General features: G+C 39.2%; 1 protein-coding gene across 1 annotated transcript; it reads left to right on the top strand.

The window, feature by feature from the left end:
• The first annotated feature begins 15,935 nt into the window (after positions 1-15,935).
• Positions 15,936-46,238, top strand: LOC148022184 (uncharacterized). Its single transcript, XM_087696811.1, has 6 exons — positions 15,936-16,009; positions 16,064-16,094; positions 16,145-16,209; positions 45,591-45,678; positions 45,772-45,873; positions 45,999-46,238. The coding sequence occupies exons 1-6, from the start codon at positions 15,936-15,938 to the stop codon at positions 46,236-46,238; spliced, it is 600 nt and encodes a 199-aa protein (XP_087552937.1).
• The last annotated feature ends 12,821 nt before the right edge of the window (positions 46,239-59,059 follow it).

A 59,059-nucleotide genomic window follows, 5' to 3' on the forward strand; every position in this document is an offset into this window, starting at 1 on the left:
ATTCCTTACAAATTTCTGCCACTCCTTCTTTAACCTTTTCTTCCTTTTATGATTTTTCCTATCCTTCCCTTCATCCACTTTCCCTTATTCCACTACCCTCTCCTAGCACTTCCATATCTCAACCACCTCAGTTGGTTAGTGACTGTGACGGGTTTGATAATCAGATTTCTCGAAGAAGGGGATGGAGTTCGGATGATTGCCTTACAGGACCGCAGATTAATTGGCCAGTAATTCCAGGAGAATGGACAGCTTCCAGTCAAGCTTATCAAAACTATGTTCATTTTGCCCAACAGTATTCACAGTCTGCAGATCCCTCAGTGAGATTAACTGCTCACTTTGCTTGGTACCTGGCGTATATGCATAGGCACTCTCATACTGATTCAAAGCCTATTCCAAAGTTGTGCATGAATGTCAATGTTAGCATTGATTCTCAACAGCTGGAGATACTGTATTTTCATGCCCTTTGTTTGCCTAGCAGATACCTGGTCCTGTTGGAAAGGATGTGTTGTCTCCAATTTTTTCAAAATCCTCCCAAAAACTTTGTAGATGAATCCTTATCTATGGATCGATTCCGACAACATCAATCTTTTAAGAGGGATCATCTTCATTGATACCTTTCCAATGTATGGTGGAAGCTTTCTAATGAACAACTCTCTTTTTTGAAGAAGTCATTCAGATGGTTGTGTTGTGTATTAGTGTTTGTGTTGTGAGTTCATTTATGTCAAATGAACGTGGTGGTTTCCTATTGGATTTCGTGTACGAGCTATGTTTTGGAGATTTGTAGAGATGGGGTCGTGGTTGGAGAGTTGAAGCTGATAATGAAGAAGAAGAAGCAAACTCTTATATCCTTTACAAATTTGTGGTGATTTTTAGTTTGATAAGAGGTGTTAATGTATAAAGAGTTTTCCTTTCTTTATATTTTTTATATCAGAAACAGGTTATAAGTTGGGGTCGTGGTGGATGGATTATTTTTGAGAAGATATTGAAGATCAAAGTTGAGCTTTTCCTTGAACTTGTATTCCCTTTTTCCTGGGTTGCGAGGACGCTTCCTTATTAAGTGTGGGGATATGTTGAGTGTTGAAATGACTTGTTTTTTGGCTGATTTTTGTTGTTTTTGAGAGCTGAATGGTTGATTTTATGAGATGATTGGTTGGTTTGGAAGTGGTTTGAGAGTGTTTTGGATGGTAATGATTGTGTTTTGGAAGATCATGATGTTTATTGGTGGTTCTATGATGTTCTGATAGGTTCTGTATACCTTCTGTTTTGCTCTGTTTTGGTCTATTTTGTTCTGATTGTCTTCTGTAAGGAGGGATGGAGTATTGATTGATGAAGATTGAGATATTGTGAAAGCTTATTGAATGGTTTGTGAGAGTTTGGAATGATTTGAGAATGAGTTATGTGGTTTTGATAACCTTCTGTAACCTTCTGTAGGTCTTCTGTAGAGTTTCTGCTTCTGTTCTGTCTCTGTTCTGTTCTGTACTGTAGCTGTTCTGGTACTGTTCTGTAGACTGTTCTGTATGCTTCTGTAAGTGTTCTGTGGAATGTATGTGTGACTTTGGGAAAGTTTTCTAGCCTTGGAAAGAGGTGAATACAAGTGCAAAAGAGCTGAAAGAAGTGGAAGAAGTAGCTGCTGAAGACTCAAGTGAAGACTAGAGTGAAGTGACAGTAGTGAGCTGTGAAGAGACACTGTAGTGGCTCTGGTGACTCTTCATATCAGGCATACCTCTTGGGAGGGATATCCACGACCTAAGAGTGATTATTGAGAGTGATTTTGAGAGATTGTAGTGAGGATATGATGTATTATTGATGGAGAGTGAGATAGAGAGAGTCAGAGATAGCCAATTCTACTCAAACAGAGTGATTGTATATGAGAGATTGAGAGAGAAGACTATGAAGATATTGAAGATGAATACTATGTGATGTTTTTCCATTCAAAGATGGTGTATTCCTTTGCTTTCTTTGTTCTATTGATGGATTTTGTGAAGATATTGAAGAATATGGTTGATTCTATTAAAATCCGTGGGAGATTTACATGATGCTGCATGAAGATTTGTTGTGCCTAGTGTTCTTTTCTTCATTGTGATCATATGAAACATGATAAACAAGCTTGTTGATGTTACAAGATAGATTTTCTTGCAAGAGAATTCCCTTTTCCTTGGTGTTCCTCTTGGGGCTCCAAAAAGCTTTGAAATAAAAGGAAAAAAGTCTGAAGGGAAGAATCTATGTTGGATCTTAATGCTTCCATTCAACAAACATAAAGTCTTTCTTTTCAGCAAATTATTATTTTTAAAAGCACTAATGAAAATTATGGTTCATGGCAGGAACGAAAGATGTCGCAACAAGACCGTGCCCACTGACTCCCCTTTAGGGAAGAGGAGAGGACCCAATACGGTATCTCCTTGGCAAGCCGTGCCTATAACCAACTAAAATTTTGAACCATCCATAACATCGAGGAAGTAGTGGCCAAGGAGGAAGCAACCAAGATGGTCGCAGAGCAGTGCAACCTCGCTAAGTACCTCGAGAAGTTCGCACAAGAGCCTAACCACACAAAGTATGTGAAATTCCTCAGAACTTACAACCCAGATCAAGAATGTGGAACGGTAACAATGGGAAGGGGGGAGAAGGCAAAACAGGTACATGTACCCTTGAACCTAGCCTTGGTGGAGAAGGCACTAAGGTTAGAGCCTAAGGTGGAGAAGAAGCAGAAAAGAGACGTCTATGCCATGCTTAAGATGAAGAGGGAAGAGGTGTTGACCAATGACGACATCAGCATCTAGGATATCCCTGATGCTGAAGCCCGCATGCAGGCAAATTGGTGCACTCACTGTTCTCCAGCCAGCGCTACAATTCCCTCATGCACCGAATCAGCATGCATGTGCTGGAGAACGTGGCAACTCGCACCCTGGATGAGGTTGACTGGAATGGCTATGTGCACAAGACCATAGACCAGGTAGCAAAAGCACTAGCCTTGGGGAGCAAGCCAGCAAGCGGGGAGTCCCCAGCCTCCAAAAGCACTGAGAGGAAGAAAGCCTCATCCAAAGCCTCTTTTATTGGCTATGGAAGTGTTTTGACTACCCTCATCCCGAAGGCAGTAAAAGAGGCATAGGATGCAGAGGAAGGAGAAGAAGAAAAACCCAACAGAACACCCCCTCACTCACCAGGACCAAGAGTTGTCTAGCGACAAGACCGAAAGTGATGAAGAAGAGGGAGAACAAAAGGAACAGTCAAGCAAAAAGCAAGCAAAGAAACCTAAGAAGAGGACAACACAAAAGAAGAAGCAGGACGAAGGCCGCAAAAAGGAGAAGGAGAACTTAGAGAGAGCAAAAAGGGAATCCCTCGAAGAGGTAGAAGAGAGGGAGAAGAAGAAGAAACAGGAAGCAAAAAAGTTGAAGGAATAAGCCAAGAAAGCCAAGAAGGTGTCAAAACAAGAGGCCGAAGAGAGGAAGAAGAAAGAAAAAGAAGAAGCAGATAAGTTGGAGGAAGAATCTAGGAAAGCAGAAGAAGAGAGGGAGAGAAGGGCTGTTGAGGAAGAGGAGGAACTGAGAAGGAAGGAGGAGGAAGACATGGCTGAGGCCACACATCGGTCTATAGAGCAACAAAGCAGGGTAGATGACCTAGGAGCTCTGAGCCCGCCTAGGGAGGAGGGGCCAGGCTCAAGCACTCAGGTGTCGGAGATCATACAGCCAACCATCACTGAAAGCAAGGGTAAAGCCCCCATCCATCCTATCCAACCCCCACTAGTGCCGACGTCTCAAACTTTGTGGCCTCGATGCAATATTTCATCAATAAAGAATTATCCCAAGGGAAGAGCATGGAAACCATGGCCATGGGGCAAAAGAGGCAGGCCATAGACGTCGAATCTAGACAATATCCAAAATGCCAGAAAGTGGAGGCCTCAACCACTCCGATCCACATCACAAGGAGATGGAGACCATGACTGAGAAGTTGAACTTAGAAAGAAAAGAGCAGGAGAGAATGAGCAAAGAATTGAAAGACTAGGAGCAAAGACTCATAGCTCTGGTGCAAAAGCAGGGGGAAGGCATGGAGGAAATGAAGAAGAGAGCCGAAGAATAGGTGGGACAGAATGAACGGAGGATGAAGACCTTGGCACGTCGCCTGGATCTCATGGAAAAAGAGAAAATCCTCGTAGAGAGTAGAACAGAGGCCTTCAACACTCAACAGAAAGCCTTCTTAAATACACTAATGGATACCACCCACTCAGAGGAAGGGGAGTCCCTCGAGGTGGCAAAGAAGAAACTAAGCATAGCCCATAGGTCCCTACAAGCACGATTGCACATGCCACCCCAACCCGATGTTGTGGGGTTGAGCTTTGATGATCAATTGAAGTACTTATTGATGGCCAGCCTAACCCATAGGAGGTCGATGCACTAGACTTTGAAGAGGAAACACAACAAGGAGACTGACAGAGGGATGATGCTGAACTCCAATTTGATATAGGCAGATTTAAAGAAGAGGTGATCCCACAACCCCCCTCACCACATTCCCAAGAGCAGCCATCAATTGACACATCTGTGGAAAGACAAGCCGCCCTCTAGGAAAGGAGAAAGAAACTGGTGGAAGAAACTAGGAAACAAATGAGAGCCAAGCCAGTCGTGCAACCATCTACACCCCTACCACCATGCCCAGAGGACCTCCCAGCACATTTCCACTACACTAAATTAATAGCTTGGGAGCGATAGGAAAGGGACAAAAACCCTTCTCCTTTAGCTTCCTTCTGCCCAACAGCCTGAGGAGAGTCATGCCACTTAAAGTAGTGGAGGAAGTGATTGCGATTGGAAGCAGACTAGGCCAGCAATGGCTGGAAGAGAGAGAAAAGAACCCCACTCTCTGGGGGACCAAAGAGGTAGAATTTTGGCAGAATAAGGTCTTTGAAGTGTCACATTCTGTACAAGGCTATAACTACAAGCCCATGTGGAGGAGACAAGTGTGCGACATTAGCATGCTTGCCTGGATGGCCTTTTGCAACACCTTACTCTACGAGAGGAACAACCCTACATTTATGGCTTACCCTCCTAGGGTAGGAGTGGATTTTGATGCTACCCTCCATAGACGTTATGACTTCCCCGTTATCTATAATCCTAACTGTGCCTCTTTTGAACAAGCTCTCACCTTCACCTTTGAAAGTCTAGACATTTCCATGACCCGCTTCCTCGCCAACTTTTCCTCTTGCCCCAATCCAACCTTCATAACCACCTATAACTACCTTAGGCTTCTTAAACTCTTACTTAAGCAGGACCCTACCCCACAAGAATGTGGCCTCCCACCCCTTTTTTGATCCTAACGCCATCGATAGCTATGCCATGACGCGCTTGATGATGAGAGCTAGCCTTTTACCTTCTTTTTGTCTAGCTCTTCTTGAAGATATAAACAATAGCTAGTTCACCCGATGTAACCACCCCTTCCTCTCCACCACTTCACTCCATGTTTGCATGAATCTCAAGGGATACATGCAAAGCTGGCAATTTTTTAGTAAATCTATCCAGTCCCCTTCTCCACCTCACTCTAACAATGAAAGTTAGAAACTGGATGTCATCTTGGCTTAATTTTTAAAAAAAATAAAAAAAGAGAAAAAAAGAAAAAAAAGAAAAATAAAAGAAAGAAAGGAAGGCAAGAAAACACATCACAAAAAGAAAAAGACATGGAAAGAAAGACTCACATGAAGACACAACCAGGACCACACATGACACAATCACTGCACCTAGGGGTCCTCAAGTTAGGCGTGTCCGGTGGCTTCGGTTGGCCGGCTCCACTACCCCCTAGCCCCTTTTTGACCCCCCGCTTCACGCTTAGGGCACATCAAGGGCAGGACATACCTAGGGAGGTAACAATTGCCTATGGTTAAACCTGTCACCCTATGCTACAGACACCATGCTACACACACCTCACCTCCCTACCACACGAATGGGGTCCTCAAGTATGGGACATCACCCAGGCTTGCTTGTGGTTAGACCCAACTCCCTGTTCCACTAGCACGAGCAAAATGCACCACACAGTAAGGTAGACACTCCCCTTAGGTAGAGCATCTTACCTTCTCTTTTCAAGTACTACGAAATACAGCAAACCACCAACTTCGAAGGCCCCATCATCCACTTGACATCTGATTGGCTTCTCCATCAACCATCATTGCCAAAGCTTCCAAAGAATCTGATCCACATGTGGCCCTACCATCACTTGACCAACAACTTGCCAATCGCCTATCATTTCCCAACAAACAGCTAGAAGTGCCATGGGACTGGCACCCGTCTCAGAGGGGGGTAATGTTAACCTCAATTCGAGATGGCGAAAAAATGAAGGAAAAAGTGAAAAAAGAATGGAAAAAGAGCAAAGGCATAGAGGCGGCCCCTAAAGCTAAGCTGAGGCAAAAAGCGCAACTTTAAATGAAAGGCACCTCAAAACACTCTAAAAACTCTTGTAAAAGAGTGCCAAGCTCCCTCCTGTGCCATTTGTAAAAGAATAGATGGGTATGGGCTTAGGGCATGAAGCAAGAAGAGGGAATTAGAAAAAGGGACCTTACCACAATGGTCGGTCATGTAAAAAGGGATGCGTGCCCATGGGATTTTAGGATTTTTATATAAAGTTCAAAAAGTAAACGGAAGCTCATTCTTTGGTGTGTGGCTAATAAGAGTCCTCTCTTCTTCTCTTCACCTTACTTGTGTGTGTGCTCTTGAGAAAGGGAGTGTGAGAGTGTGAGGGAGTGAGTGAGTGTGTGGGAGTGAGGGATCAAGTGGGTGAAGCTCTTCACCATCTCCTCTTCTTCTTCTCTTTTCTCGCGTGTGCAGTGTCGTGCCGCTACGTGCACACCATGTGAAAAACTCTAAAGTGTGGCTTTCTTATTGATCTAGAGAGCCAATGCCGTTTTAGACATTAGTGTTAGTGTCCATGGTTCAAACATATTAGTTTTTTGGACAAGTGTAGCCAATTTATGATATTTTAGATATTATCTCTTGTAAAAATCCAAAAACTGTAGACAACTTCTAGATTAGGATGACATACAAAAGAAAGCATGTAGCTTTCAGCCATCTGTGAGGATTTTATGTAAAAAGAGAGATGGATGAAATCACCTGCGTCGCAATCGATGTTTTCAGGCAGTGAACAGCACTCCGAAGTGGGAGATAAAGGAGTGATCTGGCAGAATTCTGGCCACATGTGCTAGTATTTTACCCCCCTTTCAGAGCCAACGAAAGCATCAGATTGGCGGTCTGAGTAGCATAGAGGAAGGTATTATTTTGTATATGTTTTTGTGTACAAGAGATTTGTCTTCTCATAATGGAGAAATAAACTGACACGCTTCAATTCTATGAGTATTATTCTAGTCTTCTATTTCTTTCTGCGAGTATTCTTTCATATCTTCTCTTTCTTTCAACCCCTTCTCTTCCGTCTACTCCACTCCTTGAATCTCCCTTCACCCTGCTGTCTCTTACCCCTGCGGTAGATTTTCAATCGCAAATGCTCTGACAACGGCTATGGTGGATGGAGCTTGGAGATGGAGGAGGCTTGAGGATGCTTGAGCTAGCATCTAGGATCGTGGAGCTACCGGCATATGCGAGAGAGGAGGCAACTCATTTCGGCATCAAGGTAAGCTCACTACACCCCGAGAGGATCGACGGCGCATCGGCTAGGTGAGAGATAGCCATGAGAGCTCACTTGAACGCTTGAAACAATAAGCAGTCCGTGGGTCTTGCCGGTTGAGCGTGAGCTCCCGCTACATGCTACCTTCTTGGGCTTTAAGCTGCAAATCCTCCTCCATTAGTAGTATATAATATTTCTCAAATGTCAAAGCTTGGGGTCTCACTTGAGTGTTTAGAGCAATTACTAGTCCATCAAACTTTGATGGACAAATCCAAAGATACCTTTAAGCTAGCTCCTCACTAGTGTATTTATATCTAGCACACAGCCACCTAGTAGTGTAGATTCTTGATCTAAGTGATGAATGCTTCAATTGTCTTTCCTTCAACAAACTTCTCTACTACTAGGTGATTTTCCAACTTTTGACTCTTTGTTTGATTTCATGTTTTGTATAGACTTCTCAGTACGTTTCAAGCCTTTAATGCCTTGGTTGTGTGCTAAATCAAGATTAAAACACTATGAAAATAGCTTGTAGCCAAGGAACACAATGCATTTTCCTTCCTTCATTTCTAAGCTTGTAGAAGATCCACATTTGGAGGGATCACAATGCTCAAATTTGATGGATCACGAGTGGGTTGAAGTTCTGGGATAGTCCCCAACACCATCTCCACAAGCTCATAAGAATGAAGGATAATTGTGCTTTTAAACCTCCATAAAATTTAGTTTATACAATCTAACTTACCATTGCTAAAGGTTGGTGGATAAATTCTCAATGTTTGAATTGTTGATATAGTAGCACTGTTATTCAATGTGCCAAACAAACCATACTTGATGCACCACATGATATTCCTCCTCTTTTCTTTTGAAGCCCTTCCCTCTTGTACAGTCTTCACTCCTTAGAGCCCTTGGCCTATAATGCTATGTAAAAATTACATGGCATAAATCTGAGCAAGTAGTAGATAATACACAACAAATATGAGAAGAATAGAAGTTGCTTTAAATGAATTGATACAAAGATGGCTTTGTCCACCTATGCACTTCCACTCTAAAGCTTAGATGGTAATCTAGATAGATGATAGGTGAAGAGCGTAAGGTTGGTTGGAAGAACTCTGATTGAGTGAATGATAGATCAATTATAGCTTGGAAGGGATCCTCCTTTTATAACTTGGGAAGGTAGTCTTGTCAGCTTATTTGACCATATTACAAACTTTGCCTAGTTAGCTAGGGAGTATTCCCTTTATTGTTGAGCCAAGGTTGAAATTCTCAGACCCTCATTAGGGGGGCGGCTAGTCCCCCTAAAGCCGACTAGCTAGGGGCAACTTTTGTGGCTCCAAAACCCAAAAATAAGGGTCCCTAATAACTCCCACTCCTCCCAACAACTCGATGCCTTATGCCTTGAGTCGCTACTAATGTAACAACTTTATCTAACCCAAAGGATAGATCCACAAAGGTCACCTTTTTGCCATCCAATCATAGACCACATATGACATACAAGACAGGATCTGAGCTCACACATGGCTTCTTCTCATAATGGGGACCTTACAACACTAGGAACCCTTGAAGGAATAAGAGTTTCCTAGTTTAATCTTGCTTCTGAACATCAAAGACACTACATTTTTAACATTTGTGAACTTGACTATGAGATTGTTTACATAGCTAGCTTATGAGAATCTCTTTATGAATGTGTGTTTTCAAATTCATTCCTTTTGGTAGGATCTAAACTCATAAACCAAGTCATTCCTTTCTCACCCAACTCTAAATCTTGTGTTTTCTTCTTAGTATTATGCTTGAGGTTGTTGATCTCACCAACTTATTCAAACTGCTCTACAAAACTATAAGGATCATCATCAATCTTCTTGGTTCCAGATCCTAGCCTTTGCCCTCCTAATATATGGATTGCCAAGGATGCACTACTTTGTCAATGATTGAGGTACTTGCAACTTTGTAAGTATGAATTCTATTATAGAGTTACTAGAGTTTTTTGCACCAATCCCATGGATCATATTTTTTACTTCAAGTGATTGCTTCTCTACTTTGTTCTTGGCTTCTTGATACCTCATGGAATGTTTAAGAATTTCCTATATAATACTTCCTCTTCAAAATCCAAGTGAACTTAATATAGTCCTTAAGTTTTTGTGGATGTTCTTGAAAAACTAAATAGTGTCATCCTTTGCCATCGTATTATGATCTTCTTGGTAGACAAGATTGTCAATGAGTCCAATATGACAGGATGGGACTTTCTTGAAAGAAGAAATCCCCCTATGAGAGCATATTTGAAGCTCTTATCTTTGGGATCTAAACTTTGAAGGTATGCTTCTAGATTGCATGAATGTTCCTCTTTAGGCTTAGATGGATCAATAGGCCTTTATGGATTAGGTTACAAGTCAATTTTGTCCAAGTAGGTTTCCTTTTGGTCCCTTACAACTTACAATCATTTTTAAAAGGTTTCTTGATTAACTTGTCTAAGACTTTTGGTCTTCTTGAACCTCTAAGATGCTAAGTGGATCACTATGCTCTCGGTATGCTCATCACTTTATGTGCTAAGGGAGAGTTTTCATTAATTAGTATCCTCTCACTATGCTCATCCCTTATGCATGTTGTCAAGATGTTTCTAGATTTTATTTTTAAGGTACAACTCAAGGTACTCAAGAATTGTGACTATCTAAACTCCTCTATTATGCAAGTACTTTGAACACTTGGAGCTAGATCCTATTAGGTCCAGAAGCCCAAAATTAGCAAACTTGAGGTATTCTCCAATAACTTGAGGGTATGGAATGATGGTTCAAATGAGCTGGGCCTTGCCTAGACTATATTCTCACTCTTTTTGCTTGGCTAGAATGAGCTTTGGTCTGAAAACCCTCTAACTAATTGACATGTTGATACTCAATGTGGTAATGGTTCTTGAGGTATCCAATGATGCTTAAAGAGTCATATACTTCCATTGGTTGTCTCTTCCTTCTCCTAAGCTACTTGTGAAGAATTTTTTCTAGGTCGAAGATTTTTATTTTTCACTTGCAAGCTCAAAGTTGCAAACTTGAGGTGTAAAAGGGTAAATACATTGAGTTGCGTGAAATTGGTAAGAATAGAACTTTTAGACACAAGACAAGGGTCATATTGAATGCTCTAGGCAAAGAAAGGTCATGAAAGAGGGTTTTTAACACTCAAATGCTTCAAATGGGAATGTGGTTTTTGGATCTTCTTATCAATTTATTATAGATCTAGGTCTTCCCTCCCAATACCTAGAGTGTATGGAAATTATAGACTTTTATTGGTCAAGACAAGAAGTAGGGTACCCCTTACTAGGAAAAATTATGAATGCTTTGCGATACAAGAGGGCTGTTGAGATTAATCGAAGATCTAGATTTTATGTTTTAGATGTGGACATATGACTTTTGTACTCAATGATAAATAGCTCAAGCTTGCAAATATTGCCACAATTGGATTCCTTTCCAAAGTAAGTCAAACAAAGTGTCTTCTATTTCAAGTGTAGGACTTTTATATGCTTACAAGTGTGTTCCTCAAAATTAGGTCTTTATTGTGATCTTTAATTTGGGTTTCAATGAGGTGAAGGTACTGAAGGTTGTAGAACCTAGAAATATTAATATCAAGGCAGAATTAGATTTCAATATAGCTCTTAACAAGGTCATTTTATTCACCAAAGTAGAACAATTTTGGTTGGATATTTTTGAGATATGCAAGGAGTCAAGTCTTCAAGCTAATGTACTTGTCACTTGGATTTGAGAACTCAAAATCATTCAATATATTGAGCCCATCTTGAGGTATTGGAAGTGGAATGATGGATGAGGTATTGGAAGTGGAATGATGGATTGGATTCTTAGTCCCATAGTTAAGTCACTAACCTCTCAATAGGCATCTCATGAAATTATCCAAAATGCAATACCTTGTGGTTCCAAAAGTACCAGTAGCTAATAGTGGTTCTAGAAGTTCCAAACTTTAGGGGTTTCAAAAGTTCCAATACCCTACAGATTTCGAAGTTCTAGAATTTGGAAGGCAATTATTTTTTCAAGTAACAACAATTCTAGAACCTCTAACTAGTTTAATAGTCTTTGGTAAGTGCAAGCAAGTTGATAATTGTAAAGGTTTAGACTTGGAATTGGGACTCAACAGTCAATACCTTGAGTTACTAAAATCAAGCTATTCTTGTTACCTCAACATTGATCAAACAAATTATATGCTCTATTAGGTGTATGCCAAGCTAGGCTAGTTTATAATGCCAAGACAATGGTTGGGGCTCTTCTCATTGTGGTGTTTAAGAAAGATTTAGTTAGCTCGAGGTATTCAAGGTGGAAACACCTTGAGTTGGCAATGTGTAATGTACAAGTGAGTGATTCAAGCTCTATTTTTGAATTGGTTCCTCACATTAGGCAAGTTGTGATTAGGTTGAGGTGCAACTCGGAAGTTCTTTTTGAATTGGTTCCTCTTTTAGCTTGAGGTAATGGAATATCTAGAGTGCATGGAAGCATTGACTTTTAACTAACTTCTTCCTCTTTAACTTAAGTGTTAGGATCCTAGTGGTGCAACCATGTTACGCTATGAGAGAGTGGTTTCAGGTTGCACAACATCTTCTAGACTCTATCTAAGGGGTCAAGTCAATAGCTAATACCTTAATCACTAGAAATATGTAAGATAGCACTCGAATTCTTTGAAGCTAGGCTTGACAAAAGATGAATTACTACTGGTGTATGATGATGCAACATTATGTTCAACTAGTTGGTCTCTTAAGGCAAGGTTACGTTCCTTGACAAGGTATTCAAGCTAGCAATTAATACCTAGAGATGATGGAAGTTATACAAGATTTTCCTTTTCTCAATCAAGTTTGAGAAATGATGTCGCTGGTAGGCGTGATATTCAATGCATGTTCTCATCAGGTACTTCCCAATGCATCCAATTTCCAAGGTGTAGATGTGAGTTTGAGACACTGAGATGTAGACTCTATTTATGGGTAATGCCTCGAGTTGAAAAATTGAGGTGCAGGAGTCTTCCTTCTCAACAAAGTCAAGTCCAAGAAGATTTTCTTCCATCAAGTTCAAAATTCTCTTCTTGTTACAAGGAATTCAAAGACATCCAAGGGCTCTATTGTGGTGTCAAGAAAAAGTCAAGTTACTCAAGGTATTCAATACCTCCAATTGGATGGGGTTTGGAGTGAGTGATGGATTCATAATGTTTCTTCTATCCATGAAGGTCAAGTTACTCAAGGTATACAATACCTCCAATCGAGTGTAGATGGATTTATGCAATGAATGTTTCTTCTATCTATGAAGGTGGTTCTTGGTACTTTGTGTGATTGTCTAGGTCTAATGCTGTAAGTCACTCAGTTTTTGAAAGATGGAAGAGCAAGTTCACACATTTTTTGTAAGACTTCCAAGCCTATAAATATATTTGTTGTACTCAGTGTACATGATATTGTTGCAATCTCTTCACTTGAATTCTTCTACAATACAGTAAGATTCGCCAAAGTATTCAACTTGCTTTCTATTTAGCTCTCCCCAATGTCTCCAAACTTCTAGAGGTCTTGAAGAAAGCCTCCCTTTGATGCCATTGGCTTGGTTAATAACCTACATTTACCTCATTTAATCATCATGCAAATCTGCAAAATTCCCTCGTGGATAACCTACATTGAACTCCTTACTAGATTAAGCCTCAAACCATCTAGAAAGTTGGGTATGTTACAAATAACAGGGAAAAGTGACAAACAACATGTTTATTTGACAAATATATTGTTCTGATGGGCAAAATAGCCCAATTTAACGGGCATAACACCCATCACATTCAGTTCTATTGGGAGATCAGATAGGGCTTCCAGTTTATAATCAGAGTATGATTGCAGCATCAATTCCAGATGAAAGATTTGTAATCAGAGTGTATTGCAGAGTCAATTCCAGATGAAAGATTTGTAATCAGAGTGTATTGCAGAGTCAATTCCAGACGATATAAATCAGTACAAGGTCCCTACTCTCAAGTGATTAGACTGTACAATTCTGGCAGTGCTACGGTCATGTAAAGAATGTTTAAGAAGTAATTTGTCTACTATTGGAAGAATGATTCAGAAGTTTATCTAGTACTGGAATTGAAATGCTGAGAACTAGTAAGGGTGAAGCTTCCTGATTGAATGGGTCCTAGATCTGTATTTGATTCCTAGATTGTACTACCATTGATCTGATCCTCCTTGCACGCATGAGATTGATCAACCTCAAATTGCAGACAAGATGATTCTGCTGCTACCACTGCTGCTGCCGCCGCTGCATCATGGCCTGCAAGCTCTCCGCCAGGGCGGCTTGCATTGCTCCACATTGACAGATCCTCATTTGTGAGCTTTGATTGCCCAGAGCTGTCCACTGTGGGGCCAACAGTGATATTATCTGTTTGAGACCTGAGAACTGGGTTGTAGTCCGAATCTTCGACTCCAACCTTCTGATTTCCAAACAACCACTGCAGTCCCTCCAACTGATTCCCTGAAACACTATTGAAGTCTGGATTAGATGTCCCCACCATGGATTCTTGTGTTCCCTTGGCTGGATTATATGTACTACAGTACTGTGCCAAGCTGTTTGGGGATGTTGTGAGATCATAGTGGCCACCTGTAGTTGTCATACTCGGTTGCTGCAAGTCCTTGGTTGTTGTTGCATGTGAGGCTTCTGACTGACTAGGTGCTAATGGCTTCAAGCAGTTTCCAGTTGATGACACCACTGAAGAAACACTACTGTATCCATGAAGAGCTGATCCTGCAGAAGCTGCATTTTCAACATGATGACCCTGTTGTTTCTGGCTTTGCTCTAGGAGAGGCATACGGTCAGCTTCATATGATCTCATGTCTAAAGGCTGAGCATGAAAAGGATCTGGGCCCTTTGCAGTTCTTCCATATGACAATTCCAATGCGTCCTGTGCAGAGCTTCGGATTGGTGGTTGCATCAAGATCGGCAGTGCATTGTTTCCAGTGGGAGAGGTAAGTAGTTGTTGCTGCCTTGTTTGCAACAGACTAGGCATCATCTCATCCAAACTCATCACTCTTTGATTTGAACTGATAGTCGACGGATTTTGGCATGCCAAGGTTCCCATTGCAGTCGTGTTGAGGCTCCAACCAAGACTTGGTGATGAAGTATGTGGAGCATATGGCATGCCTTTGTACATGGAAAGCCCCGAAGCGTCACCCACGTGTTTGGGATTATACTTGCCAGAGGGGGTGAGTGGGGTTGTTTGAAATGTTGGAACTCCTGGCAAACTATTACTTTGCCCTGGCAAACTTTAAAAAGATGAGGTAATTATATGACTGAAGCTGAAAGGAAGCACTGATTAACTTGTAGAAAGGCTGGAAAAAAATACTAGTGCTACTCTAGGGTTACCATATAGTACTTACATAAGCGAGGGAAACCCTTGCTGCATAATAAGCTGACGAGCATGAATCAATTGTTCACGCTCCCTCTCTGCGCATTTCTAACAACATAGAAATACTTGTCAAAAGATGAGAAGCTACTAAAATAGAGCAAATCTAGTATTTGGGTTCAATCTAAAGGATTGGAAGTATGTAGAGAAGCCATGCCTTGCCTATGCCTATTCATATGCCCACCAAGAGCTTGAGACTTATCGAACTTCATTGGGCAGAATCTACATTCATATGGTTTTAAGGCTCCGATAGCATCATCACACAAGTTTGCTTTGCGTTTTCGTTTCTCTGCATGTCAAAGCACCAGATGGTCAGGCTTTTATATATGAATTTAAAGTATTTATTGGATTTTTCAATCATGGTTTGTAGATCATTAGATTCCTATCAACACTAATCCCAAATTAGGTCCTATAAGTATTCTCAAGTTAGGCCAAACCTGATTTTTCAGGCACAGTTGTGCTACTGTTTGATGATGTATCTAGTCCTCCTTCCATATTTCTCCAGAGTGCCGTTTCGCCAAGCTGTCCGATCCAACTAGACTTCTGTTGAATAGAATCCTCACAGTTTCGTGCAGTAATGTACTGATCTAAACCCTCTTCACGGTACAAATGCCTGATGTCTTTTCTATGGTCCCCTTCAACAATCGGCATGCTGCCTCTGAGGGTTCTGGGAGGAGAATTATCTCTTAACAGCTCCCTCCATCCAGCTTCTGCACATGCTTAAGGTGTTAACAATGCAGCTAATAGATTTTTAACTCATAGACTTAACTAATATGGGACTTACATATGCAATCCAATTAGGACAGACAGGACTGATGTATGCAATCCAAGGACTTGAAAGGACTGATCATATGTGCAATCCAAGGACTTGAAAGGACTCATATGTGCAATCCAAGGTCTTTGATTGTTTGTACTGCAGTAGAACATAAAATTCCTGGATGTGGACTATGGATACAGCAAAGCCTACAATTGTGGATGTGATTGCAAGCAATAGCAGCAGAATGGACTGCGCTCTGAAACTGTAAGATTTTCTAGACTGTACTCAGAAGCTAAGATTGTTGAACTGTTCTGAAAGGTACAAGACTGGAAGACGATGGGATGATCAGGTAACGACAGATCACTGCACTCAGACCCTAAGATTGTTTTAACTGTTCAGATAAAAGAAGCAAGACTAGACGATATAAGATGCAATCATGATCAGAATCAGATCAGATCATCCAGGTGATAGACCTTACCTGCTGCATGGGAGGAAAGGCGTTTTGGCAGGCTAGTGGGCGTCTGATTGATATTATTATCCTGCACCAGCATCGAGTGATGGTGATCCGCCATGGCGGGCATAATGCTATAATCTAATGACAGTAGTGATAATACAGTAAAAGGATTTTAACTCTTTCTTGCAGTCGAGACTCGCGTCGACCCTCGCCACATGCAAAAAAGGGCCTCGATTTCCTCGTGGAAATCCCACAAAAGGAGAGGCAAAGTACGGGGAAAGTACAGCCGCATTTTTTGCATGCATAAATGACGGCGCATGCGTCACCTACGTTATGGCCCATGGCCCATGGGGCCTAATACGTACTTGTAAAAACTTTAGAGACCTGAATGAACGATAATAATAATAATTCCGAAAGAAATATCCATCCCTGCCAGTATTTGAGAATCTTTAAACTATTCTTTACCCCCCCCCCCCCCCCCCCCCCCCCATTAAGCTAGTTGTGCCAGTAAGAAGGCACCCCCCCAATAAAGAGTCTTTTTATTGTTGCAAGGGGAAGCCAATACTATTGCAGTCATGATGGTAAAACGGTTATCCCAACATGTCATGTCATTCACCCGTCGGAGCCGAAGGGGTTGGAAACTTGCAACTCTTTCGGTGCACCTATGACATTTCCCAATGTTCTCATCTACCCTCCTTTAACAAGCAATTTTTCTAACACACAAATCCAATGAAAGGCATCAATTCTCCTACACCTTGCATCCCAGTGCCTCAAAGTTTTCCTATGTGTTGGAGTAGATGAAGCGAAAGGTGCTCTGTTTTCATTTTTCATTGATCTCATATAAAGAATCTTTGGGCTATCACTAGGTGCCATATTACTGGCACATCCACCTCCACCCTATGTGTATCCTTAGGAGAATTCGTTCTACCCTTCTTATGAAGCATAAAACCCCCTTAAATCCTTTGAAGGGTATTAATGCCTTCAAAATTGAGCCCTCTTTATGTGGTGCATACCCAAACTTTGGAAAATAACAAGTTTTGAAGCAAAGGGAGAATCATGGTTACTACTCTTAACTTATGGTTAGTGCAAACGAGAAGGGGTGTGTGTGTATGCAATGTGAGCTTTTGAGTTCAATTTCTTCCAATTGTGTGGCTCCTCTCAGATATTTAACCCTCATTGGTCGAATGTTTGCCATTTATTCACAACAAGCCAATAAAGGCTCTCATTTTTTTAAAAACGCAACAATCGCTACCCTAAACACGAGTACTAAAATAGTATCATGTAATAACATAAGTCTATGGCTATATTTGATTAAATATTAACTATCCATTATATGATACGACTTCAAGTTAAAATATGTAATACATGCCATCATATCTTGGATTACCAATGTCTATACTTTAAGTTTGTGTAAAGTCCTTTTAATTTTGTTTGTCTCTTGTTTGTGATGTTTGGTATGTTTAAAGTTTGGAATGATAAGATTCTTACTAATCCAATCTTAGCCTAACTGAATAGGTTCCCTCCTCTAGCACTTGGATATTTTCATTTAATTTTACACTTTGTTAGCATTTCCCTTTAGGGTGCATGCTTATATAATGGTGTGGTGACAAGGTGGTGCAAGTCCCAAAAAATTTACCCAATGTTAACTTGAGTTAAGTAATCCACTTAGCCTTGAAAATCTGGATATCTTGCTTTTCGAGAAAGAGGAGTTTATTTTAGAAACTTAAAGAAAAAAGGTTCTCTCTCTCTAATAGAGTTTATTTTGGAAAATTAAAGAAAAAGGGTTTGTGTGTATGTGTGTGTGTGTGAAAAGGCAATGTTCTTACATGTGATAGTGCACACTTGTTGATTTAGAAGAAAATAATAATGAAAGATTTATAAAAAAAAGACTCATGAATTTTGAGGAGATACAAATTAGCCATGGAGATCAGAGCATTCAATCAATTAAAATATCATAGCATCCACAATCGAGGAGTGGTGACAGCCAAAGAGGCAATGACACATACGATAGAGCAATGTAACCTTTCCATACCTAGAAAAGGTGGGACAAGACATCAACCACATCAAATGTACAAAATTCTTGAGGACTTTTGATGTCCAAAAAAATAGTGGCACAATGACCATCACGCAAGGCGAAACCTCTAGAAGGGTGGAAGTTAAGCTTAACCTAGAGATTGTGGAGAAGGCACTGGGATTAGGAGAGAAGCTAGAGAAGAGACCAAAGAGGAATGTGTACGAAATGCTGGGGATGGACAAAAAAAAGGTTTACACTAATGATGGAATCAACCCAGCTGATATTCTAGACCCCACCATTCGACTGCAGGCTAAAATGGTTTACACTTTTCTCAAGTTAGATATATAATGCTCTTATGAATAGAATAGGCGTACCATTGCTAGAGAGCCTTGCAGCCAAAGCCTTGTATGAGGTAAATTGGAACACCTACATCTGGGAGACAATACACTCATTGACAAAGATACTAGCCATACCACCAAGGGTGGCAGGAGGGGAGTCTTCGGCTACCACAATGGAGTCCAAGAGAAAAAAACATGCCCCCAAGGCTTTGATTGTAGGCTTTGTAGAAGTGTTAATGGCCATCATCTAGGAAGCTCTAGGGGAGGAGGAAAGAGTAGTAGAGGAGACCCAAGCTCTCCCACCACAGCAAGCTGCCTGACCATCTTGCTTTCAGTAGAAGAACAAGGGGAAAACAAATTCCATGAGGAACAACATGACAACACAAAGAGAGTCACTAATGAAAAGAAGAATGACCAACCCTCTCGATAGCGAGAAGCCTTGAGCAAGAGGACAGTGAGACTGAGCAACAAGGTTAAGATTTGTCGAGTCAAGGGGGGAGGAAAAAGATCACCCTCAAAATCCCCATAAGAAGAACTCAATCCATCTTTGAGGAAAATAGGGATTTGTAAAGGAGGAATCAAAGAGATTAGAAGAAGAGTGTAGGAAGACACAAGACGAGAAGGAAGAACAACTAAGGCAACATGAGGAGGAGGAGATTGCCTTGGCCATCTGAGATCTATGGAGTAGACCTCCCAATCTCAAGAATTGGCAACGATGAGCCCAACACAGGAGGATGTACCAGGCATGAGCATAATAGCCGAAAGGGTAGGATCAAGACCAGTGGGGCAGAAGGCATAGTAAAGCCCCTCTACACCCAATTCCACTAGTCATGGCTACACTAACAATCACCCCAGCATAAGGAACTATGGAAGGGGCGGCCAATGAAAGCAACATGATGGTCTGGGTGCAGTACTTAGTTAGCAAAGTATAGAAAATTGTGCCTACACCCAGTGAAGGAGCTCCCCTTGTTGCGGGAACAAAGAGGCCATCAATAGGCCAACACAAAATCACGCCAAGGGCCAAAGTTACCCCGCTTGGAAGTGTTGACAACTTTGGTTCATGTTGCCATACAATATCCCTCAATTAGTTTCCTTTAAAGAGTGTCTCTTGCACGGAAAGTAAAATAACTAGAAATATTAGTGTCTGACAATGGGGAATATAATTCACATACCAATTGATCTACACACTTTACACATTCATTCTTCCCTTTTAAAATTCAATTTCTATTTTGAGTATTCATCCATTACCCCCCTTACTTATGGAAAAGATGAAAACCCTTCCTAGGATTGCAGAATTCCAGGTGTATGAGCATTCAGTGTGTTTGTGGTATACCTCACTTTCGTAAGAGCCGATCATAAAAGTTGGGGTCATACTTTAGAGTCGCATAATAGTCCATATCATGTGGGTGAATGCCTACTTGCATAATATAAGTTAATACATTAGTCAAGAGGTCACTAGAGTTGAGTTGACTTGCTCCTCCTCCATTGGAATCTTATCCAACTATGGGTGAAGCATGATATTTCCTTCTAATGGTAGATTCCTAGTTATGGCTAACACTCTAAATGAGGTGGTGGGGGCCACATAGGTTGAGTTGTACTCATAAGCCTTGAGCCCATGAAAAGACACAAATTATACCATTTGCATAAGAAATTGGACTCAGATTCAACAAGTCCTTGGAGCTAAGAAATTTCCTATGGTGGCATGGAGATTTTACTTTTCTTATAGGATGTGATCAAGTGTTGGCTTATGGCCTTTTCTCATGAAATTTCATTGCCAATTATCTCATTTGAAATATTGGAAATCTTAATAAGAATGAATTTGTATTCTTCCCAAGAACAAAGCAAGGAACGTACCTCATTTGCTATGGATTCGTCAAGTAGGCCTAGGTCCAAATGTTCGTAACTCCTAGCAAACAATGTGAAAGTTGGATCAAGTTGTCGGATGCACATTGACAAGTCATCCCCTATATCCATGGCCATGTTGGAAGCCACTTAAAGAATGGATTGTCATGGCAATGATGATTCTGCAAGTGGTTGAACAAGACAATTTGATGTGGGGTGCTTCCACTTGAAGATTCTCAGTGGGTCTGGCAAGTTGGTTTGCAAGGTTTGAATTTTAATTAACACTTTTTCATCAGGTTTTGCGGTGGTGATCATCTTAGAGCCATTAGGTAGGAGCTCACTCATGAGTGGTTGCTCATGGAATTTTTATTGAGCTTTGGATCGATAGGCCATTTGAGCACTCAAGAATTGAGCACCCTTCCTTTAAGTTTTTTTCCTCCCTAGTTTTGATTGACATTTCTAAAGCTTGGTTTTTGGGGCATGAGATTGAGGATCACACATAGCACTCAAGGGTTTAGGCAACCATAGTAGGGCATTACCCTCATAGTATCATGGGGCTCGCAGCAAGGCTTTTGGAAGCTATCGTTGCTCAGTCACGTGTAAATTATAGGAGCACCAACTCCAATATTTAGGCTTAGAGTTTGAGGCATGGAAACTATGCATTCTCAATTATTGATGTTTGTGAAACTGTAGTCTATGCTTAGGGACCCACTTGAGTGTTTGAACCATAGCTCTTTGTGTGGTGTCCAGATGCAGCTGTGAAGGTATTATGGGAGTACATTGTGATGTACTAACCCCCCTCCTTAGGGTTAACACTAGGTTTAGCTACCGGTGGCACTACAGGCTTTGGGACAATTGTAGTGCCCTTGCTGAAAGCTATTACTATTCTAACATGACCGATGGCAAGATGAATGAATTGTGAGTCATAGTCAGCATTACAATGAGCTTGTTTTTTGAACACGCATCCTAACAATGACTCCTTACCAACACTTTACTTGTTAGGTAGCACGTAGAGGACAATGGGTAGGCTCTGAATCTCGATAGAAACCATGAGTTTACATTTTTCCAAGAGTGGATAGGGTTGCCCCCCAAACGGTCTAAGTTTCACATTGGTTGGTTGCCATTGGGGTTGACCCATGGTGGTCCAGTGTTTGTACATTAGGATATTAGTGTCGGCTCCCTTGTCAATTAGCGCATCAAGGGTACATGGTTTTTGGGAGGTTATGGTGATTCACAAGTAGACTAGTGCTACCACTTCCTCATCTACCTCCTTGAGTTTTGTGATGGTTGTAGACCTCACGTTTGACGATGGTTCTATCATTGGAGGTTCATGAAGTGGATGTGAGGGAGGGTAATACTTTCTTATGCGACTTTCATTTTGAAGAAGCCTATACCCTCTTCTTCTAAGATTTCAAGTTCCACATTACTTGTTCTATTGACATTGCGAACCTTGAAGGGTACCAATCCCCTGAACTTCATTTTCTGCTTATGTCCCTTGACAAAGCATAGCAAGACAAAGTCTCCTTACCCAAAGTCTCGTTGTTTGACATATTTGTCAAGCCAACTCTTGTGATGTGCCTTTTTGCAGATCAGAGCATGGGTTACGATGAGATGAGTCTCAAATAGGCATTCCATCTCTACTAATTGATTTGTCCATGCTTCTTGGCCCTCCCATCTCTCTTGGGCTGCTATTCCCAAGCTTGGAACAAATAATTCAATAGCTTCTGTAGGTCAATCTGAATGGAGTATGTCCTACAGTTGTTTTGTACGTTGTTCTATATGCCCATAAAGCTACCATGAGCTTGTTGTCCTAGTCACTAGTGTGAGTCAGAGACCACTTTTGTTAGATTACCCACCAAGATCTTGTTCATGGATTCAACTTGACCATTGGCTTGAGGATAATATGGAGAGGACTTCTTGTGGATTATTAAGAAGGTGGATAAAAAGTGAGCAATGACTTCATTGATGAAGTGTGTACCTTGGTCACTAACCAACTCTATGGGGCAACTGAACCATGAGATTACTTGCTCCCTAAGGAACTTCATTGTGATTCTAGCATCATTTTTGAAAGTTGGTCACTTTCATCCACTTGGTGAGATATTCTATGTCAATAATGATGTACTTGGTGCTTGGAAATATTGAGTTGTAGGACTGATTGGACCAATGAAGTCAATCTCCACTTCTTGAATGGTTGGCGTGCAATCACCGGGGTCAACTCCATTTTTTCCTTACGAGTAGGGACTTTGGTCCATTGGCATTCATCACAATGATTCACAAACTTGGCTACATCACGGAATAACATTGGCCACCACAATTGCGTCTGGAGCACCTTGCATGTTGTAGTGTCTCCACACTGAAGTGCCCTCCATCTATTCCGCCATGTGCTTCCTTGAACACATCATACATTCCATGTTTGCAAATACATCTCCTTAAAATTCCATCCTATCCTACCCTATATAGTTGACCTACAATCAACTAATAGGGTTGGATCTTTAAGATTAGTCTTTTTAATATAGCTTTCTCTATGGGTCATTTTGGTGGTCTATTCTCGAGTGTGTGGACTATGTCATGTACCCAATATGGTACGAGGTCTGCTCTAAACAATTTTCATTCGCTAGACATTATAAAAAGGAGTGTATTAAGTAGGTCATCATTGATTCCATGTCTAGCAACTTCTCCTATATGGGTATGCGAGACATATGATCTGCCATAAAATGTTGTTTGCCCTTGCGTACAACCATAGAGAAGTCAAATTTCAAAAGCAAAAGTAACCATCAAGCAATGTGTCACATTGCGCAAGGTTTATTCATAAGATAAAGCAATGCTTAATGATCTACAAATAAGGTGAAGGGTGTCACTAGAAGATAGTGTTTGAACTTCTCTTTATATGGCAAACACCATGGCTAGCCCTTTCCTCTCCATTGTAGTGGAATAGTTCATTTTTGTGTCTTAGTGAGCTATCTACTAGCAAAGCTCACTAGATAGTCAAGGTTATGTTTACCAAGTTGGCAAGTACTATCCCCATGGCAAATTTTGATGCATCGATGTGCACATGAAAGATAATGGACCAATCTAGGGCTCTTAAGATAGGAGTTGAAGTTAGAGACCATTTAAGCCTTTCATATGCCTATTGACATTCTTGGGTCCACTCAAATACTATTAGTAGCTTGTACAAAGGTCTAGCAATCAATACATAATTCAATACAAACTTCTAATAGTATCCTATGTGGCCTAAGAAACGTTGAACTCCCTTAAAGTTAGTCGGAGGGGGAAGGTCTATAATCACCTTGTCTTTAGAAAAGTCTATGGCAATCCCATTCCTCAACTCAATGTTCCCTAAGATGCAACCATGCTTCACGCATAACTAGCACTTTAAGGGATTAATGAGAGACTGTATTACCAACACCATTCAAAGACTATTCACAGTTTTTCCAGGTGCTCTTCCCAGTTGATGTGGATGCATAGGTCATCAACAAAGACTTCCAATCATTTCCTGAGCAGGTCCTTGTAAATGGCACACATGAGGCATTAGAAGGTAGCACGAGCATTAATCAATCCAAATGGCATGATTATATAGACAAACACCCCCCATGTGGTGGCAAATGTTCTCTTATGCTTGTCGTCCAAACGGACTTGCACTTGGTTGTAGCTTGAGAAGCCATCAAGAAAGGTATAGGCTTTCTTTCCTACCACTCTCTCTAGCACACGCTATGTGTATGGTAGCAGGTAATTGTCTCTCTTAGTGGCTGCATTGATCCTCTTATAGTTTTATGCACACTAGAATCTTCCCATTGTTTTTCATGACTATGACTATGGGTGACACCGAGTCTGTATGCTCTATCTCATAAATGAATCCTACCTTCAATAGCTTATCAATATCCTCTTTTACAGTGTGTGCCTTAAGTTTGGAAGGTCTCCCTTGGTGCATCGGATCCCAAGTGGTCAAGGTTTCTCGAGATCACTATCAAAGCTCACCTTTGACTCAAAATTGTACTCGTCATACATACTAGAAGAGGCTATCTCCCCTCGTGCTCGTAACTATGAAGCTGACTCTAGTCCAAATAATAGTGTGGTGTAAAGATGAGCTAGTCCTGCTTGCTCATAATCTACCATCTCAAGGCATTCTAAGAAGCTCAATCGCAATCTACCTTGGCAACTCCTTTGCTCACTCAAACTATGTTGACCTCTTGAGGCTTAGTGTCCGCTCTGATTTGCTGGGCCACTGTATGTTGTTAGCAAGGTTCCTACTTTTGAGCTCTACCACACTTGTCATGAGAGTCTAGTTATGTGATAATTTAGGTCGTGCACCTTAGTCCATTGCCACTCTCTGCTTTCCATAAAATCCTTGAGAGGATTTAAATGGGTAGCTGAGTTACCTGCAAGTTGACTTGACAATTACTTGAGGATTTTGTGGATTTCTAATTTGTTGGCTCGAATGCAATACGTAATTGGTGTTGGTTGATCCATGGAACTCCCGGCCATCATCCACAAGGGTACCATGGGTAGGTTAGAAGTGAGGGCATCTTAGGTTTGCTAGTTGAGTCTATAGCTTTCCTAGATCCACCCTCATCCTCTGAGAATGGGAGATCAATGGTTACCAATACATGCATCTAGTCTCGCTCATCCTTAGGGTAGGGAATGTACCTTGTTAGAGGTACATAATCACTTCTAGACCTCAAGTTGCCCTTTAGCAGGGTAGAGATAGCATGTAAGTCCACAAGTGAAGTTTTCCACATGTCCATCTCTATTCGGACTACTTTTGATCTATTACCCAATAATATCATGCCATTACCCTAGTCCTTTATTACTCTGGCATTTCTCATTCAAGGTCTACCAAGCAAGATATCATAATCCACCCTCTTTATAACTATAAAGCTCACTGAGAATTGCATTCCCATTATCTTTAATGTCCAGTCCTTTAGGACTTTCAAGGGTATATCCTTCATTCCATTAGCTAGTGTGACATTAAACCTAGCAGTCTCCATAGGAGAGTTGCCCCAACTCTGTAAGACTATGTGACTAAGTACACTAACTCTACTCCCATGTCTAATATCCCCTTTCGTGTAGTGTCCCCTACGGCAATTGCATGTAAGACGGCATGCATCTCAGTGCCCTCCCAAAAGGCATTTACTTGTGGGGACTTAAATATTGGATTCAATGTTAGGCTTGATATGTGTATCATAGCATCATGGTCTGGAAGATCTTGCAGCTCATGGTCATTATTGTGTCTGGAAGATCTTGCAGCTCATGGTCATTATGGTCTGGAAGATCTTGCAGCATCATGATCATTATTGTGTTCTACCCATCGCTTCAATTCTTGCCAAAGTGTGGAGTTTTTCCTAATAAATTCTCCCAATGACAATGTCACAAGAGTTGTTATTAGTAAGATTAGCAATTTTCCATTTGTCTTTCCCTCATCAACTCCATGGGCTCCCTACCAATTATCACAAGCTAGTTGCACAGTCATAGCACCCTCATCATGCCCATGCAGTTGTTGTGGTGGTGTTGTCTCTTTTTCCCTCAAATATGTGGGAGAGGCTGGTGGGCTCAAGGTTAATCTTGTCCTCAATGCTAGGCTCTACATCTTGAAGGTGAGCTTGCACTTCTTTTATCCACTCCTTGACCTTATCTGTAACCCTCAACTACTGGTTGGGGTTAGGGTACTCTCTAACCTGAGCGCGTCCCTTCTCTCTCATCTTAGGAGAAAATGTTTATGTTTTGGTATCCATGGCCTATTTTTCCTTGGTTAACATGGTCTCACTCTCGATCATCTTGAGTTTTATTGTTTCCTTAGTTCTCTTTTTTCTTTGTTTTGTTGACTCCTCTTCCCTATAGAGGATGCATCCAGGTTGCTAGTTCCAGGTAATGAGATAGCGGCCTACTTTGTTTAAGCTCATGTCATGACATTTAGTGGAATAGGTATGGTGTTGTTGTCGGGTGGCTCAACACAAAAGAGCCTGAGTGGCACAAATCGCACAATTGCTAAGCTAGTGGAGGGTTTTCACCTAGGGGGCAATCGGTAAACAGATGTGTGACTCTGCATTCAGGGCACCTCAAGTAGGCCTTCTCTCCCACCATTTGCTTGCTTCTTTTCAGGGCAGCGGGACGAGATATGCCCTAGATAGCCACATGTCCAACATGTTAGGGTTTCTAGTTTTAAGCTTCTCCTAGGCCTCTAGCTCTTCCTCTACCTAAATCCATGACCGACACAGGCCTATAGTCTATCAATATGGGATTGCCCTCTTCATCATAAGAGATATAAGGGGTCAAGTAAGAATCTTCCTCTAGTGATTCCTCCACAAAGTGCACTGGAGCTTTGCTTGGTGGATGGGTCACGATAGTTGTTATTGGATGTCTAGGGATTCCCATCGGGTTGATGTCTATCCTTGGGGTGGTTGGCCTTGAATCATTAAGCGTAGGAAGAGCCAAAGAGGCTCCCCTTCCGAAATACGATTGTCTAACTCCTTGATAGTAGTAAGGCTAAGTGTAAGATTGCAGGTAAGGCAACCGTCTTGGCAACCGATAGTGCATGGTGTCATGCCCGAATCTTTCACAATTGGTATAAGGCCTTGATCTAGGATTGGATATTGAGAAGGCATGTCGATCCCTCCACAGTACACACATTGCATGTGAGGTCGTACTAGTCTTTGTATTGACTCTTGTAGTCTAGTCAGCTTCGCTTTTAGGTTGGCTATAGCTTGGGTTTGGTCAACACTCTTCCTTTTTCTTTCTCACTAGGGCCTACTCGTTCACTAGTTACTGTAGCTCTCTTGATGTTCCTAATTGCATTACTACATTGCTGCACAACCTGAGAGCTTCTCTCCCTAAGCAAGTCGTCTACCTGTATGGCTTCCTTAAAGACTCTTGCAAGCACGTCCCTTTGCATATTTGAGTTTCTTGCAAGATCCTTGAAGAGTTCTTCATTATGGATCCCATTAATAAATATAGTAGAGATCGCTCTCTCATTAGGTCGCTCAGTTGCTACAAGTATCCTCTTATAAAGACTCCTCACATGTGATATAGTCTCGTATGTCCTCTTTGTCTTTCTAGCTAACATTCATCAACTTAACAATGAGCATGAAGTGTCTTGCCTTTGAGAATCTCTTGATGAAGAGATCCTTCAACTAGGTGAAGTCATTACATTCTGCATTGTCTAAACTAGTGAACCAAGTCCATCCCTTGTCTCCCAAGCAAAGATGGAATGCTTGTGCTCATCGAGAAGCGAGGTCTGTGAGGTTATTATCCTTGCACACCTACTCAAATTGCTCGAAAAAGCTAAAGGGGTCATTGTCAGCCTAGTATTTATCAAGTTGTTTTGCAACTATGGGTATTTTCACTTGGCTCTCTAGCAGTTGGGGTGACTTCTAACCCAGCTAGCAATGATGCTGCCACGGTTGCCCCACGTTGCTTAGCACTGGTATTGTCTGGCAATATTTTTGCGAGTAGCTCACTTACTATAAGGTCAGCTTCCAAGGCTCTCTTCCTATCGACATTACCTACCATTATGTTCTTACCTGAGATGACTAGGATCCTGTGGACCTCATTGAGCTCTCCTCCTAATGCAACCTCTCACCCCTTTGCTCTTGGTTGCTATAACTCATGATGGTATTCTTGCTAGTCTCCTTTCTTTCTTGAGATTGGCTATGACATCGACTACTGGTCTCCCATGGTGTGCTATCTTCATTTGCTGGTTGTATTGTGTGACAGGTCATCAGATGTCGTTTGGGTGCTTAGCTATGTTAAGTTTGAAGATCAAGGTCTAGATTATTCTCATTCGAGCTAGTGCCTGCCATAGTAGTTGCCTCACCCAGTAGTGCGTCTATGAGGTCAATTAAGCTAGCTAGAGATGTATTCCTAATCTTGACGAGCCTTTCCTTCTCTTAGCAATGTGATGGTTTGGTCCCCTCTATGTCTTTGTTCCTGGTTTTTTGGGTCCCTTGTGTAATTCATAGGGTTGTACTCCTACTGGTGGGTTCGTTTTTAGCTTAATCTCCTTTAGTGTGTTCCTTGTTAACCCAACAATTTCCAAATGTACAACACTTATACACCATCAATATGTCTCAATGTGCACTCTATGAAATCATGCTTTCCATCTTTTACATGTGCTTAAATGCCTATACTACCAAGTGTGACATTTGATGGAGTCAACTATCTCAAGTAGTTTCCTATTCTTGATGCTTTTGAAAGGTGTTTTGATTACTCCTAACGGTTGAAATTGAGTTCTTTATGGGTCATAACAGGTGGTCTCCAACCAAGTGAGTCAATTTCGGTCTCTACTTACGTAGCGGCCAATTGTCGGATCTTGTAGTCCCCCAGAGACTACTATGTTGAGGGTTTTTTTCTTTGAGTGTAGACTGTCCTATGATTTCATTTACGGGTTTGGAGTTTAACCTAGTTTTACTAGCGGGAATAGGCTGTACAAGCTCCTAAAGGTTCAAAAATCAATCAAAATGAGGTTTTGGACAACAAACTCGCTCATCTAAGTCATTGGTTCAACTGTCCAAGTGGACTTCTTAAAGGATTCGGCCATCTGAGTGGTTAGACTACTCGGACTTGGACGAGAGGTGTCCATTCAAGTGTTCGAGTAGCCATCGAAGGCCCTGAGTTTGGCCATCCAAGGTCGAGTGGATTGGTCTATCTAGCTCTGACATCTGAGTGGTCAGTCAAAGGACTTAGGCGTCCGAGAGCCAGGTCATGACTCAACCGTCCAAGGGTCTACAATCACCATGTGGGAGCCCTTTGCTCAATCGCAAAGACCCACGAACCGCTTATTGCTTCAAGTGTTTCAAGCCAAATGCAACGGCTACCTCTCACACAGTCATGCGCACTCTCACACCTACAAGTGTAGTAAGCTTACCTTCATGCCCGATCAAGTTGCCTCCTCCCTCAAGCTCTCAGGTAGCTCCACAATTTAAGGTGCGAGCTCGATCCTCAAGCTCCAAGCTCCAAGCTCCATTTCTGTGCACAAGATAAGAGAAGAGAAAAGAATAGAAGAAGAAGAGAGGATAAGATGGAGAGCTTCTTCACCATAGTCCCTCACCCTCACACACTCATTTCATCACTCCCTCACACTCCCTCTCTCAAGCACAAGCACAAGTACAAGCAAGAGCAAAAAAAAGAATAAGAAGAAGAAGAGAGCTAGTTTTGGCCACATACATGAATGATCTTCTCCATTTACTTTTTACCTTTTTATACATACCCTACTCCTCTTTGGGTGCCCATCCCTTTTTTACACGATCGGCCATTTTAGCCTAGGTCCTCTTTCCCTATTACTTCCTATCTACATGGTTCCTTCACCCTCGCCTATCTACATTTACAATTGCACAGGAGGGAGCATAGTGCTTTTTTAGAAAATGAACTACAATATGCCCAGTGCTTTTCTTGCTAGAATATTAGGTGCACTTATTATTGTGTGCTTCATTTTACATTTTTTGAGGCTTTTATTGCACTTTTTATGAGATTGCCTTTCTCTTCTGTTTTTTTGTTGCCTTGGGGTTGAATTCCATTTCTGAATTTTCAGGGCTTTTCCATCTTGAACTTCCGAAGGAGGTGTAACATTTGTCAAGCATGTAATCAATTACAAAGATGATGTAAGGACTCTCTAAGAGCATCTCTTCTTTGATGAAGGGGTAAGATTCCTACGCACAATCAATATGCAAAAAAAAAAAGGGGGTGTGGGGGAGGGGGAGGGGAGAAAAATGAATGTTATGGAGAGACCAGGGGATTATTTGGGGAGTAAGAGGGTAAAGGAGGAAAGGGCCAGGGGGAAAGAATTGTGTGTGTGTGCGTGTGTGCGTGTATGCATGTGTGTGCACGTATGCGTGTGCGTGCACATACATGCATTTATCGTGCAATATCCCATGTGCATTTTTTATGTGTGGACATGTTAGTGCATCGAGTATGTATTTATATATAAAGGTGTTTCTAAAACTTTATGCATGTATGTCTTTGTGGCACATATATGAGGATAGGTGTTCAATTTTAAAGGGGCAATTCTCTATAAGTGTGTTTATGTATGGTTGTGTTTATGACAAAGCAACATTTAAGTTAACAATTATATTCTCAACATAGGACACATGTATCATTCTGAAAAGGTATATGTGCAAAATCAATAGATTCTATCCAATTAGTGTATACAAGTCAATTCGCATTGGCTATCTATGAAAGTAAGGGCCATCATAAGGGTAAAAAACACTTTAAAATAGGACCCTTCATTAATCCTTGGATTAAGAAAAGGGCCCAAGACAAACTGCCCTGTGTACAAGAATATGGTATTCTTGTCTCCTCAGTTTTAAAGATAATAGAGTCCATTTTCATGGTTCTCATCTACAACACACAAGTTACAAAAATATTAGTATAGATGTATAGAAGTACCAAATTATAATTAACACTTTAGTGGACTATCGAGAAGTACTAAAATATAAACACAATTCTATTTTTAAGCTTTCTTTTCTCTTAAGGTTATTCTTTTTGGGCCTTGTTTGGGTTAGTGACTTCTTCCATCATTTCCTTAAGGTGAGAGATTTCTTTATAGTGGGTTGTTTGCATGGTTTTGAAAAGATTAGAACCTCAAGGGGATTCTTTTCTCATGGTTTATTACAATAAGATTTAGAAAATATTAGAACAAAAAGCAAGGTGTTCATGCAGAGAAAGCAAGAACCCAAAAAGGGGGTGATTTTCAATTATTTTTAGGCACAAACTCTTAATACAAATCAATAAATACATGCATGGAGAAGGTGCTCACCCATGTGTGGAGAGATATTGTTTCCAATCTTCCATCATGCATGCTTTTTTTCATTTTAATTTATCTCTTAAAAATTATATTTTTAACCATTTTGAGTTAATAATTCTTGTCGTATGATGAAGGATGCCAATATTGGAGGATGCATCAATATCATAGGAAAGACATACAATCATCTTAATAGAGGGCTACTACATCTTCATCATCATCGAGTATCATTCTTTTACCCGATGGACAAAGGCTTTGTACAAAGGTTTTGGATACAAAGGTTTACCATCAACATTAATTTTATACTACTCTTCATCCTTTTGGGAAATGGGACTTCATAAGGCCTCTTTCTACCTCTTTTCTCTAAAACCGTGTGGATGCAACCTGAACCACTTGGGTTTAATGAGAAAAAGTGGTTTTTCTCAACAAAGAAAGAGAAATAAAGCAACCTATACTAATGTATAGAAGCATGGGGAGACTCTCAAACAACCGTCATCATCTTCAAAATCATATTCTCCTTTAATTGTAGAGGTCGACATTGACACACATCTTTTGACAGCTCTTGTGATTCTATCATTTAGTGTTGTTTTTTCACAAAAATCTTAAATTTTATTTAAATTTTTGAAACAAGTGGCCCATTTTTTGAAGACGGGATAAGGGTTTTGCTATTTCACTCCCTTTCTCTTATATTTCCTTTAAGGTTTAAGCTTAGACTATAAATCTGCCCCTATTCTTGTGCAATTGAATAAGAAATTCTTGCCAATCACCCATTCACCAATAGTGAGTTACAAGTTCTCCTTCAAGGTTAAATTATTTCAAAATCTTGTTTTCTACTTCATGGGATTATTTATTTTGTGGAATCGTACAATTATATTCCTATGCATGGGTTTTCAGCACCAACAATGTCGAAACCTTCCAACATGGACGAAGTAAACATGGAATCATCTCTTGTCAGCGATTACTTTGCAAAAGAAAGTTGGCCTTCTTCAGCATAATTTGATGAAGTCACAAAAATGCTTCAAGAACATGAATGGCAACAAAATCCCTCCACACAAGATGAAAACAATTGCATCGCTTGTATCTTGAAAGATGTCTTCAAAGCACAACAAATCAACAAGGATAAAAAATTAGCCAAAAAAAATTTTGATTTTCTAAATACAATGGTAAAAAGGATGGAACTTTTATTTTTTCTAGTTAAGCTAGTTTGAGGACTATTTTGATGAGAGGAAGCTTTTATAGAGAAAGAAAAAATAATAATTTATGCTAAAATTTATATCATGGGGGATAAAGCATCATTTTGGTGGAACATTCTTTGCCATAACACCAAACAAGTCGAAGACCTGGGAGAAATTTCAAGAAAAAGTTAAAGAATATTTCCTTCCACCTTTGTTCCATCTTCGTCTAAGGTGAATGGCTAATTGAAATGTGACATGTGTCCTTTCTCGAGGCATTGGCATATAATGCCCATTGACCTATTTATTTGTGTCTACAAAGCACCCATCGACTTTGGTCATTCCATATTGTTGGTTGTCTAGCCACTTGCACATGCACCTAGTGAAACCACACAATATAGCCATACCCCACATATGTTGCTTTGTGTAAGAAAGGAGCATAAGTTAGGGGTCTTGCTAGTGAGAATTAAGAAGCAAAGGCTCAAGCAACATTTTCCCACTTGGTATGGTTGTAGGGAGATCTATCCTTAAAAAAGAATTGAGCATAAGTTTAGGGGGCATCACACTAGCTAAATTTAAGAAGTGAAGGGACTAAGAGTTGTCTAACCCTAGAAGAGATTTATAGGTTTGAGATATATGGAAGTATTGCCATGTGCCTCTTTTTTCTTGTGGGGAGAAGTGATTCCAATGAATCTACAAGTTAGCTCACTTGTTTAAGGTTAAACTTATTGTTATGGAGGTTTATTTTTAAAAATGCCAATGAAAATTTTGATATGTCTGAGTAAATGCCTTTGTGGTATTAATTTTTCAATCAATGTAAAGAAGAGAACATTGTACACATGTTTCAATTATATTCTAATATAAGGCCACTACAAAATACGGTGATCAGTACAATGGATAGAGTTGAGCCTTATACCCAATTGAGCTTGATTCAAGCATAGTTGGGTGTGAGAAGAAAGATAAATGAGGAATTTAAAAATGGTATGGGACCTTGTCAAAGACATGTCTTTAAATACATTGGGGATAAAGGCATCTGTGCGCTTAGCCACCTGTGTATTAGTTACACTGACAGTACCCACACACCTATACACTGCACGTGGTGGGTTCCTATCAATGTCACTTCATTATTTATTTTTTCATTGACTTTTGAATAAGGGAAGACCAATCACACATTGTGACTATTAGAGTTCCCATATCTTGTGTCTCTTACTCCTTCCACCATAGCTCTCGCTTCTACTTGTGAACTTCCACTCCATGCTCACTTCCTTCAATAGGTATCTGAGCTAAGATTGAGGAGCTCTTTTCTTTTGTTTTACTTCAGCCTATGAATATCTACAACAATTCATTTCAAGGAAACCATGAATCCTTCACTCTAAGGTATGCATTGAGCTCCATCTTTTACCCAACTTCTTCTCGTCATCCCTTGAGATTTCTTCTAGGGCTTTATTTGGCTTGCTTGAGCACCTTAGAGTGCCTCTAGAGCTCCACCATCACCAGCATAAGTAGGAGCAAAGGGGTCTACAATCAATGTTATTGCGTCTATAGCTTCCCCTTCTATCTTTGATCTGATTGGCCATATCCTTCAGCTCCTAGAGTCTCTAAGAACTTGGGCATCAACTTGGCATTGTACTTGGTACTTTGGGCATGAGTTTAGGCATCATTTGAGGCTCCCAAGATCAGTCATTGTCACATAATCTATGATAGTTTGCTATAATACAAACAAGGACAGCCATTACCTCATTGTTTGAGATTCATTGATGCTTGGTACATGTCTGAGATGGTTCATGGATAGGTTTGAGCTTTCTTTTCTCAATTTGAAGTAGGGTTCTTTGTTGTATATATAGTGAGCAGCAAGTATTTCACTTTAAAGCCTTATGCATTGAAGGCTTACATGCTTCTGGAGTACGGCATATGCTAATGTACATACTTAGTAGTGATGCATAGGCTTGGACATGCCTATGGTGGCATTTGAGGCTCTACTTTGAGCCACATTTGATGCTTTGGTACCTTGGTTTCATGCTTCATTTCTTCCATCATTGCCATTACTAAAGAATATATTGGGTTTTATGCTTTTGTCTTATGCTTCATGTACCTTGGATGCTCAAATGTCATGTACTTAGTGTATTGAGCTTGCATCGCTCAATTGCCATTTGACCTTTGTTCTAGTGGGAGCCTCTACTTAATACTTGGATGTTACATAGCGCACTTGATACTTGCAATTGAACTTGAGTGTCTTATAGTGAGATTGTGGGACTCATTGTGACATGTACATGCTCTCTTGACAGAATTGAATGCAATTACCCTATTGTGGGGGGCTGATTTGATCTCTTTGCTTGGATCTAGAACTTATGTCTGTCACGGTGTTGTTAGTGGTATTTATATGCTTTTGGGTTATGTATTGAGCTTTGCATAGTGAAGTGTGCATCTGATAGTTCTCTTCACTTACCCTTGAGACCTACCCTATGCATGATGTTCATGTCTATTGCATGTATAGTTACTGGCACACTTCAATTGTGGCAATCTTCAATGCTGATTGTTCCTAACTTCTTCCTCTTGATTGCTCACGATGGGTTATTGACCTATTACTATATTTTATTATGGCAACCAATCATTTCTTATCTATGTATTCTTTATGAGGGCAATCACTTGTACTTGACAATTTTCTAATTACAATTTGTAGATAGCTCATTACCTTTGCAGTCTTTCTTGTTTATAGCTTAACTTGGCATTGGTATTTTGGGGTTGATTTGCAAGAAATTATAATAGCTTGTTTTGCCCTTCTATGCATTTTCTTCTCATTATGGCCGGTGGTTCTCATAACAATACTATCTTCAATATTGAAAAACTCGATGGGACCAACTATATCTATTGGAAGACATAGATATGGCAGGTTTTAGTGCAAAAATTACAAGTTAGACCACTAAAAAGTAAGGGTGCCAAACCCAAAAACATTGGGGCCGAGGATTGGGCTAAACTAGATGAGCTATGTAAGTCCACAATCATTTTATCACTCTCTAAGCAAGTTCTCTACAATGTTGTGACTAATAATTAGACTCCATATGAGCTTTGGATGGAGATTAAGAATATTTATAACAAGTAGAGTCCTACATCTCAAATGTATTATCTGAAACAATTGATGGACCTTCGCATAAAGGAAGGGACTTTTATATATGAACATTTGAATGAGTTTTACTCCATCATCAGCCATCTAGCTTTGCAAGAGATTGAGTTGAAGGATCCTTTGCATCCTTTATTTCTACTTGGTACTCTACCTAAGTCATGGGAGACTTTCTATAAGGCTCATGTGCTAATACCTCAAAGAATGGGCTGAAATTGCAAGATGTTGAGAGTTCCCTCTTGACACAAGAGGTGAATAGAAAGAATATAGATGCTTCCCGTATTTCACATGCATTGACTATGAGAGACCGATAGGATGGAAACGGTTGTGGTAGAGACTCTCAAAAGTCTCAGTATGGGACACATGGATATTCTCGTAATAAGTCGTGTGGTTGTAAGTTTGATCTTACTTGTCACTATTATGGGAAAGCAGGTCATATTTGGCCACAGTGCCATAAAACGCATGAAGACAAGCACAAGGAAAAGGGAAAGGGTAAAGTGCAAAGACAAGATTGATGATCATAGCATTGTGCCTAGCAAGCCTAGTATCAGGATTTAGGAGATTAATGTAGTATAGCTTGATACGTCTGATGATCTCATATTGGCAGCCCCATCCTTGGATGCTTCAAAGCTAACTAATGCTTTGTAAGGATATACTCAATGTTAGTTGATAGGCCATGAAATGCATCTTTCTTGGTTATGGAGATGCATGTGAGATGGGCTATCACCTATGGGATCTACAAGCCTTCCGAGTTATCCGCAACCATGATATAGTTTTCCATAAGGAAAAGGTGCATGAGCAGCCTGAGTAAGGTAGTTGAGGTACGCCAAATGATCTTTCAGGAGAAGCCTCCTGCTCTTGTGTATCCAACTAGATAGCCTACAACAATTGATGCTCCACTAGCCCAAGAGTGCATGATCATCCTATTTTTAGATATTTTACTAGAGGTAGACATCATCCTCTATGGATTATGTTATGTGACATGTGCAAGTGAGCCTCTTTCTTATAATGAGGCCATGCATAGAGATGGTAGAACAAGGCTATGCAATCAGAGTTTGACTCCTTACACAGACTAACCATTAGGGGGAACATGGACTCAAAAAGGCCCTTTATCTTAAGAGTTAATGACTCTCCTAATGACAAGAGATTTGAGGTGGACCAATAGCAAAGGGGGTGGTGTGCACATTTTATCCACCCCTAATGACAAGAGATTTGAAGTGGACCAATAGGAGAGGGGGTGGTGTGCACTTTTTTCCCTTGTCCCTACCACTTATGGGCTTGTCTCCCTATGTCCCCCCTCCCTACTTTTACCACCCCATGTTAGGTGGATCCCACTAGGCATCCAAAAAGATAACCCAAAATTTAAAATTTCCCCCCCTCCAAAAATGATTTCTCCCCCCCCCCCCCCAAAACCTCTTCTTATGACATGTATAGTTTAAAAATGTATTTTTTTGCGTCTTTTTACAAGACATGCTTTCAATTTTTTCATTCTCTTACCGTTTCACAAATCTTCTCAGCTTTCTCTGCTTCCAATTTCTCTCAACCATAGCCACATAGGCCCAGCTTCTCTCAGCCAGCCACATAGCCCCAACTTCTCTCAACCCCCATAGCCACATAACACCCAACTTCTCTTCATCTTCCATGGGCATTCTCTTACCTCCATTCCACAAATCTTGTCATGTTTCTATTCTCACATAGCCATAACCACATAACCATAGCCACATAGCATCCAACCTATCTCTTTCTTTTGAGCATAGCCATAGCCACAGAGCCCCCATTTTCTCCCAACCATAACCACCTAGCATCCAACTTCTTCTCTTTCTTCCATGGTAATTTAATTTCTTCCATTCTACAAAATGTCTCATCTATTTGTTCTCACACAGCCATAGCCACACAGCCCTCCTTACTTTCATTACCATTCTAATGGTATCTACATGTCAGCAAAGGCAACCCCATAATTCCATATCTCCTGTCTATGTACACAATACAAAGGATGAACATGTCAAATGGGAAGGAGTATTGTATAAGAAGGATTCATGGGTCTACATGCAACCTTCAACAATAGGGCATCATTGAGTTCATCATTGGTGCACAGATCGAACGCCGTATGCGCGCGTAGTGAGCGTCAGAAGGTCCCCAAGAACAAAAGAACTCTACTTTTTGCACAAAAAACAATAAAGAAAGCTTGCACGACATGAAGCAAGAGACAAATTGGGTGCAATATCCCCCATGCATTAGGGGAGTTTTGAGGTCTCGAAAATGCCCTGTAAGAGATCCTAGAGAGAGAAAACAATTTACGAAATAAAATCATTTTATAGAATTTTTAAAAGGTTTATATTTTGGTAAGTTAAAATATCAAAATTCGTTAATAAATCATTGTCGTGATATTCTCGTGGTCACATCAAACCTAGAAATCTAGGTCGCCATAAAGTTGGTAGGGTTGTCATAATGAAGATCTTACCTCTCCTCATTAAAGTGAAAAGTAATATTCAATTTGAATTTTGGTGGATACTCGATTGCCTCCCTCCATCGTTTCTCCATCGTTTCTCTCTTCTTTTTTTCTTCTCCTTATTAGTCTCTTCTTTGTTTTCGTTCTTGCTTCTAATCATATCCTTAGCTGTAGATCAATCACCCAATGATCTCTGTAACTCAGCTATGGATCAATCATCTAATGATCTCTGTAGCTCTCATAAAAGACCTCTCTATCATCTTCATATTGAGTTGGACAGTGAGTATGAACCGATAAGAAAGAGAACAAAATCTATCACGGTTACAGAGTCTATGAAACATATACTGAGGTTTGAAGGAAAGAAGAATATTGATCTTTGGTTAGATGGAAAGCTATATCCCAAAGATCCTAGCAGAAATAGCACTCCTCCTTTCTATAATAGCTCGTCATTAATGAGGTTTATTGGTGATGGCTACAATGGATTTTTAGGTTATACACTTAATCTTGTTGCAGAAAAGGATATCCTTGGACTAGAGAATCATCTTTTGATGAAACACAATATAGAGTTGTTGCAGAAGCTAGAGGATTGTCAACAAAAAATTCATTCATTGGAAAAGCGTATCAAAGCTTATCAACAAAAGCAAACTTTATTAGGCCTTCGAAATCGACAAAGAGCTCTTAAAAATATTGAGAATCTCAAACGAGGAGGAGGAGGCTGTGGTAAAAGGATCCAAGCAGCAAGGTATATTTTTTTTCACTTGAAAAATCTTAAATATGGCTTTATTTAAACTACTTGCATTGATTTGTGATGTTAATTTTGCTTAGATCTCTTCTACAACCAAATGCAAGTGAAAGAGATTCTTTAAAAGCAGCTCAGTTTTATTATCATCTTCTTCCTTCAGTGGTTTCAAAGGATATTTTGGAGAAGAAGAAATTTAAAAAGGCAAAGAAACAATGCTTGGAGTCATTTGTGAAGGATCATTCTTTGGATTCTGAGTTAGTACAGAAGACACTGGATAGTATTGGTATCAGTCGAGATGCTTATATGCAACTTTTCCAACTTTTACAATCAAATATGAAGCAAGGACAGGTACACAATTGCATACTTCCGAAACCATTTGTGGTTAGGACTATCAGACAGAGAGTTAATAACAAAGTGATGGAGATTCTAGGTGAGCCTTTTCATATCAAGGCTAGCTTCAAGGGCAAGAAAAAGGAGGTTACATTCAATGAGTTTAACAATATTTTCCTTGACTTGCCCACCCTACAATGCTTAATGATCAAATTTTATGACTTGTCAGTAGCTGAGGCACAGGGAGTGGCTAGATTTGTGATTAAACTTGATGAAAGTGAGATTCTGAAATGTAAAAAATTGGAGAGAATCTCTATCACCTTGATGAATAGAGCACTTTCGTCAAGTCATTGCAATCACTCAACATCATTTAGTGTTCAATCTGAATATAACATCTGGTGGCTAGGAGCATTTGAGGTAGATACTGAGAATTTTGATATACTATATTGGGTTTTTCATCAAACATCAATACCTAATGTTATTCAAAGGCAACAAGCAGGAGAAGAGCTATTTGTTGAAGGATTAGGGAACTACAGGATTGAGTGGCACATAGCTGGTGACCTAAAGACACTCAAATGTATGTATAATGTATCAAAAGGAGCTAACTCGAGATCTCCTTGCTTATACTGCATGTCACCAGCTGTAGAGTTAAACTCAAGCAATTGGAATAGAGCTCCCTCTAGGCACAATAAGGATCCACAGTTTAAACCAGTCTTGGACATTCCTTTAGTGAATGCCCATATTTGTACACTTCATGCACTTTGCAGGATAATCGAAAAGCTTGTTCATCTCTATATAGGATTTGCATGGAAGTTGAAGCCATTATCAACTAGAACAGATGCTATAACAAAGGTTGAAAAAGTTCTCTCTGCAATTGGTTTGCATGGTGGCAATGTTGTTATTGAACCAGATCTTCAGAAGTCTAAGGATGGTAATTGTGTCCCAAAAAAACCATCTATTGGTGGAGTGAAGGCTAGAAGGTTTCTAGGCTTTCATGGGAGACTTGGCAAGATAAACTCGAGAAATGGTGGCTCAACTATTAAATTTAATCAGTGGAAATCCCTACATAATGCAATTAAGGATCACACTGATAATGGACAAGCTCGAAATAGAAAAGCTAAAGTTTGGGAAACACTAGACAAAGTGTTTTTTTATTGTGATAAGACTGAATGGAATGACGATGATCTCAAAGACTTTAAAAACCAATTGAACCTTTTCAAAAAGGCGATGACAGAAGCTTGGGGTGATCAACACTTTACTCACTATATGGTAAGAAGTTTGTATATGTTTGTTTCTTCATTGTCGAACTCATATAATGTTTTTTAATAACTTTCCTTATTTGTTGACTATGCAGCATATTCTATACAACCATGCTCCATACTTTATTAAACAATATGGATCTCTATCTATCTGGTCAACCCAAGGTATGGAAAAATCACATTATCAAGCAAGAACAAAATATTTCAGACATACAAGACATGGAGGTGGAAGACACAAAGCCAACAGTTTATTAGAGGTCTTTCAATGGTTCTATCGACAAATTTGGCATAAATTCAAGCTTAAAGATACAACCACATCAAGCAATACATCATCTTTAGCAAGGACTATACAAATTGTTACCCAAAGAAGAAAAGATAGATATTTAAATTCTTGCGCAAAGCAAAGATTTACAGAATGGTTACAAACCAAACAAAGAGTTGGGAAAAGATGGGTTTCAAGAAACCCTTAATCTTTGGCATCTTCTAGTCTGATTGTGTTGCAGAAGAGTCCTTAGTTTCAGGCACCTCGACAGGGCCTTCAGTGGAGTCCTTGGTTTCAGGTAGCTCGACAGGGCCTCTAGAGGAATCTTTTGTTTCATCCCACTCAATAAGACCTCTGTATTTCAAAAACTCTTGTTTCCGATAGCCTGGAAGAAGCTTCAAATTCTTACTATCTCCTACATAAGAGAGCAAATAGGAGCCAAGAACTCCAAAATATCCAGCTCTAGATCCACTGTATCCAGGCATAAAGCCAAAAACTCTTATGGCTTCTTCCTTCTCCACCAAAATGATCTTGTCCAAACCTCTGCTGAAAACTTGAGATCCAATAACCTTTGAGATAGCTCTCAAAGCCATCATTGGTAGACTTGGAGAGCTTGACAATCTACTATGATATATTACAATTGTTTGATTGTTTAAGTTTCCAATATAATGGCCAAGGCTTTGATTTTTTCCAAGCTTCATTGGCCTAGAGCCCTTGGCCCTTCCAAGAAAGTTGTCCAGATCTTCAATCTCAATCTATAGAACAAACCACAACAGTACAAGATATAAGATATTTATCTATAATGCATAATAAAGTCTAACATAAACTCAATGGGTAACTTCGAATTATATTTCATACCTTAGGGTATTCATCTTCTTCAAGAAGACTATCATCATAAAGATTTATTGAACTCTTGGGCTTCTCATCTGATGGAGACTTCAATCTCTCTTCATACCCTACATCATCAATATGAAGTTTCTTCTGGACCTGCAAGAACTCTTCTTCTGTAGGTAGCCCCCCCTTTTCGTATTCTATGATCTGATTAATACATGTATGTAAGGCTATGGAGCTATCTTGGAAATTCTCTCCCTCAACATCAAGACTTGCTAGTGGTTCTTGTTCATAACCTATAAAATTCATGTCATTTTTGCCCCAACCTGCAAGGATTGCTAAGCAATAATCTTCTCTAAGATCAAAAAGATGTTGAATATCATTTAGCAACACATATCTCTTCTTGTTGATAAGATAAGTGGGAAATGTTGGAACACAGGCAAGAGGACCTTCTTCATTAACCTGTGCACTTGGCTCAATCTCCTTTTCTTCCACCATTGTGATATTGTCACTCTTGAATAAACCTACATCAAAACCTTGGACAAGTTGATTCTCAACATCTTCTTGGAACATCTCCTCCTTCTCTTCGACCTCCTTATCCATACTTGCAATATCCTCTAGCTTTCTCTGTTGGTCTATATCTGGAGAAGAATTTTCCATGTACTGAAGATACACAATAAATCCAACGTCCTTGTGGATTAGAAGGCATTGGTGTTGGTACCTGTGGAAAGGGCAACATGTTTCTTTCTTTCTGAATTCCTCATCAATGAGGTTGAACCTGCCGAGCAAAGTTGACCTGGATGTATTGGTGGCTCCCATGACATCACTATAATGAACAAATCCATTGACTTCCAAACCTTGCACATGTCTATCATAAAAACATCTGTACTCCTTAAGTTTATCATCAAGATCCTCCAGTAACTCCTTCAAATCAAAAGGAGCATTGAAAATTTCCCTGATATAGCAAAACTTGGAAGAATTTCCAGTGATGTGTAAAAGATCAAAGAGCCTATCATCAGATGTCTCAATTATCTCCTCCTCATCCATTCCTTCCAGAGATAGCTTCCTCTTTGTCATTTTGACCAGAAAAAAATTTATCCCTGAAAAAAAAGCAGAAAAGAACCAATATCCAATAAAACAAGATGATATCATGGAAAGAGGCCCCAACATTGATTTTCCAAGACAAAAAAATCAAAACAGGAGAATTTTTTTAGTTGACCAGTGAAACGCGAAAATTAAAGTGTGAAAGGAAAATGCCTGTGAAGGAATCGCGTTTCATCGGACACTAGCTTGAAGACAAAAATTATTCTAAAATGTGGCCGGTGAAACGCGATACTAAGCAAAATATTATCAACACATACATTTTCTCGCGTTTTACTTGTTAAAAATTGTAAATGAAGAAAGGAAACATGAACAATAAATAAATTCTATGGAAACACACAAATTGATGATATAATCATTTTTGGAAAAGCTTCGCTGCTTTTGAAAGATAGAAAGCACATAACATCTTTAATTGTTTAAGTGTTATAAAACATTCTTTCTATATTAATCAAATTTATTTTGTTAAAATGCTTGTAATAAAAAAAATTCTTACCTATCAAAGATTGTTGAACTGCTCTCCACACAGGATGCAAGGACCTTGAAGGGAAGTCGAGACGAAATTTTGGCAGAGAAGAAGACAATGTCGGAGAAATGGGTTTGAAATGCTTTTATATCGACCGTTAAGCATGTGGTGATAGTTCCAACGAAAAAGTTTGTGTAATAATGGAAAAATACGTGTACACGTGTCTGACTTAACACAGCGTAATAAACTCCTTAGAAGACGTGCGCATTCTCTTTTTCCAAAAATACGTTACACGTGTGTTAAATAACCCTTTTCCAAGTAAATAAAAAATTTCGATAAGCGAGAGTACGTCACACGTGTGTTATTAACACTTTGCGAAGAACGTTGAGTCCATGCAAATTCACCGCCTTCAGCTTTCATCGCATTTCATCGCTACTCCATCTTTGTTTTTGGTGTTCCTTCCAGTCTGCAGCATTTCCTTCCAATCTCCAAGCATTTCACTATTTCTCCAACAAAGCAAACCTTCAAGCATATTGTCATCGTTAGGCTGAGATTGTGAAGAACAAGCTGAAAAGAAGGTATGGTTTCTGCATCTTGCTTTTCAATAACAAGCTCCATTCAATGCATTGTTTTAATATTTTTCCTTAATCCTTTATGTTATTATTAGCTCATGACCACTACAAAAGAATTTTTTCCACAGTGAAAGCATTCCTTAATATTGTTGATATTTAAGGAAATCTTACTGTGATCTGCATGAGCTATCTGAAATCCATGCTGCTGTTAATAATTACTTATCTGAGCATTCCATGCTCTCGGTGCCTGTTTCTTTCCTCCCTATGGATATTTTAAGTAATCTTAAAAGATTTCCTTGGATCAAAGCTCTTTTTTCTTGGTTTTGTCAATTTTTATGCTATTCATGAGCTGTCCGGTGAAACGCGAAAATAAGGTGCTTCAAGCAGGTTTCCTGGCTTAAATTCGCGTTTCACTGGACACAATGGACAACAAGTCTGGTGAAACGAGAAAAGAAGCAGCTGCAAGGAGGCGCCTTGCTTGACACTCGCGTTTCACATTGTCAATTTTTATGCTATTCATGAGCTGTCCGGTGAAACGCGAAAATAAGGTACTTCAAGCAGGTTCCCTGGCTTAAATTTTCGTTTCACTGGCTACAATGGACAACAAGTCCAGTGAAACGCGAAAAGAAGCAGCTGCAAGGAGGCGCCTTGCTTGACACTCGCGTTTCACTAGACAGCTTGAGAAAAATTCAGCTGATACGGGAAAACGCCATGCAGCATAGATAACTCTTGTCTGGGACTCGCGTTTTGCTTTACATGCTGGAGAAGAAGTAACATATGTTTTTTTGGCAGATGGCTAGGACTAAGTCAACAGCAAGAAAAGGGAAGATTGATCCGAGAGATTTAGCATCAAAGATTCATCAGTCTTCAAAGCCTCAGAGGCTCTCTAGAAAGTCAAAGCCAAGGAGAAGGTTTTCTCAAAATGTCAGGTGTCTAAGGGAGATTAGGAAGGCAGTAAATGCTCTTGACAATGCAATTCCAAAGTTATCTTTTCAGAGGCTTGTCAGGGAAATTTGTGACAGATATAGTTTGGATAGTTTCAGATGGACAAGAACAGCTCTTAATTGTATACAAGAAGCCACAGAGGATTTTCTAATTGAGTTTTTCCAAGATGCCTACATTTGTGCTGCTCATGCTCATAGGCTCACACTCATGGACAAGGACATGGTAATTCTTAGGAGGCTAAGGTATAGATTTTCAAAGGTCCTTGAGCCAATTCCCCTCACTGATATGAAGACATTTAATATCCTTAATGTGCCCCCAGCTAGAAGAAAGAAAGATGATTCTGGTGTCAGGGTTGAGGATGTCACCCATGAGAAGGATACAAGGGTCACCCATGAGAAGGATACAAGGCAACATGAAAAAGAGGAGAAGGCTAAAGAGGAACAAGCAGATAAATGGAGAGAGTATAGGAAGCAAAGGGTTGAAGAAAGGGAAATAGAGCAACTAGAGTCCTTTGAAAATGAGCTAGCCACCCTTCTTGAAGCAACTAATCCAAAAGGATTCAGTGTGTTTTGTTTCTTACCTGGTGACTTAGGCAAAAGAACTGAGGTTCTCTCCTTTGATGCTGGATGTGTTCAGATTCTTAAGGATAAAAGAAGAGAAGTAAATGACACTCTTATTCTTGCTGGCCTAAGGTATGTCCATCCATAATTACTTATACTTTTTGATATTTTTTTAGCAATAAGATTTTTCTTGTTTATACTCACTATTTCTATGCCTTTTCTAGGTGTATAATGCATGAGTTTCCTTTGGATATACAACAAAAAATTGAGGTTTTTGATCCATCTGTCTCATTCTTTATGAGGAATGAGCTTGATGCAAGTTTTATTGAGCACTGGCTCAATTTGATTGACTTCCATACTTTGGAGCTGCTTATAATTCCATATAATGAAAAGTAAGTGATTCAATATAATGAAAAGTAAGTGATTCAATATTCTATTAGAGTTTTTGAGATTTTATCCTACTAATTTGTTGAGATATGATTGCTTTTAGTTCTCATTGGAGCTTGATTGCAATAGACCTTGTGGATAAGCAATGCTTTTTAATCAACTCTATGAAAGGAAGCCATGGAAATGCTAAATTGTAAGTTATATTATCCAAGGGCTCCTTGATATTTCAATTCTTTTTTTTGTAAGTACTCTAAATTTCAACATATTTTATATACAGAGGTGCCAAAAGATTAATTGAAGAGCTAGAGAAAAGACCTCCTATGCCATCTGATTTGCTTGCAACAATGCAATATAGACAAGTTGCGGTAAGTTATTCATTAAAATAATTGAAACATGAGTTTATTCTATGAACTACCATTCGTCCTCTTTATAGTTTTACTTTGTGTTGGTGGTTGCAGTGTCCCCATCAGGATGATAGCCATTCTTGTGGCTGGAGGGTGATTGCAAATGCTAGAAGAATGGTTAACTTTGTTTATCTTAATGATGATAAACATGTAAAGGTAATATGAAAGATGCTAAACTTTAAGATAGATATTAATTGCAAATAGTCCATTGATGATAAAAATATAGTCTATTGTAAGAACAATAATGAACTAAAACTCTTTTTTCTATAAATGTGTGACAGTTTTCGAAGGATTGCTATACATCTGAGCATATTTGGTACATCAGAGCAAAGCTCTTGAAGTATATGATGGTCAATTGTATACAACCAACAACAGAGATTGGTGGGGATTTGCACCATGAAGGAGATGCGGTGCCTATAACCACGGAAGGCAAATCCATAGCTTCAACACCTTCTATACCCAAGACATCAAAGCAAGGCAAAAGGACTCCTAGAAAGGATAGTTCTCCAAAAAAGAAATAGCTTTGCCATATCGCCTTGTAGGCCTTCATATATAGAAATTTGCCCTTCAGCCCTTGTATATCTCATAGAGATGGCAGATAGACATCTGCTACAAATTTTGTACATGTATTTTATATTGATAGTAAAGATATCTTTTCTTGAATGTCATTGCAGTGTATTTTATTTTCTCTCCTTTTCGATATCTGTAAAAAATAAATTACAAATGTTTGTTAGTTAGAAAGTGAGATCTTGATATACATCTAAGTAGATATAATATGATGTGAAAACTTACTCGTTTCTTGTCAAGTTGGAATACAAAGGAGCATGGTAGTTCAATGTCTTCATTTTGTAAATCCATCCTCACTTGATGTAGCGTACATGATTTTCTTATCTTTAAGATTGCAATAATATCCTCGTTGAACCAAATATCAAGATCCACAATAGGATCCTTGCTGAAGTCATTAAGATTCTGGTCTAAAGCAACTAGACTACTACCAACAAAATGCCATCGACTATAGTAAAAGCTAAGGATAAAATTTTGAGTAGCAATCATATATTTACAAGCTATAGAGTCTTGATCTATCTTACATATAATTTTTCCTTCTGTCCTTGTATCCCATCCTTCATCAACAAATTGTATGATATGATCATATGTTAGTCTCTTCACTGAAAGCATGGTTTTTGTTATTCTTATCTCCATATTAGAGAAGAAATCAATAAATATATTAATAGGCATAAATAAAGTAACTTTGCTTAGCCTACTTGAGATATTAGATTTTAGTGCTTTCTGGATCTCAGAAAATATCTTACATCTATAGCCCTCACTAGTAGCTGGACTTGGCAAAGGCCACTCAAAGCTTGAAAAATCTGGCAAAGGAAGGAGTTTTATTGATCCCCATTGGCAACACCGCATAGGAATAACATAAGAATGGTCATAAAAGAATATTCCATTCTCTGCAAGCTCTGTCTTCTTTCTACCTCTATACATTTCTTCTCCAATTGAACCATGTATAACATCAATAACATCAATAATAGATTCCACTGGTTGCCATTCCTCAAGATTAGAGGGATAGACATCTACAAGACAAACAAATATTATAATGGAAAAACCTAAACCATATTTAAGAAAGGAAAAACTTTAAGAATCAAATTCTTACAATTTGGTCTATGCATTGGAAGCTTTGAAGATCCAGGTTTCAAACACAGCTCTCTATGCATGAACACATGTTGCACTAGTACCTCTTTGATACTATTCTTATTTGCTCCAAGCTTAAAATCTCGGATTCTGCCCTTCCAAGCAGAGATAAACGAGCTCTCATGTCTTTGCCTTTTTCCACGTTTTGCTTGTTGCATGGTGATCCAACTACCTTTGCTAATGATAGTAGGAATCCATCTTCCATCAGTTTGGAATGAGTTAAACACTGATATGGATGTGATTTGGGAGCTTGGACGCCTTGTTGAAGGTCGAATTTCTGTATCCATGGTAGAAGAGAGAGATACATGCACACACACACACTCACACACACACACACACACACACACACACACACACACACACACACACACACACAGAGAGGACTAGGCTATCATAACGGAGGGAAAAACAATAGAGGAATAAAAGAAAGGAGGGAAAAAACTGAGCGCCATGCTTTTCACCAATTTGAATTTCGATTACATCAGTCATTATCATTAATCTAGAAACATCATTAAATAAAAGTAGCCGAGACTCTATGCCATTAATGCAAAATATGTCATAATCACGAATATAAGAGACTAAAAATACATAATAAAAATACAAATTCGTAATATTATCATATTTATATATTTTTGTAAAATGATTTTTTAATTTTTTTTAATTAGAAGTTCCGTTACGGAGGCTTTGCTCTTATTGGTCTAGAGCACTCTCTCTCCACATCCTAAAAGGCATTTTCGAGACCTCAAAACTCCCCTAATGCCTTGTGTGAGCGCTCTACAAAGCATGTATTTTATATATTATTCTTCTTCAAGCCTAAAAAAATAGCCCAATTTACAGTTAGCACGCTTTAGCTTTTGTATTTGCTTTTGTGCCACTAAAGAGTTAAAGCTATTGGGCGCCCAAGAAGTCAGGCGGTACCCAAATACAATGTCCAATACAAATATTTAAATCGTCCATCCATGCATATACAAAAATAATAAATAAATATCAAGCGCTTTAGTAAATAAGCACGACAAAATATAGGCACCATGTCTAAGATACACGCCCATCAAAATTTTATGATAATTTGAATACATACTATCCTCCAATGCTTCCCAATGCCACCGTTGCTTGCTCTACACATCAACTGAAGCATTCACAATTGTTAGAAAAATAATACAATTAAACCGACAAAAGTGAATACCTAGCAGTCTTCAGCTACAAAAATAAATTGGTTAGAATTCAATCCTAATATTAATTTATTACGAGTGTGCACTCTAAACTCATAAATATTTATTTATTTAAATATTTATTTTACGAAATCACCCGCTATGGAATCACCCACTTACACATTAAATTAACAAAACGCCCGAAAAGGATAGGCGTCCCCATCAACTTTTCGCACAAAGAATCCACCTTGTGTATGAGCCCCGGTAATAAAATTTTACGGAATCCACTGCAAAACCTCACGGAATCCACCGTGGAATATGCCTCTTGGCATCATACCCCCAGGGTGGGATAGCAATTGTCCTCAATTGCTATTAGCTCAATGTGGAGCTAACAGTGTGGGGAAAGCACTTAGGTCTCTAGCGTGCATCCATTGGGCCTCTTCAACAGGATGATTTTTAAACTTGACCAAATATCTAGAATATCTACGGCCAGTTCTAGTGGTCATAAAGTCAGTATCTATAATAGTTTCAGGCTCAAGGATTTCAGTTTCGTCGTCTAGCAAAGGAGGGTTTTCATAGACAGGGTGTACAGGTAGTTGTTCTCTAAAGGGTCGTAATAAACTGATATGGAAGGTGTTGTGGATTTTCCAATGTTGTGGTAATTCTAGTTTAAATGCATTGTCATTGATTTTGTGTATGATCTTGAATGGGCCATAAAATCTAGATGCTAATTTGACAATGGGGTGTTTGTCTACACTTTGTAATCTCCATTTTTCAATTCGTAACCAAACATAATCATCAACTTTAAAATTTATAGTCTGTCTTTTCTTATTTGCTTGTTTTGTGTATGATTGCTGGGCTTTGGCAATCATATCTTTAATTTATCAAAAATAGTAGCATGCATGTTAGCAATATCATCAGTAGTTTGAATTTGTTTGATAATGATATAACAGGTGTAGGCAATCGATATCCATAAATAATTTCAAATGGTGCTTTCTTTGTAGCTGTATGTGGTGTTTTATTATATGCAAACTGAAGTAAATGTAGATATGTATCCCATGTATGTGGTTTTGAAATTGTGTAAGTACACAAAAGATCTAAAATAGTACTGCTAGTAGCTTCTTTTTGACCATTTGTTTCAAGATGAAATGCAGATGAAAAATCAATCTTTGTTCCTAAGTTAGCAAACAAAGTGATCCAAAAATTATTGCAGAATCTAAAATCACAATCAGAAATAATTACTTTTAGTAAACCATGGTTAGTAAAAACAATTTTCAAAAACAATTGAGCAGCTTGAGATGCAGTTAAGGTTTTCTTTCATGGAATAAAATATGCTTGTTTGCTAAACCTGTCTACAACAGTCCAAATCATATCATGATTAGCTTTAGTGTTAGGTAGACCAGTGATAAAATCCATTGAAATCTGTTCCCATGGTCGTGATGGAATGGATAATGGCATTAGTAAACCATATTGTTTACCATGGTGTCTTTTTACTCGTTGACAAATTAGGCATTTAGATACAAAGTTAGATACATCAGTGTCCATGTGTGGCCAATAAAAATCTTAAATCAATGTACGCAAAGTAGATATAATTTCTCTATGACCTTGATATGGGAGATAATAAATTTCATGCAAAACAAAAGATCGAAATGGAACAGTTACACATAATCTTTTTTCATAAAACATAAATCCATTAGTGTAAGACAATGAATCAATAGGAATCCAATTATTTGCAACTAGTTTATTCCAATCAGCTTGAAAAGTAGGATCCTAATGATAAGTATCTTTCATAGGAATAAGGGAATCAAATGATATGACAGAAATATTTTGAATTATCGGTCTTCTACTCCAAGCATCAGCAACAACATTCTCTTTTTCACGTTGATATTATATAAGGGAATGAAAACTTTGAATAAAAGCAGCCCATTTAATGTGTCGGTCAGATATTTGTGGTTGACTAAGGAGATTTCTAATGCTTTGTTGGTCAATTTTGATCATGAATTCAGATCCCATTAAATAATATTTCCATTAGCGTAAGGCTTATACTACAACTAGTAATTCCTTGTCATAGGTAGAATATTTAAGTTCAGATGGTTTGAGTTTACAGCTAGAGTAAGCTATGGGATGAGAATCTTGCATAAGGACTGCTCCTATTCCAAATCCACTAGCATCAGTAACTACTAAGAAGAATGGTCTATTGAAGTCATGTAATTGTAATACAGGAGCATGAGTTAAAACATATTTCAGAAAATCAAAGGACTTTTATTGATTGTCTGACCAATTATACACGATACCCTTCTTTAAGAGTTTTGTCAAATGTAATGCAAGTAATGAAAAATTCCTCACAAAATTTCTGTAAAAGCTAGCAAGACCTAGAAAAGAACGTAATTCATGCACATTTTTGGGTATCGACCAATTTAAAATTGCTTCTATCTTTTTAGGGTCGACTTTAATACCTTCTGATGAAATAATGTCCTAGATATTCAATTTCTGTTTGAAAGAATTCACTCTTTTCTAGATTAGCATATAATTAATTTTCTTTTAATAACTTAAAAACTAAAGACAAATGTTAATAATGCTCATTCTCATTTTTACTGAAAACTAATATGTCATTAAAAAAATAATGACACAATGATAATGTTTTAAAAATATGTGATTCATCATATGACTGAATGTGGCTGGTGCATTAGTTAAACTGAAAGGCATAACCAGAAATTCATAGTATCCAAATTGTGTTCTAAATGCAGTTTTGAATATATCAGATTTATCCAATCTTACTTGATGATATTCAGCTTTGAGATCTATCTTACTGAATATGACAGATCCTTGTAGCTTATCCATAAGATCATCTACCCTAGGGTATCTATTCTTAACAGTAATTTTATTTAGGACACGATAATCAATGCACATGCGATAGGTATTATTTTTCTTTTTCACTAATAAGACAGGTACACCAAATGGAGAACTACTAGGTCTAATTAATCCTTCGTTAAGCAATTTTTCTATTTGGTTTTGAATTTTTTTCTGTTCAATTTGGTTATGTCTATATGATGCTTTACATGGTGGTTGTGTTCCAAGAATTAAATCTATCTTATGATCTTCAGAACGTGAAGGTGGTAATCCAGGTGGTAAATCAGCAGCAAAACAATCTTGAAATTGGAAAAAAAATTGTGTATGCCTAGGATGCATCTGGTTTTCTTTAGCTTGAATTTCATTCACCCATATTAAATAGGATTTCCTACTTTTACATAATGCACGTTTAGCCTAAGTATGAGTAAGCAATGAAAATTTATTGGAAGCGTGCATACCATGTAGTGTGAGTTGTTTTCCTTAAAAATAAATTTTAATTGAATGCGTAGAATAATCTATATCAGGATTGTATTGATGACGCCAAGGCATTCATAAGATAATGTCACTAGACTGCAAAGGTACAACTTTAAAAAAAAATTGTTCAATATAATCACCAATTTTAATTTCTAAATTATGCACCTCTTGTGTTCCATTATATCTCGTACCTAAGAATGCAGCCTTGATGCGATAATGTGTAGAAACAGTATGTAAATTCAATTCTTTGACCAATTTTGCACAAATAAAATCATGTGTGCTCCTATCATCATGTAAAATAATCTTTTCTTTACCATACATAAAACATTTCATTGTTAATAAGGAATGAAGAGTTGGCATACCTGGCAAAGTAACAGAAGTAGTACCAATGTCGTCATCTTCTTCCGTAAAGTCCAGCATCTCTTCACGTTCTTCATCTTCTATTGCTCCCAGATAATTGATATGAACAGATGGCTTTTTGAATTGACAATTGGCTCTGCTAGATGTCCAGGTTGATGACATTTGTAACAAACTATGGGTTTTGCTTTAGATACATTATTGGTAATGGTAGGAAGTTTAGGAATGTTGGAATTTAACTGTAGGGATGGCTTAGGGTTTGGACTTGTGTTTGATGGCAAGGCAGATGGTCGTATCCAAGATTTACAGAATGAAGATGGAAGAAAATGACTTTGATTGAATCTTCGAAAATTTGAATTGAATTGTTTGAAACCAAAGTTACCATTAGTTGGAATTGTTGTGGTTACTTGCCTCGTCCGCGAATTTTGTCTTCAGTGTCATGGGCCAAGGAAATTGCATCTTCAAGGGTTGTTGGCTTGAACATATTGACTTCCACATAAAAATGTCCAAGTAGGCCAGACATAAACTTACATTTATGAGTTGCTTCAGGTACATCTTCGAGCATTCGTAGTTGCAATAGAGCATTCCAGAAACGTTCAGTATATTGTGAAATAGGTTCGCGATCCCTTTGTTGTAGAAGATCCCATTGTTTGATTGCTTTTTCATGGAATTGGGGAGGAAGGAAATTCTACAAAAATTTCTTTTGGAAAGTCTCCCAAGTAGTGGAACAATCAACGTTTTTGCGGACCACAGTCCACCATAAGAATGCTCAGTCAACTAAATGGTTAGTGACATATTTAATTTTGTCTTTCTCAGCATATGATTCTTCATGGAAATAATCATCAAATTGACTGATAAAACCAAGGACAGTCTTTCCATCGCGTGATCCATTGAAAGTACAAAATTTGAAGTTTCTTTTACTTATCTTTGTTTCTTTCCGAATAGATTGGGCTTCAAGTGTTGCATCGATGATACGTTGTATAAGATCTTCAAGTTGCGATCCATCTTGGTTGGTGGTAGATCGTTGCAGATTGGCCAATTGAGCTTGCAAAGCTTGTCGTGCTCTTCGTTCCTCTTGAAGCTGCATCATAATCAAATCCAACTTTTGCTCCATTGTTGGTTCGGGTAGATCACATTCAGCCATAAAATCGTCCATGGTTTGATCAGTCATCCTGCAAAATTCCAAAAGACCTCACACACTCGAAACCTTGTTAACGGGATGAGCGTAGCTCAAAGGCGGGTTTACAAGGCTTGTATTTTTTTTTTTAGTTTGGCTTTTGTAGTATTTCTCCTTTACGATTGCGAAATTCGATGTCACAACCGTCTTCCAAGAAAATAGTTTTGTGTATAGACTGCGTATTGATGATTGTTTGTTGTAATCTGCTTCTGTCAGTTCATAGGTGTGAACAGGGGCTTCCAGAGGGTAGTAAATTGAGTCGTGTGCTGCTGAGTATGAACTGCCTCTATGGTAGTTGTTGAAGATGATCTTTAGAACCTTATTGACTTAGATTACTTAGAGTACTTGGAGTTTTTAGTCTAAAAGACTAATCGTGAATTTGGAGGACTTCAGGAGGTTTTTGCCAAATTCGACGACAGGCGGTACGTGCTGCCGCCGTCGACATGTGAATTTGAAGATTGAAGCTTTTGAATAAGCTTCTTTTGAAGCCTTATAGCTTATATTTAAAGCTTGTAAAGCTATGGTAAAGATTTTCTTATGTGAGAAAAAAGAACCAACGACTTCATGAAGGATCTTCCCGCGTGGTCCTCCGTCTACAGAGGTCAGTCCCTAGCGATCTGAGTGTACAGCAAGGGGTTCTTGACTGCTAGGAACACGTTGGTATCGACCGTTTTCCACGAGACTGACTGTAGAGCTTGATCGTTCCAGGAGCTCCGCCTTCGTGCGAGATGGTAAGCGATTGGAAGCTCTCGATCTCAGCTTCGCTCTAATACCACTAATGCATAGATTGGACGCCGTATGCACACGTAGTGAGCGTCAAAAGATCCCCAAGAACAAAAGAACTCTACTTTTTGCACAAAAAATAATGAAAAAAGCTTGCAAGACATGAAGCAAAAGACAAATTGGGTGCAATCTCTCCCCATGCCTTGTGTGAGCGCTCCACAAAGCATATATTTTATATATTATTCATCTTTAAGCCAAAAAATAGCCCAATTTACAATTAGCACGCTTTAGCTTTTGTGTTTGCTTTTGTGCTACTAAAGAATTAAAGCTATTGGACGCCCAAGAAGTCAGGCGGTACCCAAATACAATGTCCAATACAAATATTTAAATCGTGCGCCCATAGACATACAAAAATAATAAATAAATATCAAGCGCTTTAGTAAATAAGCGTGATAAAATATAGGGGCCATGCCTAAGATACACGTCCATCAAAAATTGATGATAATTTGAATACACGCTATCATCCAATGCTTCCCAATGCCATCGCTGTTTGCTCTACACATCAACTGAAGCATTCACAATTGTTAGAAAAATAATACAATTAAACCAACAAAAGTGAATACCTAGCAGTCTTCAGCCCTACAAAAATAAATTAGTTAGAACTCAATCCTAACCTTAATTTATTACGATTGTATACTCTAAACTCGTAAACGTTTATTAATTTAAATATGTATTTTACAGAATTACTCACTTACAAATTAAATTAACAAAACGTCCGAAAAGGATAGGCATCCCCATCAACTTTTCACACAAAGAATCCACCTTATGTATGAGCCCCGGTAATAAAATTTTACAGAATCCACTGCAAAATCTCACGGAATCCACCGTGGAATATACCTCCTGGCATCAGTCATCATGGTGTACTACAAAATCATTGAAAGGACAAAGTGCTTGGGTTTTGGGAGGCTCGAGATAGTGGTCTTGTTGCATTAGTTCAACATGTATATGGTGTGAAGGACTTGAAGCTATCTCCTAGGACTACTCACCTTTGGGAAGCTTGTCTCACACATACAAAGCTCTACATGTGGACATAGGTGAGAGAATGATGATTGGAAGGTCATCATAATATCTTTTACATAACAAGATTTTTTTCTATAAGTTCATGTATATAGTGCCTACATCAATGTATTCATATGGTTCTCTTGAATTACTTCCTTGTCCACCTCTCAATTCTTTGGAATTGACCATTTCGGATGAGTGGATGATTCAGACATTAAAATGAAGATTGTACATGACATTCATATCTTGTTGAGATCGAGAGAGCTTCAAGATTAGTGATTCTTTTCCAACCTTGGGATATGGCATCCCTTTAAGGGAATCCACTGGAATTAGTAGTTTTAGCTAGTGAGAGTCTAGCACTTGAACCGAGATGTGAGGTGCCTACCCATGCTCTATCATTTGGGTGATAAATGGAGTCTTCCAAGGAACATATTCCTAAAAGAAGTAGTGAAATCATAAGCTAGTAGCATAAGATTCCGCTTCTGAGCCTAATTAGGCACCTAGCTCAAAAAACAAAAATAAAAAATTAGTGGGTCTTTATGATTTGTACCAATTTATTTTGCATGTATCTTCAAAAGCACTAATGTGCATCAATGTCCCTCCATATTCATTTGTAAGAATATAACAAAGGACTTTCTTAATTTCAATTTTGAAGAAGGATGAAATGAGATAGATGGGGTGCACAAAGATAACATCTTTTCATGCAGAGTGGTAGTCTCTAGTGTTACATTTCGTTACTCGATTACATGTTCATCGTTGTGCATGCGCTTTTATTATCAACTTGGACGAAGAAAGCATGCCAATGGATCCACTTGGAATCTACTAAAGACATGAGACAAGCATTTGATATTCAAATTCATATGCTAGGTGAAATGATCGAGTCAATCACAGTGATTGTTAGAGTGTCCTAAATCTATGGAAGCACTAGTCTTGATGGGAAGCATTCATATGGAGAGCTTCAACTTTTGTATTGGCGGTAGAAAGGTGAAAGTGTTATTGAGTGCAACAAGTCAAAACATATTATTTACCTTTTTTCTTTCAAATGGAAAAAAGAATGGAGAAGAATTATATGCTATTGAGTGCAACAAGTCAAAACATATGTACAAAACGATGTATCAAAAATTAACAATGAATAGATCATGGAATTTTATTTTTTAATACTTTATACATATGTTGAATTCTCTAATATTCTATATTTTAAATTGTTTGGTGCTTTTTTCTTACTTTTCAAAATTATATTAATAAAATTTAATGGATTTTTAAAACACTAAAACTCTAGGTCTATGGCTTGTAAAAACCAATCACTTGGTCTCATTTCATTTTCCAACTCTCCAACCACTTCTCCTCTCCCAAGCACCCTTGCTCTTGCCTCCTTCACCCATTCTCCCACGATGGATCACACTCTTAATAATAGCTTCATTGTAATGAAAGAAGCTGAGGGGAGAGAAAAAGAGAGCTGAGTAGAGAGAAAGAGAACAAGAAGAAGAAGGAAGAAGACTAGAAGAGAAGAGAGAAAGAGAGAAAATAGGGGAGAAGGGAGAAGGAAGCCATGGAAGCTGGAGATGAAGGTAAAGAGTGTGATCTTGATAATAACTGGTTGCCCTAATATGGGGCTCTTACACCTTAAATACCCCGGTCAGTGTGACGGGGTGTCTAAACCCTAGTCGATGTGTATCCCGCTTGTTACAATCCATCCCCACTCGAAAGGTTTTTGCCCTCAAAAACAAGGAGAAACAAAGGGGAGTGATGGGTGGGATAAGGGAGGGTTGCAGAGTACTACTCAGAGCCCTTTGACAATGAAGAATAGGTGTGGAGAGACTAGGGACAGCATGCAGTCATGAAACGGTCTGCTGACATAAACTACTCATAACTTTTGATAGGCAGCTCCAAATGGGACGTACTATATGAAGAATATCCCTTTGACAATGAAGAATAGGTGTGGAGAGACTAGGGACAGCATGCAGTCATGAATCGGTCTGCTGAAGTAAACTGCTCATAACTTTTGATAGGCGGCTCCAAATGGGGCGTACTATATGTCGAAACAGAGCTTATGACGAGTACTTTCAAACTATGTAGAATCCACATGCATGTGATTTAAGTAAGTACAAAACTATTCTAAAACAATGTGCAGTCTACGGGCGGGAAGTGGGCAATGTGGGTCATGATCGGCTAGTCTTCCAGCCGTTGGGGTTCATGGAGGTAGGGAAATTCATTGAGGATGGTTGCTGGGCACTAGGAGGCTTCTTCCAAGGGTAGGCCTTGCCATTTGATGAGGTATTCTTTGATGGATCAAGATCGTAGAGGTGCTTATCTCGTTGCCCAATGATTGCTTCAGGAACATATTGAGTGGTGCCCTCTTCATTGATGGGGGGAAGTTCTTCCACATAGTCCACTGAGGAGCCTACAAAGGGTTTCAGCTGAGTAACATGAAACACATTGTGGATTTTGGTGGTAGGGGGGAGTTCTAAGTGGTAGGCCAAGTTGCCAACTCTCTTCAGGATGCGGTATGGACCATAGAAGCGATGGGCTAGCTTGTTACTGCTGCCCTCTTTGAGAGTGGAGTAGCGGGACTTAGGCATTTTCAAAAAGATCAATTCCCCCTCTTGGAATTCCAAATGCCTGCGTCTTTCATCAGCATAGAGTTTCATGTGTGTTTGGGCCTTCTAAAGATTCATTTTGCATTGCTGAAGTAAAGCTTGCATGCGATCCAATTCAGCTTGACTCTGAGGATTGATCTTATCAGTAAACAAGACTGTAGGAAGGGGAACCTTATACCCATATAAGGCCTCAAAAGGGGAAACTCCAATGCTAGAGTGTGTGGAGTTATTATATGCAAACTCAGCCAAGTGAAGCCACGTATCCCAACTATGTTGTACATCATGGCAAAAGTGCCTCAAATATGTCTCAAGCCATTTGTTCACTCTCTCAGTTTGACCATCAGTCTAAGGGTGGTATGCAATGGATGGAGCAAGCTTGATCCCCATGGAGGTGAAAACTGTCTGCCAAAAGTTTCTCATAAACTTTGCATCCCGATCATGTACTATGACTTGTGGTAAGCCATGCAACTTGAAGACATTTTCCATAAATTGAGTGGCCACTTGAGAGGCAGTATATTGGGCCTTAGTGGGGATAAAGTGGGCAGCTTTGGTGAGGCGATCAACTACCACATAGATACTGTTCCACCCTTTCTTAGTCATGGGAAGGCAGGTGATAAAGTCCATTATGATGTGAGTCCATTTCCCTTCAGGGATAGGAAGAGGCTGCAAGAGGCCAGCGGGCCTGAGTGTACTATCCTTGTTCTGTTGGTATGGAACACATTTGGTCACAAAGTCCTTGACTTCCTTCCATAAGCCTTTCCAATGAAAGCTCTTGGCAATCCTGTCATATGTTTTGAAAACACGCAAATGATCAATAGTGGGGCAAGAATGCATTTCTTCCATGATCTTCTACGTGAAGGGGAAAGTGTGTGGGATGACAATCTTACCATGGGACCAAATAAGGCCATGCTTGAGCTGATATTGGGAGTTTTTAGCCATAATCCCATGCTGTAATTTCTGAAATATGTGGCTAAAATGGTCATCTAACAAGTAAGCCTCCTGGAGCTCTTCAACCTAATCACTGTGCAATTCTGAGATAGATGACACTCTGCATGCCCACATTCCAGAGAGAAAATCAACCACAGTATTATCCTTGCCCCGCGTGTGTGAAATGTCAAAGTCATAGTTCTGTAAGGTTGCTACCCATCGCCTTTGCTTAGGAGTCAAAGTAGACTGAGTCAAGAAGTATTGGAGGACTCGGTGATCACTTTTCACTTGGAAGCGGCTGCTATACAAATAGTGGTGCCATTTCTTGATGGCAT

The sequence above is a fragment of the Lygodium microphyllum genome, chromosome 17 (assembly GCF_053477565.2).
Source record: "Lygodium microphyllum isolate KBCC chromosome 17, Lygodium_microphyllum_v1.1.10, whole genome shotgun sequence".
In the NCBI taxonomy this organism is placed as follows: Eukaryota; Viridiplantae; Streptophyta; class Polypodiopsida; order Schizaeales; family Lygodiaceae; genus Lygodium; species Lygodium microphyllum.

Bases quoted from the DNA above. Each gene is read 5' to 3' on its own strand.
- LOC148022184 (XM_087696811.1), top strand. From the start codon at position 15,936: ATGGATACAGCAAAGCCTACAATTGTGGATGTGATTGCAAGCAATAGC. The intron at 16,095-16,144 runs GTAACGACAGAT...TTAACTGTTCAG, and splicing joins GAAGACGATGGGATGATCAG to ATAAAAGAAGCAAGACTAGA. The intron at 45,874-45,998 runs GTAATATGAAAG...AATGTGTGACAG, and splicing joins ATGATGATAAACATGTAAAG to TTTTCGAAGGATTGCTATAC.